We start from the raw sequence: 56,126 nt of genomic DNA, 5'->3' as shown, positions 1-56,126 counted from the left end.
CCTGTCTACCAACCTTGAAAATTAACTTCGGTGAATTCTAGTTTTACACTAGCACTATTACTAGAACCAACGCAAGACCTATGTAGAACTAGAATCATTCGAGTTTAGCCGTCTTGGGAGACGTTGGGCTAAATCCGAATGTTTTTAGTTCTAGATTTAGTGTTAGTTCTAGTGACAGTGTTAATTCTAATTTTAGTTGTTATTCAGCGTCAGGTTATTCTATATTTTTAATGAACTAACACAAGACCTAGAACTAGAAACATACGGATTTAGTCGCAAGTGTCTCAAGACGGTGTTAGTTTTCGGTCTAGTGTTAGTTTTGGTTTTGCACTAGAACTAATATAAGACCTAGAATTAGAATAATTCGGGTTTAGCCGTATTGAGAGACGTGCGACTAAACCCGAATGAAGATGGTTCTTGAATTTTCCCTAAAGTCCTTAAAAACTCACAAAATAAATCATTCTTAAACATCAACTTACACCAAACTGTCATTGTCATCTTACATGTGTAAAACTCTTAAAAAGTTAAATTGTATCTTTATAACACAAAATTTATGAAAATATTTACCTTCATAATGAAACTTATTAATTGTTTGATGATTACACTAAATTCTGTAACTTTTGAATTATAAATTAAGCTTCTAAATACAAAATATAAAGCTTGTTTAAAATCTTCATAAAATTGACATTTTTCTTACCAACTTAAATTTAACTTAACTTTAAGCCAACATTAACTTCAAAATCAAAAATTTGTTGTCAGTGTTATCACATGAAATTATTAATTTTAAATCTTTGAAAGAAATCAAATTAGCTATTAAATAATAATAATATTAATGTTTTAAACATTAAAAGTAATCGTTTAAAAGATTATATAACCCCACATATAGATGTCGCAAATTACAATGCTTCAACTGTCAAAATTCTAACCTCTAAACGCTTTTCCAGTGTAATTCTTTCAAAAAAAAACATTTTGACTTGTTATGGATAGAAATATTAACGAAAAAATCCGAAAACCACGTAGAAGTAAAGGTACCCCCTTGTATACTTATAGAAATTATTTCGCACTCGGCGGACTGGTTTTTGGCGGTATTTGTTGGTATTTGTACGAGTAAGTCGCGTTTTTATCTCGAATAATAAAAAGAAAACGTTATCTAAATCTCTTTTTCTCAATTCGTTCTAAATAGGTTGTGGCCGCAAACGCAAAAGTTAAAAAAGAGTATTCACGACGGAAAATTTCATTATTCCCAAGAGCATATGACTCGCATCCAAATCATAAGTGAAGGACTTAAAGATAGTGGTACTGCTTTAGCTTTCAGTAGATATCGTTTGAAAAAACAAGAAGAAGAAGATGAGAAGGTTACCAAGCAATCTTGGCTCAGCAAAGCCATGGCAAGCAAAGTTGATTATTAAGGAAGACGATGCAAATAAGTTAGTTTGTTTTTAGTGTTATTAATGTTTTAAATGAATTAAAAATAAAGCAATTGAGTTAACATTGATTAAGGAATTTTTTTTCCAGTTCTGAATCTACGTCAAAATATTTCAAAGAAGCAAATAGTGTAAATCAAAATTTTATTGAGTCTCCTTATAAGGATTTAATTAAAGACCAAAAAGTTGTCCTGAATGATTCGGCGAGTGAAGAGGGTGATTTTAGAACTCCTAATGTTATTAAGAAGGTGCAAAAAGTTAACGAAAATAAAAATAATGAAAGAAAAAAGGGTAAAAAAAGCAATAAAAATAAAGGTAAATCAAGACAAACTAATACTTTGGTTAAAATGCTTGAAAAGCAATTTTTAAATTCGAAATGTAATCCTGAACACCTACAAATGGCTGTTGCTTTATCTAAATCGGAACAACCTGAAAGTTCAGATACAAATTCCGAAATTACAACTCAGGAAAAAGTTTTAAATGTTCGTGCTACTTTGGAACAATTTGGATTTAAGTCTAATAAAGAAACGGGTGATTTGATCGTTAAGGTTAGTGTTATGTATTAATATTAATCAGGGTTTGATTGATTTCAATCAAATAATTTATTTATTTTAATCAATGATTTAAATCAACAACAATACTGAAAATAAGACTGCACTTTATTACAAAATTAACAAAACATTTAATACAAAAATTAACATTCATGTTTTTCAACACCTAACTTGTTTCATAAAGTAGAGTCAACAAGCCTAAATGTTGAAAATATTCTCTCAACAGAAACTGCACATAAAAATTGCTTTAATATTAGCAGTACCTAAACTTCACTACTTCAGCAATGTGTTTTTGTATCACCCACCATTGCAAAGCACTTACATTACTTAAGACTTCCTCTGAAAACATTACTGATGAAAATGGTTCCATTTTTGTTTACAATTTTATAGTTGGCGGTAGTAAACCGGTATTGGCGTACATTTCCTTTGTTGTATTTAAAGCCTCTTCTTTTTCTACAGATGTTAACTTATACGTAGTTTTAGTAACATCTAAAATATAGGCTATGTTAATGGTTAGACATTAAGTGCCTGCTTACACCATATATCAAAAACTTTCATTTGTACTAATGATAATTTTTCTTCAAGTAATGTATTTAATTGAAGAGCCTATTGCTAGAACGTGATAAGCCACCAAACTAAAATTTTAAGAAAATCAACTTAAAAACATTAGAAAAATATGAAAATTTCTATGGTGAAAATTTTACCCTAAAAATAAACGTCGTTTTACGCCGGTGTTCCGTTCCGAGAGACACCGGCGTAAACAAAATTGGCGTAAAATGAACACAATTATAATGGACGATATAAGGTTAGGTTCCATGTCAAAATTCTAAGAATAATCTAACATGTTTATTTGTATGTATGTAGTTTCACGTGGGGGTGAATTACTCACAGCACTTAGGCCCCAGCGGACCCTTTGTACGTCCCCACAATTTACTGTTCATTCAAGGGTCAGAAAACCAGCCCAATCTTTTCATGAACGTTAATATAGAACAGAAAGGTATGTTCCTTATATCCGAAATTTGGAGCCATGGTACTCCGAAAATAGATTCCCTTAAGTACACGAGGTTTGGACAGTCACAAACAATATGACTTACCGTCTCGTCTTCCATTTCACACCCTCTACAGAGGGGTGTATTCGCCAGCTTCATGTAAAACATGTGCTTACGTAACCTGCAGTGTCCGGTCAAGAAGTGGGTGAGAAGCCTCAAGTCAGTTTTCGATTTTCCCAGAAACTGAGTGGATATCTTCCGGTCAGGGTAGAGCAGAGTTTTCTTAGCAAAGGCACCTACTGCTTTCCCATCCCATCTATCGCAAAAAGCTCGGTGGGAGATGGCGTTTATCAGTTTTGATGCTGTATTAACAGCTAGTGGTACAAGCGGTTCAGGGGAGATCGGTGACTTGTTAGCCGCCCGTTTCGCCAACCTGTCCGCACTTTTCGCCATTTTATCGTGACGTTGTTGTATACGTTTGCCTCTTCGAGTGATTGCCGACAGGACTTCACCAACGATGATGCAGTATGATGCCTGCCATCCGCCAGCATAGCCTGTCTGCTATCAGTACAGATTACAACGTTTCTGCCGACTTTTTTGGAGTCGATAATCGCATCGGCTGCTATGTTTATAGCAATTAATTCGGCTTGAGCAGTCGTGCAATACGATCCTAACGAAGTGGAAAGGTGCAGCTGGAGATCGTGCGAGAAGATTCCCGCTCCGGAACCTCCAGCCTTCTTTGATCCATCAGTGTAGATGGTCAGCGTTTTGCCCGAGCTTGAGTTGCTCTGGGGTATCGTTTCAATGCCAAAGTGTGGCTTGCCTAAGAAAGTAGGTGTAATGTAGTCTGTGCGAGCTTTAAGGAGGGGTTGTTTACTAACAGCCTCACTCCAGAGCTTGCTCCGGACTATTCCCATTTTAACAACCTGCTTTTCATTTACTGATCGCAACCGAAGCAATGCCATCACGGCCACCTCCCTGATAAAAATATCTAGGGGCAGCACGTTTAACATAGTCTCCATTGCAATCGTAGGTGTAGATCTCATAGCGCCTGTGATTAGCAGGCAGGCCAGTCGTTGCAATTGATGCAGCAATGTAGCTTTATATGCATGTTTTAGTGCTGAGCACCAGACTATGGCTCCGTGAGCTACCATGGATCACAGAAGTGTAGATCCACATTGTAACTTTCGGATTTAATCCCCAAGTATTCCCAATAGCCCTTCGGCATTGGGTCATTGGATTGAGGGCGATCATATGCCTCCATCAACTCTTCTAATTCTTGATTTGAGAGTGGTTGTTTATTCATGCACGTTTAATAGTTCGGTCACATCTTCAATTGTTACATCTTCGAATCCACATTCGCGTGTAAGCCTGATAATGTCTTCGTTTATGTTAATGTTATTTGCCACTTCTACACTTGCACCTTGTATAAATCCAGGCAGACGTCTACGCCAAACGCTGTTTAAACAATTGTTGGTCACTTCGCCCCAATCACACTTTAGATTTTTTATTCCTTTTAAAATATAGTATGATCGCCAATAATTTTTAACGGTCTGATTGGAATTAGTATCTAGCGCCTTAATCATTGCTTTTAATGTTATGCGCAAATAATACGCTTTAAAGGTAGAAGTTACCCCCTGATCCATGGATTGTAACACGGAGTGTTAGGGGGCATGTAAATTGCCTTGACGTCCAATCCCGTCTCTAAGGTTTCAAGATTTTTCGGATGTCCTGGGGCATTGTCTAATAGGAGGATTGCTTTCTTTGGAAGGTAATTTCGGACACAAAATTTAAGTACAGTAGGGCAAAAATAATTTTTATAGTCTGTGAAAATCTCCTGAGTGACCCACCCTTTTTATTCCACCTCTAAAAAACTGGCAGGGAGCTTTTGTCAAGACCTTTAAAAGCCCGTGGATTCTGGGAATGGTACACTACCATTGGCTTAAATTTTAAGGAACCAGAAACATTTGATACCAAGAGAACAGTCAGTCTATCCTTGAAGCTTTAAATCCAGGGGCGCTACGTTCTTCTCGCAAAATAAACGTTTTCGATGGCAACTTCTTCCAATAGAGGGCTGTTTCATCAAAGTTGAAGATGAGATCTGCAGAGTAGTTCCCTTGTTCTACAATTTCTTGAAACTTTTGAGGGTAAGCTGCTGCTGCTGCTACATCAGCTGCTTCGCCGCTTAGTTTAGTACTACAGATATTGGTTCGAGATTTGAATCTCGTGAACCACCCAGTGCTTGCCAAGAAAGTTTCGTCAATGTTTTCTTGCGCCTTCAAATCAGAAAAAATCAACAGTGCATTTTCGCATATGTCTGCTTGCGATACATGCATATTTTTTTGATTGGCATCATCAACCCACAATGCTAACATTTTTTCCATTTTCTCTATATTTTTGCTCCTGCTGTAAGTTGCGTGCTTTACACTTACAGCGAACCGGGGAATCCCACGCCGGCACCAATCGGCGTAATTGTGAATCGGCGTAATTGTGAATCGGCGTAAATCGAACCGGCGCAAAACGACGTTTACCTGTACTTTACTCTAGTCTAGGGAACATAATAGAAAATTAAAAATTGAACACCAGTATCTACTTTAAAATGAAAAGAATAGACTGCAGAAAAGTCTAATTTTTCACCTTTGTCAGTGCGTGCATTTTTTAATATGTTAGATAGCAAAGGTTCTAGATTCATAAAATCGTTTTGTTGCATAATCATGGTCATATTTTTTATACAGTTTCCGCCAAAAAGTTAGCAACACCCTTTTTTTGTTTCATTGCATGCACGTTTCTGAAATTTCGGAAATTGAGGTTCATACCGATGTTTCGTCCTAAAGTAGTTTCAAGGATGGTGGCCACTTCCGGTCCACCGGAAATAGACCACAACTTCGTTATTTTAAATGAAATGCTATAGTTTTTATTGCACGTTTTAATTATATGTTCAAAAAATATGTTAACTTTGATAAAACTTACTGGTATCTAGCATTTTTCGTTTTTGAGTTATTATGATTTTAGTTTTTTTTTCGCATATTTCACCATGCTATTTAAAATCCCATATCTCAGCCAATGTTCATTCAAGAAAGCTCTAACCTAAACTTGTGATAAAAATTTAAATACTAAGAAAAGTATTTTTTGTTATAAAGCGCAAACGACTAGATACGATACGCCAAGTTTTTGCAATATTCTATATCGCCCTGGGTGTCATAAATTGAAATAAATAATGCAAGTGCAATGACGAGTTAACTCGTCACCGGTCAACAACGTTTGGGCAAGAAAAGACGAGTTAACTTGTCACCGGTCAGCAAACTGTTAAGGTATCACTAAAATATGATGGGTAATACTCTTAAATCGTTCGTCTTTAATTAACTGTAGCCAGAGAGACATAATGACCTTATTTTTGTTTTGACTTGGGCAGTTATCCGTAAATATTACAAGATCCTCCACACCAGGTTTAATATTTTTGAAAAATTTTATCAAAATAGACCTTACCTCATTCGCTCCTCTTTTGGCCTTTTCTTCTATCCACTACTATATAAAACCCTGTTCGTTAGTGCAGTCATGGACACCACCCAGATTATAAATTCAAATTTTTCGGCAGTAAAAAGCTGGTCCTGCGGTTGGTTTCGGGATAGGCATCGCCTGTTGCATGTCGATCGAAATAACACACTTTTTATCTGTTTTTGCCTTAGATTCTTCTACTTCGCTTTTTAATAAGCTTTGCATTGCAACCGCTCTACTTTTGTACAACTTTGACTGTGTTTTTAGTTCCTGTAATTCCTTCCCATTATTTCCACAAGCTACTGTACTGTTAGATATTTTCAAATTAAAATCGTCGCAAGTTTTGCAAGTATCAGATTTAGGTAATTTAAATCTAATATTAAATTCCGTTCAAAATATTTTTCGATAGGCACTTTTTTTTAACAGCATTTGTACCTCGCTCTTGACACCAAGGAACATAAAACTCTTTGCAAAGCCTAACGATGGTCATGTCATATCACAGTTTAAATAGGTTCTCTCAAAATTATCAGTTCTACTGTAATAACTTTGATACGAACTGTTTCTTTTTGGTGTTCACTCAACTGATTCGGTCGTTTACTGTGCCTCCCTCTCTTGTCCTTTCCTACAGTTTGAGCTCCCTGCATTTTTTTGCTGACCAGTCTATTGATCCTGCCACGAGTGGATTGCAGACCATGAACACTCATAATTTCGATTTAAGGTTAAGTTAAGTTAAAGTGGCTGCAAAGAGGTAACTATTCTGCAAGTCATAGGATCCTAGATCCCAGAATTCCTTAAATATTTTTTCATGACATCCTTCTAGGAAAATCTTACATTTCTTTTTGCACGCACAAGGCGATCCCAATTCACGACCTTTTACACATTTATTGGTCGATTCACTTGTATACTCCTGTTTTAAATTACGCCTACTTTTTCTTTTCGTTCTCACTTAAATGTCCGTGTTTCTGTGCCTCTATTTAGAGTTTGGAGCTGGTACGGGTGAAACGTTGCGTCTTCTGCACACTTTGACTGAATTGTTATTTACTTCCAAAAAACATGTAGTAGATTCGTCCTGAAAATGTAATGCAAACCAAGGACAGTAAAATCTAACAGGATTGCTACATTCATTGTTGTAACAACGTGCCGGCATACTACGTCACACGATATGCCACGCCCAGTCAACTGTTGTGTTCTATGCGTTTGCTGTGTATTTTTAGAGGTTATATCATAGACGTATTTATATTAACTTCAAAAGTAAATCTTGTTTTAACATATGTCTATCTTATAACCTCTAAAAACACACACCAAACGCATAGAACTCAATGACAGTTAACTGGGCGTGGCAAATAGTGTGACGTAGAGTGCGGGCAATCAAAGCAACAATGAATGTAGCAGTCCTGTTACATTCTACTGTTCTTGGTTAAAACATGACATGCCACAAAATAATAAAAAAAGACACTTACCTCAAAATATTCCGAATCTGCATCGAGATCAGATGGTTCGTAGTCTTTATCTACTACACTATCATCTTCTTCACTAATATCGTCGTTAATTTCACTGTCTTTGTCATCTGTTGTAAGCGCGCCGTTCATTTTATTGGCAAGTTCTAACCTGCAGATTTTAACGTTGCAGTGTTAATGTAAGAACGAGATTTTAGGATACGTGGAGCCATCTGTACTAATAACTTTGTACAAATTTTTATGCGGCTTGTCATACTATTGCATGATGAGAAAATATCAAAATCTTATTTTTGCTGGAGGTGTGGCTTGTCACGTTCTAGCAATAAGCGCTGCAATTCTTTCCAAACTTCCACTGCGTCAGGGAGGAAAGCATTATTTTTTTGTAATTTGCCAAGTGCTACAGTTATAGATTTTAAAATATTCAAATAATCTACCGCTGAGCGTTTGAGTCACATACTTTTAATGGTATTATTATTCCACCTCACATCACTTAGCAGACCTAATGTTTTTCCATCAAGCTGCCTGTATTTGGCGCTAGCTAATTGGTTATTTCTAAAATATTTTATAACTTGTGTAACGTGCTGTTTGATATTTGTTACTTCTAAATCTTTGTAAAGTAGGTTTAGAAGGTGAGCTAAACACCCATAAGTTATCACTGAAACGCTGGGGTTCAATTTCACTTGTATGGTTCTTCTCATTAGTGCCATATTAGCAGCATTATCTGTTACAAATGATGTCACGTTACAGTTGTATTTTGATTTACACGAGGAAATTATAATGCAAGTAATATCAGTTAAATAGTCACTTGTATGGAGTGGTTATGCTAGCGCATACTATAGGTTCATTGCGTTCGTTCGACCAACCATCAATGTTTACGTCACACCCAGAAAGACTTCTACAACATTTAGTTTTCTCTTCTTCATAAATTTGTTCCAAACGTGTCCAGAAGGGCTATTATAAACAGGTCTTAACAATTCAATTGCAGCTGCTGTGTGTTGCAAATACAGCTCTTGCAATTTGTTTATCTATTTCTTGTTTTTTTATCAATATGCGTTGGAACAATAAAGTTTTCCAAATTTGTGTTAGCATAGCCCACTTTTTTAGATATAACAGCCGAATCATTGCCAGCAAATGACATCGACAAACTTGTAGGTGAGCAACCGCTTTCCGGTCGTTTTTGAGAGATACTAATTGAAAACTGCTCATTACTAGCAATGGTTGATTTAGATGAGTTCTCAATTCCTATAGAACAATATTGAAATAATTGAAAATAGTACTTTCTCATATTTTGTTCCAAATTTTACAAAATTTTTAAATATCATCAAAACTGCAAAGATAATTGAATATGCATAAACAGTAACCCAGCTTTTGACCATACTGTATTACATACACGACCAAGGAGCATATTGTTGTATTTTACAACATTCAGAGACTAAGTATGCCAATTTGGCATACATGAAAAAGTTTTTTTTGTAACTTTCAAGTAACGTCGTTTTTAATTTTAATGCTTAAACTTTACATTTACATTTTAACATGTTAGTTCTATAGTTTTTAAAATTCAATATTTACAATAATTGTTTTGAATATCACTGTTTTTGATGTGCTGACCTTATTTACGATTTATACTTTATGCGAAGTTTTTTGAACGCCGTTTCTTATTTTACGACAACGCTTCTGAAGATGACTAATTAGTCGAAACATGTAAAGCGGATTTACTTATAATAAACCAGTATAAAAGTACATATTAGTGATTTATAAAAATCAAAATTCAATCAAATATCATTCACATCTACTGGTAAAATGGATTTTACTATTAACATTGATCAAATTTAAAATAACGACGTTGTAGTCTATTTTCGATAGACCGGAAGTGGTGAATATCTTAAGAAAATTTCATTAACGTACAAATAATAGAATCCAAAAAATTGGAACCGGAATTCTGGCACTATAGTTAAAGGTAATTATCCCTTTTTTGTACTAATTTATGTCCTTTTAAGTTGTACTAAATACTATTTACCTTTAACTAAATTAATTTCTATGTTCCGAGATCTTCTCCATCAGAGATCCTGAGCTTGCACTGCTCATGGTATTCCTTCAACCTTCGTATTCCTTCGATTTTATTAAGGGCTTCGTCGCGACACGTAATTATTAAAAAAATATATCTTCTAACACGTACAAATGCGTTCTTAAAGAAGAGAACTAGCAATAAAACACTAATAATCGCCCGTATACAGGTGTTCCGCTGACTCGGGTATAAAATGAACCTCATATACTAGAGCAAAAATGATGACGATTCGTGAAAAAAAATTATTATAAAAATCTTCAAATGGCCAAAATATGGGCCATCAAAGTTCAGAAATTTTAACACATTTTTCTAAATATTTTCAATACCATTTATGGTAGAGCGTTGAAATTTGGTAGAGGGTAAACAAATATCAAGCAAAATCATTGAATCAATTTTGACTTTGATCGGGCTGCGGCAACCATGCTATACAGGTGTCCCTAAAATTTGTTTGCTCAAAACTTGTTTGGTCGCTCGTAACCCTACATTTATTTTTGTACTCTTTAATAGAAAATTTATTTTAGAAACTTTTATCACTCTTTGAAAATTTTGATAACATTGACCGTTTCCGAGTTATACGCGAAAATATTAAGCTTCGATTTCAATGGTAACACTAAAAAACCAAGTCTTCAAAAAAGTCAAGGTTGGCCATGGCAATTAAAAAAAAGTCACCGGAACACCCTGTATATGATTTAAATCATTGATTTTGTTCTATTTTATAAAGTTCATGATTTATTCAAACCCTGATGTTAATTAATAGCAATTGAAAATGTTTTCTTTTTAGGATACTAAAAGATCGAAAAATTCTAAATTTCGATTCATTACCCCAACACTTTTTATTACAACACAAGAAAGCAGAGAAATTGAGATTGCGAAAAGAGTTTCTTTAATTTTATCGGAAAATTATGAACCGATTAAATCAATTAGTGATAAAAACGATGAATATTATGTTTCAAGTGATTACTTAGAAACCTTTTTAAATTTTAGTTCTACATGTTTTTTTAAAAGCTCTTTAAATAATTTACAAAAGGAAAATTTTTACGTTCCAAATTTAAATTTGCCTCAATCGACGTTTAAATGTGGGGGTTTATTAAAAGATTGGTCGAAAATTCCGGGTAGAGATAAAAGTCCTCGTAAAAATAATAAACTAATCAAAGAAACTTTCAATAATTTGAATGAGAACGATCCAATTAATGATTTAACTGAGAATTGTGGTGAAGAAATTAATTTTAGTGAAGATAAAAAGATTGAAAATAAAAGAGAAATGTCACCAGATTTATTTTCATCTGATGATGATGAAATTAATGATAAAATCAAAAATAAATCGAATCAAACATCTTCAAATGATACTACTTTAGAAATAACTTTACCATCAAATTTTAATAAACAAATAATTAATTCCCCATCGAATAAAATCATCGAAGCATTTTCAGCATCCATGATGAGCAATTTTAAATCATTCAATAACACAAGCGATTCAGAATCAGATTTTGAAACATTTAAAAGCACAAAAGGCATCGATCATTTCGAAAGTTTTAATATCGATGGTGATGAATTCGCTTTTAGTATATCTCAAAAATGTAGCGATAAAGAATTAAATGATTCGAATAAATCTTTTGATTTAAATTGTGAGATATCCGATAATTCTCAACTTAATAGAGTTAAAAGTTATGAAACTGATGATGTTAATAATACTTGCGATGAGATTTCAGACATGGTTTATTTAGGAATTAAAGACTTAGGTTCTGATGATACAAATAAATCTTTGAGTCAATCATTAAATAATTCTAAAAATGATGAGGTTTTTGATTTAACACAGGAATCTGACGAAGAAAATAAAAATGATCAATTAATTAATAAATCAAAGGTTGTGTTTAATGATGATGTTATTTTACATTTAACTCAAGATTCGGATGAAGAAGATAAAATTTTAAATCAATCATTTAATCATGAAGTTGAAAAATTTAATAATTTATCTCAAGAAATGAATTCTTCAATTAATTCTTTTAATTATAGTATTGAGTCGGATGATGATTGTAATTTTTTTGAGCACCAAGAATTTTATAAAATGAACCTAAACAAAGAAAAATTTATTGAATATTTAGATATAAATAATGAATCAGAATCAAATAGTACTAAATTATATTGTTTTAATGACGATTTATTTATAAACGATTTAATTTCAAAACCGTTAGAAAAAAACGATGCACAAAATGATGCTGAAAAAATAAAATTATTTGAAGATATTTTTACCCCAAAAAAATTTAAAAAATCTTTATCATCAGAACAAGTTAATTCAGTCCGAAAACCAAGCCCTAAAAAATTCAAAAAATCTCTTACATTTTCTTCCCCAAGTAATACCCACAAAACTTTACCATTTTATTTTAAAAACAACATTGAAGACGAAAAGCAACAAATTTCTTCGATTAATTTCGAATCGACTTCCAAAGAAATCGAAAAAAATGATAGTTCTGAAACAATTTGTATAAGTGATGAAGAAATTAATTATTCTTCTATTTACTCAACACCTAAAACATCAAAAAAATCTCCTGATATAGTTAATGAAATAATTGAAAATCCAGTCGATTTAAATACACCGAAATTGATTCATAAGAGAATTACGGAACTCTCGAAAACTTTACCAAGAAAAATTGATGAAAATTGTTCCTCAACGCCTGATAATGTTGTTATTAAAACTAGAAATATAACGCCTATGCCCAATTACGATCGAATGAATACGCCAACGATAGCGGGGGAATTAGAAAAGGTTGGGGTGAAAAATTTAAAAAGACATCGTGGTGTTCAAATTTTAAAACATATCTATTATACAACACATCCGGTAGTTGAAAATGGTTCCGGACAAAACGATGATAGTGATGATGGTGATTATAGATCTGTTAAAAGAAGAAAAAGTGAATGTGATTTTAATAATGTTGTAAATGAGGATTTAACGGTTTTGAGTCAAAATGGTTTGGATAAAAAATGTGATGGGGTGGAATGTAATGAAGGAGATGGGGAAATTGAAATTGTTGGTGATATTCCAGAAAGGTGAGATTTAGAATATAATTTTACTAATATAGTTTTTAATTTCATTTTAAGACAAAAATCGCTTTTAATTTTTTAACCTTTTTAATGGATACATCTCGTGAACACATTCGATTTTAATGTTTTAATTTTTTAACCCGTTTAAATTTTAATATGTAGTGATTGTTATTTGCATCGTAATGTCGACTTTCAGCATTTTCACTCTTTAATTTTTTGTTGTTGTTCCTGAAGACTTTCTCATCGAAGCAAAATGATCATGACATTTATTTAATTATATTCTGTTTTTTTCTATAAGTTTTTTGCAAACAATTGCAAGTATCGATCACTGAAAACCTTTCCTAAAATCGGCCTGCAGCACTGATTGATATACTTAATCTATCTTTACTGTAATTCTGTCTTTGTAGAGGTGTTGTAGAGGTTCCCTTCGTGTATACAGGTGTCCCGTTAAGCGTACGGAGCGGCTGTATATCAACAACGGTAAGGCCTAGAGGTTTGGGAAAAAAATCCTTATAAGCAAAGTGGGCAAGAGAAATAGCTGGAAATTATTTTGAAGTTCGTAATTCGACCGCTGGGGGGCGTAACTGCCATTGAGAAACATAAAATTCCCGCTATCTCAGAAAGTTAGACGATGAGCTATAACTTTGACAACATCATTTAGTAGCTTGGATAATACCGCATCGCTTTTGTTTTGCGATATTTCTCATATCTCTCATAATAAGGGAGGGGGAGGCCAATGCGTTTTCAAATGTTTACATTTTAATATCTCCTGGACCATTCAACCGATTTGAATATTTTTGGTCTTGTTTGAAAGAGCATTTCATGCTCTTTTAAAAGATATTTTCAATAAGACAAATAACGCTTGGTTTAAAACAAATAAGCTAGAGGGCGCTATCTGCAGCGGTTACATATTTTTGTGATTTTTGAAAAAAAGTTAAATGGAACGGTACTATTTACTTCACAGACCGTTAATCACCATCAAATTTGCTAAATATTAGTCAAAACCGCATCTCGATATCTCCATCCATTCTCGAATTATAAAAGAAAATGTTAAAAATTCGTATATCTTAATCGGATCAAGTTACCTTAGGAAACAAATAAGAGAGAACAAAAATTTTATTACTCGTTCACACTTTATCCAAGCTTAGAACTGCTTCAAAACTACTTTTGAGGCGTGTTGAAAAGCCAACGGATCAATGAAACATCAACAATGATAATAAAACAAAATAAACCAAAACACTTAGAATAACTTAAATTTTTGGCAAAAATAACTCACTAATGAGCGAAATGCCTTCCATAAACCTCGATGCATTTATTTAATCTAGTTTCGACGAAAAAAAAAGCGCTGCTTAAGTCTCGGCCCTGAACACGTTTTTACTGGTATTTAGTGTTTTGTCATATTTTCCCTGGTTATTGGTTTTTCTTGAAAAGTCATGTCGTTTAGTCTACCCAATAGATAAAGGGGTGAAAGTAATGTGGGTTTTGCTCGAACCAAGAATGCATATTATGCAAGTTTACATCAGCTTGTGGACAGATGCTTCATGCATCCATAGCATTTGTGATAAAAGGTTTGGGTTTGCCCAAATCATATTTAAAAGTCAATGGTAATAGTTCAGTCTGTTATCATAATCGGTGTCTGTTAAGGCCTGATATAAAACAACGTGGTGGAGATATAATTCTCTTGAGAACTCTTATGGACAATTGTTTTCGGAGTTCCCAGATTATGTGTGAACTCCATGCATTGCGCACCAATGTGATTTACGAATTCATAGAGATGTCTGAATGGGCTACACGTTGGCAGTTTTCCGTAATCGCTAAGTCAATCTTAAAAACACTTCTAGAGAAAAATGTCTTTCTTTGTCGTAATTGCATTGCACATTTTTGCCATGCAGTTGCATCGTATTCGAAACATTGAAAATAAATCATCATACGCTCTATCATACGCTTCTGCGTTAGTAAATGACATGTTTACAGTTACCATGGTTATGTGATTTGTTTTTCTCGATGAGGTAACTGGATCCGATTGATGGCACTCGAGTTTTTAACATTTTCTTCTATAACTCGAGAACGGGTGGCGATATCGAGATGCGGTTTTCACTAAAATTTAGCAAATTTTAAGGTGACTAAGGGTCTGTGAAGTAAATAGTATCGTTCCATTTAACTTTTCTTCAAAAATCACAAAAATATGTAATCGCTGCAGATAACGTCCTCTAGCTCATTTGTTTTAAAGCAGACGGTCTTACTGAAAATATCTTTAAAAAGAGCATAAAATGCTCTTTCAAACAACACCGAAAACATTCAAATCGGTTGAATGGTCTAGGAGATATTAAAATGTAAACATATGAAAACGCATTGGTCTCCCCCTCCCTTATTATGACAGATATGAGAAATATTGCAAAACAAAAGCGATGTGGTATTATCCAAGCTATTAAATGACGTTGTCAAAGTTATAGCTCATCGTCTAAGTTTCTGAGATAGCGGGAACTTTATGTTTCTCAATAGCAGTTACGCCCCCTAGCGGTCAAATTACGAACTTCAAAATAATTTCCAGCTATTTCTCTTGGTCGTTTTGCTTATAAGGATTTTTTTTCCAAACCTCTAGGCCTTACCGTTCTAGAGATACAGTCGCTCCGTACGCTTAACGGGACACCCTGTACAGCGTGTCTCAGCGAGACCGTTTATTAGACCAATTTGAGAATTCAGGTTTAAGTATAATCAGTTGCATGTAAGATGATGAGCTAATGAAAGAAATAAAAATAAAAAAGAATTAAAATCGGTCAGAACAACGAAAGTAATAGTTATCTACGACTGGTTGGATAAGTCATCATTACCACACTCATTTGAGGTGATTTGAGTTACGTAATGAAGTTCATTACCGCACTGGTTTCATTACGTAACACATTTTTAGCCCAATCAGAACAGACTTAATTTTTTTAAAACGATCAACAATTCAAGAGGAAAAATTCTACCTATTTAAAGAGAAACAATACTATTTATTATAGATATTAATTGTTATGTTTTTACATGTCGAAACACTTATTCCAGATGAGTAAACATGTTATTGAAACTGACATTAATTCAAAATTGTCAACAATCATTTCAAAATATTTTTATAAACGTCAAAATAGACCTTTTTAAAGAAATTGATTTTTAAGTAACTTTTAGCAGTTGTATACGTGGGCTAGAGCATAACTACAGTACTCGTGTTCTTAATTCTTAATTTATTTTTTATACATGAAAAGGACGACAAAGTTCGTAGTAGAACTTGCGGAATATTTAACAAAAGCTATCAACATTTACTTCAGATGGCAAAAAATTGGTAGTAGAAACAAGTTACAATAAATGTACGAAATGGTGGCCGTTTGCATTCAAGCACTGTGTTATACGTGAAGAAACACTTTCAAGTGTTGCTCTTCGTACTTCTTGAGGAGTTCTTGGGATACTTCCTGGGTGCAATGAGCCGAAGCTCCATCCAGTTGATACCAACAGCTTGTTCTAAGTTCAAAGACAAGTTGTCAGAAAATCTTCTACCACAGTACGTAACAAATTCAAGTAGCGCTCTGCCGTTAAAACACCATCATAAATAACGTAAGAGAACCTGCCATCCATCATAAAGCAGAAAACTTTGAAACTATACCTGATAGTTTCTTTTCGGATTGCATGCGAGTTGGGTTGCCCAGATATGGTTGTTATGCCTGTTAAAGCTACCTTCGCCCGAAAACTTAGATTCGTTTCATATAACGTTTTTCAAATAGTTTAGCATCAAACAATGTAAATCAGACTTTGACGTTTGTCAATAACTCATTAAACATTTGTTTTCCATGGCACACTAGGTTAACATCGATAAGATATGTGTGCATTTTTCAAAAATCCCTAATTAATGTTAGTAAACGTTAACGTGCATAGTAAAGTGACCAAACGTTCTAGACTGCCGTTCTCGGTACCAAAACATATTCCATCATGTTGCTTAAGCATGTTCTGAATCCTAAATTAATATCCCAAAAATCGAGTGGTCTGATTTATTGAACAAATGTCTGCTAGAGCAAAATTTTTAGAAAAAATCGAATAACTCGAGAACGGCCGAATCAAATTGCAAAAAGTAAAGTTATTCATAAACCTTAAAAATAGACAAATTCAAATATATAAAAATGTACATTATATTTTAAATGACAGTACAAAAATGTACAGCACTTCGGGTAAACCCTTTATGCATATTTTCAGAAAAATAATGACAGTAGTTTGCCATATACAAATAGACTCAGCTCGTCGTGACAGACCCTGTACAGTTGTTAATAATAAATAATAATAATAATAATAAATAAAGTAGCTGGCGACTTCCGGTATAACCGGCGGAACTGCTAGAAATCTGAAAATATTTTAGTCGAAGAAGAGTCTGAATTCTCAAATTTTTATTTTGGCCAGAACCCCAAAAACGTCTAATGAATGGTCTCGCTGAGATACCCTGTATTATAAGTATGACCGCGGCGTTCTTCCATGCTTCCCTTCTAACAGGGATTTGTTCAAAAACAATTTTAGGGCATCCTCAAGGGTGTTGAGGATGCCTAATCTCGGTTATCGATATTTCGAGAAGGTCCTCCGAACCGCCGTTTAGAACCTTTCTAGTCGCAGTTTCCGGTTTTGGTATGGCAGAAGTGTGTATAGCTTTTCATAAAATCTTTGGATATCTTTTACAATTCCTATTCTTTCTCTGGTTATATTCCCATTATGATCCTTTATTTTCGTTATCTTTGACTAAATTTGACCTTAGTATTTTCATGTTCTTGTTATTTTCCACAGTTTCTAAGATTTGTTTTGTTTGGTATGCTCTTAGATTTACTACTAATACTTTTGTACACATGTGCGTTTTCCTTCGTTTTTCTATTAGTTGTACAGTTTCCGGTTCAATGTTATTCTGTTTTCTGTAGTTTCTTATGTCATTATGTTTATATCTTTGGTGTTTAGTGCTGCTAGGGGTTCTACATTTTTCTTTAGCTCATTTTGGTGTGATTCTTTGTTGAGTTCGGGTACCTCCATTGTTAGGAGTTTGGTTTCAGTTGAGAGTTTCATTCTTTGTAGTTCTGTACTTATTTCTATGTATACGTGCACGAACCATGCGATGATCGCTGCCAGTATCAAAATGGTTTAGGACGGTGATGTCTTTACTTATCTTTCTGTCATTGTCATTAGAGACTAAAATGTCTGACTTTTATAGTTCTTCTTTTTATAACTTCTTTTCGTCGCATATCATTTCTGCTTGCTGGAACAAGGCTTAGATCACTAACCTCTTCTGTTATGGTTGGTCATGGAACGAAGCCTGTAGACCTGTTCACGTGTTTTCTTCCGATACACTTTTAGTTCCATGCACCCATCCTAGTGACCAAAACATCCAATAAAAAAACTGTTTAACATTTTCCGTTCCTATGGTAAATTTGATCATGGTGAGTTCGAGTTCAGGTGGTCTAGGAACTCCTGAAGATGCTCTTTTCCATGAAACCAGATCACTAAGGTATCATCCACGTAACAAGGCCATAGCTTTGGTTTTCACGGATTCCACTTTAACGCTTCTTCTTCAAACTCTCCATGTAGAAATTGGCGATAACCGGTGACAAAGGTGATCCTATGGAATTTTCCCTTTCAGTTAAAATATGTCGATGATAAACAATTCCACTAACTCTGGAATTTCAGTAAGCCCTCAGGAATGAGTTTCTGACGAAGACCATCCAGGGCATTTTTACTGGAACTCTGGTAAGTAGAGATTCCACATCGAAACTTACCAGGATATCTAACTTCATATTTTTGATTATATTCCACAAAATTACATATTATGTTTTTACCTGTAAAAGGAGACAGGATCTTGAGAAGATGCTTCGCCAGATGGTACGACGGTACGACATCCAGTTTATGGATTTTAGGTAATCCACAAATTCTTGGTGGTATTGGGGACCTGTACAAGCAAACTTTTCTATTGATCCGCTAGAATTTCTGTAGATTTCATCTTCTTGATTTGCTTGTAAGTGGTTGGATCCAAAAGGCTCGTCATCATGTCGTCGTATTATTTTCTGTCCATGACCACGATGAAATCAAAAAAATTGTATAACTAGAAGCACAAATAAACACCAAGAGTTGAAGCCAGCGTTCGATGTGTTTTGTTTACGTTTTCACTCAGTCCAGAACGGGACGCGCTCAGATCTGACCGTCCAGCCGACGATCACTGAGTATTTCCGAACAGGCCAATCTTTTTATGGTTCCTTTGAAAATAAATTTACCTGATTAATGTTTATCCATGTTTACCGAACCCTAATACATGAATAATTCTTTCCTAAGTAAACAAGGTTTGTGTGCGCATTTGTGTTTTGGCTTTGGCGAAGTTAACATTTTAGTAGTTCCGTAGTTTGCAGACTATAAGACGCATCTTTTTACATAGATGGACTCAATTTAGGGTGCGTTTTACGGTCCGAAGAAGGTACCATAAATAATAAAATAATAAAATATATTTTTCAATAAATCGTCTCTAAATTTGAGGTACGTCTTATAGTCCGAAAAATACAGTATATTTTTCTGAAAAAGATTTTATTCAAAATGATTTCAGTTTTCCTAAAGATAGAAAAAAATATATATTTAACTATAAATTGTCACAAAACTATTTAAGGATTTTTTTAGTGCAGTTAGGCGACGTTGTGGGTATTGTAACAATCATACTGCACTACAATTTGAACAAGAATACAAAAAAACAAAATACAAAAAAGGGGCAGAAATAAATATTTGAAATTGTTCATCAATACTCAAAAATAAAAATGATGGAATTGAAACACTGGACATTATAGACGTTGCGAACTTAGACAACATGCATTTAACTACCTAACTACTATTTTCTAAAAACTAATATTACTTGTCAATTTTGTTTAAATATAGTAGAAGGAACTAGTAATATTTCAATGCTACGGATCCAAAAGACATATGGGATTTATGACTAAAACTTCTGAGTTTGTAGTCAAACTTTACTTAATTAAAGAAAAAATTATTAGAGACTATAACGACAAAATGTATTATTCAATAACAAGAACATACTTTTAATGTTAAGTAATTCCATTTTATTAAGTTTACCTCAAAACATTTATGATCTTTTTGGAGATCATGTGTATGATGATGCATGTTATTGATGGGCATGAAATACAATGTATAAAGTTAATAACAAAATTTATTAACGTAAAGTTATTTAATGAAACCAAGTTAATAAATCAAGAAACTAGGCTTTGACATATGTTAAGCAAACAAATATTATTTTCAAATCAATGAAAGTTATTTTAAAACTTATATTTATGAGTTAAGTTTTAAGTTTTTTGTTATGCAATGAAAATTTGTAAACAAAATACCAATGTTATTTGCAAATACAATATTTTTACTGCAGTATTTACCATGAAAGTACTGTAAAATTCTAATTATATCATCTTTAATTTATTTGTAAGAAATAAACTTCACAATTTATACGGTTACAATTATAAATTAATTCATTACAAAAGAACTCAAAGTTTACAGTCCTTAATAAACATTTCAACCATGCTCAATAAAAAAAAATAATGATAATATACATTTACAAGTCTGATTTTACCGAAACTATACACGCCACTGTCAGTGGGACCAATACCAAAACAAACACTCGAACGTTGGCTTCAATCTCGTATACGGGCGGAGATAGGCAATGCTGCTTCTAGTTATACAATTTCTTTGGGTGAAGTTCCCTTTGTCTGCTAGGTGTGCTGGTAGAACGGTGATGGCGGTGATTCGTTGTTAGATTTTATTTTGATGGCTTCGCCGATTTAAGTACTCTCGCTATATCTTGTCAGATTTCCTCTGTTTTCACTGCAGGTATTCTCTGAATAGCCGCTTCTATTTCGCAGATGATTTCTTCCGTCGGAACCCTCTTTGAAGTGATTGCGCGTAATTCAATCCTTTGACGAGTACTGTAGTTAATCGGGCGCTTGATCGGTTAATGACGAATTTCGATTGGAAAATCGTTGTTTTCCTTTTTTGGGTACGGCAATCCAACCGAAATTTCTTAATATGTTTGGCACGGCTTCTCTAGAATTCGCGTACCACCTTCTCCATGGTTATTCTGTCTATCTTGTCGCAGTCTTTTCTAGCTATAAAATCGAAAAGTGCGAGATAGAGTCGTAGTAACTTCTCCCCTATTTGCTGTAGATCTTTCAAAGTCTTGTGAATTCTTTCACGTAGTAGTGCTTGTTATTAAACTTCTTGATTTGTTTGTTTATATATTAAGGTTTTCGTACTTATATTAAACAAAATAATTAATAATAAGTGGTCTAACAATATCTTCTAATATTTAGAAAATCCAAATCGTTTCTTCTATGTGAAATAATAACCTATCTAAAATAAATATGTTTTAAGGTCAAGGCAAATTATTAAACATAAATTATTTCGTGTTGTTTTCATAAACAACAATTTGTACAATCTCCATATAAGAGATAATATTTTTTACATTCACCCAACTTATCAATAATTTAATTTTTTTGTTTTTATATTAGCAATGAACTAATATTTGAAAGAAAACCATCAAAGAAGATATATTCTTGTGCCTTACCATTGCATATTGCGTGGTTTAATTTTCTTACATCAAACCCAGAAATAAAAGAAAATGTGCTATTATATGTCCCCCTTCAATTAGAAGTTTTATATGAAATGATGAAACAGGAAGGGTTCAAATATCACATTCAGGTAATGTTTAAGATAACATTTCAAGATGAATAAACAAACTGATATTGATGTATTTGCAGGATCTCCTCACGTTTTTAGATAAGAAATGTATCACGATAAGAACAAATCCACAAGGTGGACAGAAACAACATCCAAGGAAAAACAAGGATTAAATGTAGTAAGTGATGATTTTCAATAATTTATTTATTTACTTTAGTTGTATTCTAACATTTCTAAATTTTATACTAAACTATTACAAATCACCCATATCCTAAACATTTCAGTATCACACCTTCATTTTCTTTTTAATATTTATCATATTACTCAGATTTTTTTTGTTGCTTAATTTTATAATCAGACAACGCCGCTTTAATAGCATCCTCAGCCAACATAGAACAATGCAATTTCACCGGGGGTAAACACAATTCTTTAGCAATATCAGTATTTTTCAATTTCAAAGCTTGATCAACAGTTTTTCCTTTAACCCATTCTGTTGCTAACGAGCTACTTGCGATAGCTGATCCACAACCGAAAGTTTTGAATTTTGCATCAATAATCTTCCCATTGGCATCAACTTTAATTTGTAACTTCATTACATCTCCACATGCAGGTGCCCCAACCAATCCTGTACCTACATTGGTATCGGCTTTATCCATCGAACCAACATTTCGTGGGTTTTCATAGTGATCAATCACTTTTGGGTGATAAGAAGCGGTCGCTATTTTTATGGGGCTCTGTGCTACCTTTAAGAGTTTGCCCGTAACGGCGTTTAACGCCATTTTAATTTTTTGAGGTTTTTCGCAAGGTTTCTATGAAAGAATTAGAAATAATCAATATAAAATGAGTTTGTTGCACAATATTTTGTACAATACTTACGATTTGATGCGTAATTTACCACTAAAAAGAAACGACTGGATACAAACGTCAATGATTGACGTTTAAGATCACATTTTTATTGAGTGGTGTGAGTTTATTTCATCGCAAATAGATGGCGCTAGTATTGTGACATATCATGCATGATTAAAGTTATTGCATCAATATTTAAAGGGATTTTATGCTAGAAATATGAATATTTTTGGTAATACTAATAAATTATTATATTATTTATAAACATTGATGCAATTTCCAGTTAAAAAGAAACGACTGGATACAAACGTGAATGATTGACGTTTAAGATTACACTTTTATTGAGTGATGTGTGTTTGTCTTTATCGCCGATAGATGGCGTTAAAGTTGTAACATATGCATTATTAAAGTTACATCAACATTTGAAGCGATTTTATTCTAAAAATATGAATATTTTTGGTAATATTAATAAATGATTGTATTATTTATAAATATTGATGTCATTTGCTGCTAAAAAGAAACGACTGGATACAAACGTGAATGATTGACGTTTAAGATCACATTTTTATTGAGTGGTGTGAGTTTGTTTTTATCGCGGATAGATGGCGCTAAAGTTGCGACATTGAATTCGTGTGTGAAGTTATTACATCAACATTTGGATTTTATTCTAAAAATATGAATATTTTTGGTAATATTAATAAATTATTATCTTTATTTATAAATATTGATGCAATTTGCCGCTAAAGAAAATAATTAGATATAAACGTGAATGATTGACGTTTAAGATCACATTTTTATTGAGTGGTGTGAGTTTGTTTTTATCGCGGATAGATGGCGTTAAAGTTGCGCCATTGAATTCGTGTGTGAAGTTATTACATCAACATTTGGATTTTATTCTAAAAATATGAATATTTTTGGTAATATTAATAAATTATTATCTTTATTTATAAATATTGATACAATTTTCCGCTAAAAAGAAATTGGATACAAAAATAAATAATTGACGTTTAAGATCACATTTTTATTGAGTAGTGTGTTTGTTTTTATCGCGGATAGATGGCGCTAAAGTTGCGATATTGAATGTTTTGTAAACTTATTACATTAAAATGTAATGGAATTTATTCTAAAAATATGAATATTTTTGGTAATATTAATAAATTATTACATTATTTATAAATATTGATGTAATATGCCACTAAAAAGAAACTATTAGATACAACGTTTAAGATCACATTTGTATTGATAGTGTGAGATTGTTTTTATCGCTGATAGATGGCACTAAAGTTATGACATTGAATTCGTTTGTAAAGTTATTACATTAAAATTTAATTGAATTTATTATAAAAATACGAATATTTTTGGTAAATTAATAAATTATTATATTTATTTATAAATATTAATGTAATTTGTCGTTAAAAAGGAACGACTGGTTACAAACGTTAATGAGTGAGTTTGTTTCTATCGCGGATAGATGGCGCTAAAGTTGCGAAATTGAGTGCGTTTGTAAAGTTATTAGAGGTTATTAGTAGTTATTAGTTATTACATTAACAATTAAAGGGATTTTATTCTAAAAATATAAATATTTTTGCTACTATTAATAAATTATTGTATTTATGTATAAATATTGATGTAATTTTAAATTGGGATGTAATGCAGGGTACGTTCCAAAATAGTTTATTTTTTTTATCAACAAAAAACAAACCTGTCGTTTTATAATACAATTTAATAACAATCAAAATTTATCAACATTTGTGTAATCATTCATAACAAAGATTAGATTTTTATAAACTAATCTGATAATAAATACCTAGTCATTTACATTTTTAAACTATTTTTAGCTAACTTCGCTCATCTTTACGGAAATACCAGGTTAAAAAAAATGACATTTATTAACTAAACGTCATAGAAATGTCAAGATTTGGTAAAATCGCGTAAAAATTCGTAAAATTTTCGTTTACGAATTAATAAATACGTTCAGTGCGTTTCGTGTGTTATCTATGTGTTAAACCTTATTAACACGTCACAAATTGTTTATACCTACGGGGCAAGTAGTGAATCGAATCCAGTACCGGATAAAAATTCGCGATGTTTTTTTCATACACAAAATAGAATATTTCGTTTGATAAAAAGTGTAATAATTAAGTTTAAATGTCGCGAATTGTCGTTCTAACGATTCTAATCGTTATATTTGAGTCTTGTTTGGTTTTTGGTTTCCCCCCAGAGAATAGAGGAGAAAATGTCGCAAATGATGAAGTAATAAGTAAAACTAAAACGGGAAATAACACGGTCGTTTATGAAATGAAACCTAACAAGACAGGAAATGATGTTAAAATTAATGTAACTGGTGTAATTACTCCTGAGGTTAAAAATGATCAAAAACAACCCCAAAATCAAACAATATCAGAGAAAACAATTTCCATTATTAATTCGAATAATCTTCCTGCACTTAACGAACCAGCTTTACACAGACTCTTTTATGTCCTCCTAGGGTTAAGTACAGTTACTGTTTGTTATGTTGCTATGAAAATGTATAGGTAAATCATAATTTTTTATTTAAATAATTTTTTTTGGATATTTATTTAATAAGAAATAAATTTTAGGGTAAGAAAAGGTGTTAGTAGACCTACACATGTTAGAAAATATGGTGTACTTGCTCAAAGGAGTGATATAGAAATGGAACCTCTACACCTCGACGATGATGAGGATGACGATACTGTTTTCGATGTTGGAGCTCATGCAAACAGGTGATTAACATGGAAAGGTTTTGTTGTGATCTGAGTGATGTACTTAGAAGACTGATTCAATTGATGTGAACTGTTAACTTGGAAGAGGACAACTTATAACATAAAAATAAATTGAAAAATATTGATACTTTTCTATTTATGAAAATTGTTAATTAAGTGATACATAAAAATATATCTTAATATTTTAATTTATTTATAATTTATTTAATAATAATTTTGAATACATTGGAGATTGTCTGGGATCTGATGTACATGTTGCTATTCCATCCATTGGGGGTTCACCAATGAAGAAATCCACAAACAATTCATTTTTCATTTCTGGATTAAAACAGTATTGATCAAAATTTGTTACTCCTTTTTTAAGAAGTAATTCATCGTCAATAAAGAAGTTTCCTGTAGTTGTTTTTGGATCAGATGTTAAAATTGCATAGGCAGCATCAGCCATAATTTCAGGTTTTCTTGATTGATTTATCATTACATCTCCACCCAACATATTAGTAGCTGCTGTACCCACAGCTAAAAATGTATTGCATTAAAAACTTTGATATTTCTTATAAGTAAGAATGCTTCTATGGTCAGTATTAATTAAGGTATGTACATTTAGAACAAGAAACCTAAATGTGCCAAAAGTCTAATGTTAGTTGTAGTTTTAGTTCAATAAAAATATACAACAACCTGGCGCTAAATAATAACTAAAACTAGAATTAACGTTGTCGCTAGAACTAACACTAGACCTAGAACTAGAAATAGAGTAAGAAACTAGGTTTGAAAAGAGATAGAAAACATTCCAATTTAAATGTCCTGACCAAGGTCTGTAAAGCGTGTTGTACTAGGTTGGCCAGACGAAAGATTTCAACGTATGAAACGTATACACCTCCCTGACATGCCCTAATCGTGACGTCACGTGTTACAGACGCTGATGTTTTAAGAGAGAAGTATTCTATTAAAGTATATAAATTATGTTATTATATAATAAAAAAAGAAAAATACCTAATTTTCATAATCAGAGTGTTTAATTAGAGAAAGCAGTATATTTGAGATAAATTACTTCGTTTCAGTCTTTAGCTTCCTTTCTCTTCAAAACGCGTTCTGCTGTCTCTGGCCAACCTGGTACAATGCGCTTATGCGTTCAAGGTCATAAAAAATGGCAGCCCTGCATCAAAGGTGCCGACACGAAACGTTGCATCTTGTTTACTCTTTAATCTTTGTTCTAGGTCTAATGTTAGTTCTAGGTATATATTAATATACCTATAATAGTTCTAGGTATAGTGTTAGTTCTACATAGTAACAGTGCTAGTATAAAACTAGAACTACCTACATTTCATTGTTACACAACGCTAGATTATTGTATATTTTTATTGCACTAAAACTGGAACTAACACTAGACCTAAAACTAGTAACATACCATTTAGGCGTACGGCTCTTAAGACGGCTAAACCTGAATGTTTCTACTTCTAGGTCTAATGTTAGTTCTAGTGGCAGTGGTAGGTAGCACTAGTTAGCTTAAGATATCACTATGTTGCATATTTTTATTGCACTAAAACTAGAACTAACACTCCCCGAGAAACCCGAATGATTCTAGTTTTAGGTTTAGTGTTAGTTCTAGTTATACACTATCACTAGCACTAACGCAAGACCTAGAACTAGAATCATTCGGGTTTAGCCGTCTTGAGAGACGTGCCGCTAAACCCGAATGTTTCTAGGTCTAATGTTAGTTCTAGTGGCAGTGGTAAGTAGTGCTCAAAACATAAGATTTCACTAAGTTGCATATTTTTATTGCACCAAAACTAGAACTAACACTAGATCTAGAACTAGAAAATATCGGGTTTAGCCGTGCGTCCTCAGACGCACGGCTAAATCCGAATGTTTCTAGTTCTAGGTCTAGTGTTAGTTCTAGTTTTATACTAGAATTAACACAATACTTAGAAGTAGAATCATTCGGATTTAGCTGTCTTATGAGATGCACGGCTAAACCCGAATGTTTCTAGTTCTAGGTGTAATGGGTGATATGAATAAAGGAGAGTAAAACCTTATACTCGCAAAATTTCGAGCATTTGCTACATATTTTATGAATAAAAATGTAAGTAAAAGCTTTTACTCAACACTTTCCTCTGAGCATGAGCATCTACTTACTTTTAAGCATATGCTCCGATTGATATGAATAAAACGGAGGTTTTGCTTCACATTTTGAGCATATGCTCGATAAAATGTGCATCTAGTTCAGTACTAGATGCACCCTTTCAGTGGTCGGTAATAATGGCAGAGTTTATTAATTTACGGGCAGAAAAACATTACAAAGTACGAAGAGGAGCTGATAACCGAGATTTTAAATCACTTTACCGGTTTGAGGAAGAAAATTTGCATTACATTGCAACACACTTTATGTGCGAGAACAACGAAAGAAGAGGAGGTGCTCTTTCGTCGGACCTTAAAATTAAGATATTTTTACGGTATATGGCCAATCCTGGTTTCCAAACTGGTGTTGCTGAAGAATTGGGATTTCATCAGTCGACAGTATCAAAAACAATTACGTTCGTGATTAACAAAATACTCGAAAAAGCTCCTTTATGGATCAAATTTCCGTCAACGTTGAACCAAGTAAACGAAGCACAGGAGAGGTGGCAGGAGACATTTCAATTTCCATGTGCGATAGGCGTAATTGATTGCACACACGTTCAAATATTGAAACCTATCCATCACGGTGATGAATACATCAACAGAAAGGGGTTGGCGACTTTAAATGTGCAAGCAACGTGCAACTCCAAAGAAATCTTTACTAGTGTTGATGCAAGTTGGCCGGGTTCTGTGCATGACGCTAGAATTTGGAGAAATTCTGAAACACGTTTGATTATGCAACAATTCCCTGGTGCAATATTATTAGGAGATGACGGTTATGGTTTGGAACCGTGGCTAATGACACCATTTCGGAACCCAAATAACGAATCTGAAAGAACTTACAACAGATTGTTTAAGAAAGAAAGGGTGATTATCGAAAGATGTTTCGGCCAACTTAAGCGAAGATTTCCAATTCTAAAATATATGTGCCGTGTTAAATTGGAAAGAGTCCCTTCCGTTATTGTTTGTTGCATTGTACTACACAACATTGCCAAATATTTAGGAGATGCAGATTTTCCAGATGATGATGATGAAGAAAATCTCAATAACGGCGAAGAATATGAATTAGAAGAAGATCGTCTTCTTCAGCGTGCAAGAGAGCGAAGACTTGAAATAGCTGATGTTATCTTTACACAGAATTTGAGGTAGAAGTTTGTGTATTATAAGAGTTTGAAATAATTAAAATAAAAAACATATATATTGATATTTTTATTAAATACTTATGCTTTACAAATTTAAATATACAAACAAATATTTTTATGCGCCGTTTTATGCCATTTTTTATACATCTAGTTAGGTAAGTTATGTAAAGAATTAACTTTAACAAAGTTTTATGAATATATACGCGATACATATATTTGTATAATATAAACAGGTTAAATAAAATACATACTTACCAGGAATTTTGCTTATAGTCAGATTATCCTCTCCATCCATTAATTCGTGCAAAATTTTTTCCCACTGGCATAAAACGATTTTTTTATTCCCGGTTTTGTTTTTGTCCACTTTGCTTTTTAGCCTCGTTTTCATATTGTTTACTTTTTTCATCAATTGAGAAGAGGTTAATGGTTTTCCCAATTGACGTTCTAGCTCAAGAACTGATTGCCTCAAGGCTTCATCTTTCAATGTTTTTTTCTGCGGAATTTGTGTTTTCCATAGAATTTCCGGCCTTTTTTGCAACTGCAATGCTACTAGCAAATTGTTGCTTGATACATCGTCACCATTTTCTTCTGCCGACATTGTTGTCTTACAAATTACTGGTTTATACAAAGCATTAAACTTCTAAGGGTATAATTCAGTATGTTAGGTTAGGTAAATAAACACAAACATCAAATACTAAGAGCGTAAATATAACAACTGCGGCACCGATTTATACAAGTCACGACGAGTTAGACGAGCAAATCCTCATTTGATCTAAGCAGATGCTCATAAGTAAAAGCAAATCATAATTCATACAAATCGGAGCAAATGCTTATACTCGGACCTTTTACTTTCAGCATAAGCTTATAGCTGTTGCTTATACTTAAGAGCATTTGCTCGCTTTTCATTCATACCACCCAATGTTAGTTCTACATAGTAACAGTGCTAGTGTAAAACTAAAAGTAACACAAGACCTAGAAGTAGAATCATTCGGATTTAGCTGTCTTATGAGACGCACGGCTAAACCAGAACATTTCTAGTTCTAGGTTTAATGTTAGTTCTAGTGACAGTGCAAGTGTAAAACTAGAACTAACACTATACCTAGAACTAGAATCATTCAGGTTTAGCCTTCTTTAGAGACGTTCGGGTATAGTGTTAGTTCTACATAGTAACAGTGCTAGTATAAAACTAGAACTGCCTTGATTTAATTATTACACAACGCTAGATTATTGTATATTTTTATTGCACTAAAACTGGAACTAACACTAGAGCTAAAACTAGTAACATGCCATTTAGCCGTACAGCTCTTAAGACGGCTAAACCTGAATGTTTCTACTTCTAGGTCTAATGTTAGTTCTAGTGGCAGTGGTAAGTAGCATTAGTTAGCTTAAGATATCACTATGTTGCATATTTTTATTGCACTATAACTAGAACTAACACTCCTCGCGAAACCCGAATGGTTGTAGGTTTAGGTCTAGTGTTAGTTCTAGTTTTACACTAGCACTATCACTGGAACTAACACAAGATGTAGAACTAGAATCATTCCGTTTAACCGTGCGTCTCTTAAGACGGCTAAACCTGAATGATTCTAGTTCTAGGTCTTGTGTTAATTCTAGTTTTAGACTTGCACTGTCACTAGAACTAATACTACAACTAGAAACATTCTGTTTAGCCGTGCGTCTTTTCAGGCGGCTAGACCTGAATGTTTTTACTTCTAGGTCTAATGTTAGTTCTAGTGACAGTGATAGGTAGCGCTAGTTAGCATAAGATATCTCTATGTTGCATGTTTTTATTGCACTAAAACTAGACCTATGGGTAAACCCCATACTTTTTAGTTTTAGGTGTAGTGTTAGTTCTAGTTTTACACTAGCACTAGCAGTAGAACTAACACAAGACCTAGAAGTAGAGTCGCTTCTAGGCGAATCTAGAATCATTTGGGTTTAGCCGAACGTCACTAAAGACGGCTAAACCCGAATGTTTCTAGTTCTAGGTCTAATGTTAGTTCTAGTGACAGTGCAAGTGCAAAACTAGAACTAGAATCATTCGGGTTTAGCCGTCTTTAGAGACGTTCGGCTAAACCTAAATGATTCTATAATAGTTCTCGGTATAGTGTTAGTTCTACATAGTCACAGTGCTAGTGTAAAGCTAGAACTAACACTAGAAATAGATTTATTTGTTACACAACGCTAGATTATTGTATATTTTTATTGAGCGAAAACTAGAACTAATACTAGACCTAGAACTATAAACATTCCGTTTAGCCGTGCGTCTCTTCAGACGGCTAGACCTGAATGTTTCTACTTCTAGGTCTAATGTTAGTTCTAGTGACAGCGATAAGTAGCGCTAGTTAGTATAAGATATCTCTATGTTGCATGTTTTTATTGCACTAAAACTAGAACCTACGGCTAAAGCCGCAAGGATAAACCCCATACTTTCTAGTTTTAGGTGTAGTGTTAGTCCTAGTTTTACATTAGCACTATCACTAGAACTAACATAAGACCTGGAATGAGAATCATTCTGGTTTAGCCGTCTTGAGAGACTTGCGACTAAATCTGTATGTTTCTAGTTCTAGGTCTTGTGTTAGTTCATTAAAAATATAGAATAACCTGACGCTGAGTAACAACTAAAATTAGAATTAACACTGTCACTAGATAGTATTAGTTTTAGTGATTTATAGTCAGAGCTCGGGTAAAAATATTCAATAATATACTCCTGATTACATTTTGAAGTACCCGGTACCTACCTAACACATTGGAATCAATTGTACTCGGTATCCGGTTCGTCAAATACACTTAACATTAATTAACACTTAGTTAGTATCCGATACCCCCATCGGATATTCGAGTACATACATTATTCTCGGGTACTTAAACAAGTTTGAGCTTGTCTGAATGGGTTTGTGTTTCTATCGCCTTATTAGTTATTGAACAGTTACATGACAACGTTCGGCGGGCGAGATCACCAGTACAAATAACAGTGAGAAAAGGTTAAATGTTTTGCGGGGTGGTTTTACGTAACTATTATTATTGCGTGATGAACACGGACATTGATTGATTGTATCGTATCGTAAATTTGTTGCTTTTTGAGGTTAAAGGTGTTTTATTTTAAGGTAAGTAAGAGATTTATCTGGAATATGAAAATCTAGTACAACCTAATTTATAGATAGCAAATATGGCGAGAAATATTGTTTAAAGAGTAGATAATTTTAAGGCTGTTTTGAAACAAATTTAAACATTTGATTGAATTGCATTTCATTCATCTGATTTTCATGATCTTTATCTGGTGCATGTCTTGTTTTGTTTATTTCTAAATCTTGGGGTTCTTCTGTAACCAAGAATTCTTCCCAATGGAGTTCGCTATTAGTCTGATTTTTTGGCATTTTAAAATTGTATTTCTTTACTTATAAACAGGACCATGGAGATTTCAAGTGATACAGAACCAGATCCTTTCCATAATTCATCATAAAGTGATGAAGGCTATGTACCTAGGACTAAAAAACCATCCGTATCAGCCAAAATATCACACTATTTCAAAAATATTCAGCCTGCGACTTCTAGGGACACTGAAAGCATGCATTTCAATGTTTCCGATGTCGAAATAATTGCTAGCCCCACTACTGCATCCACCTCTTTATCAACTATGATTGCAGCAAGTAACATTGAAGAGTGCAAGAGCACCCTAATGCTGGACAGAACATTTTTCTTGATTGAAACGTGCGACAAGAATTCGCATGTCGAAGCTCTGCGTCAGTTTTGTCTTCCTTCAAAAAAGATTATTAAGGACTCTGCCGAAAGTACGATAAATTTTGTTAAGCACCTAAAAAGAGCCCATGGAAACAAATCCTACGATGACTATCTCCAACACAAAGAGAAACTAAAAGACAGCAAAAGCAAGTTAAAGGGTACTACTTCGTGAATTGGTCTAACAGGTACGAAATCCAAACAAGCAAAATGGAGTATCATGAATTCAAAAAGTGTGTTTACGCAGAGTTTGAAAAAACAATAGTGTATTTCATTGTTAACACTATGTCCGCTGTGTCAATAACTGAAAATGAAAGTTTTCTAAGGTTGTTCGACGGAACAAAAGTTAATGTCTCCTGAAGAAAAACTGCAATGAGACTTATTAATGAGATGTATAACTCTCATATAGAAAATCTTAAAAAAAAAATTTAAAAGTAGGACTATGTGGCACCGCTGACATATGGTCCACCAAAACAAGAAATTTTATGGGTGTTATACTGCACTGAATAGACGCAAACTTGGAGAGAAAGACTACAAGAATATTGGAGAAATGCTTGAAAACATCAGTTTTAATTTTAATATTAGATCAGCCCAAATCGTCGCGACAGTAACGGACAATGATTCGAATTTTGTTAAAGCATTCCGTGAATTCTCGATTACAGAAGAATTCCAAGAATTAGAGGTTAACAAAACCAGACACACACATGCACTACATGAAGATCAAGAAGAAGATCAGATGAATGAAATCGAATAATAATGCTACCAGCGCATATTCGATGTGCCATTCATACGTTAAATTTAATTGCCACGACCGATTGCAAAAATGCAATTCAATCAAATGTTACAGTAAGAACGAGAGATACACAAGTTTTTTCAAAATGTAGTATCTTATAGGCAAAAGCAGGTAGACCCAAAATTGCTGAAATAATCAAAGCGTTTTTGGGACATACTCTCGCGGCTTAACATTAAAAATTTTAAGGAAACCGAGTTGCAGTACTATATGGTATTGAAACCTCTTGTTTTAACACTCGACGTTTTGCAAGGACAGGATTGTGTTTATTATGGATACTTACTGCCGAGTCTTCTTCCTCGGCAGTAGGAAATAAATGGGAAAAATTAAAGCTTCAGTATATGAGTTCCAATGGTGAATTACTTTTAAGAACATGTATGGATAGCTTAAATAGAAGGTTTTCCGACATAGTTAATTTGACGTCAGAGTCTACAATTATTTCTGCAATTGTTCATCCAAAATTTAAGTTGCGATGTTTTAAAAACCCCAAAATATTCTCTGGACGTTATAAAGAAATTGGTAATCAGAGCTGGGGTGGAACTTATATCTATTGACGATGATGGTAGCGAATATGGAGGTTCTAGCGATAGAACACCTGATGATTTCTTTCATTTTAATGAACGCGAAACATCTAAACATACTTTTTAAGTACTTTTTCCTCAATTATGACACATACCTGGTACCCGATACTGGAATACATTTTCTCAATCCCCACAGCTCTTGGATAGTGTTAATTCTGGTTTTAGTTTAATTTGATATTTCTTATTTTATCTTACCTGTTTTTGGCCACAACGCATTAACACCAATTCCAAACGGTTCTAATTCTTCGCTCATTCCCAAAACGCACATAGACATCCCATATTTAGCCATCGTATAAGCAACGTTTTTCGAAAACCATCCCGGATGCATATTAAGCGGGGGAGAAATATTTAAAATGTGCGGATGAGAACTTTTTTGTAAATAAGGAATACATTCTTTAGATACTAAAAATGTTCCTCTCGTATTAATGTTATGCATCAAATCGTAACGCTTCATTTCGGTATCTAAAGTTCCAGTCATTGAAATTGCGGAAGCGTTATTAACAACAATATCAATTCCGCCGAATTTTTCTACAGCTTTTTTTACGGCTTCTTGTATTTGTTTTTCATCTCGTACGTCGACGATACACGGTAGAGCTTTACCTCCGGCTTTTTCAACCTCTGCAGCTGCCGTGTAAATTGTTCCGGGGAGTTTGGGATGGGGTTTGGCCGTTTTTGCGGCTAAAACTATGTTTGCACCGTCTTTTGCTGCTTTTAATGCGATTGCTAAACCAATTCCACGACTCGCGCCGGTTATGAATAAAGTTTTTCCGGATAATTTTCTAAAATCGATTAAATTTTTAAAATTTAATTAATATTATTTAGTACTTACCCAGTATTTTCCATTTTATTGATTTCAAATTATAAGAATGAGTAAAATACTCGCAATGACAGGTATGTGGAATGACTTTGCATTTGTGTTTATTACGTTATCTCAACGTTTAGTTGGTTGAGAGTACAAAGTTTGTTGTTCAATTAAAAATGTTTTTTATTTATCTTTTTATATTTAAAAATAAGCTAAAATCTTTAAAACGTTTGATTTCATTTTAAAATTTGTCGACCTTTCTTTTCACTTTTATGTGGGTTATTTCTAACTGCACAATGTTATTTTGTTTAGATACATTCCGATTTTATCCCTTTTTTATGATTTATTTACAAAATAAAAGGTTACTGTTTTAGTATAAAAGAAAACACGATTATAAACATAAAAAGATCTTTATGTTAAAGAAATTTATTATTATTTTAAATAATTACAACATTGTTTTAAAGCAGTGAAATCTATTGATGAATTGATTTACCTACATATTTCTTTTGTGTTAAATTTGATCGTGGGATGTTGGAGACGCTCTTTTCCATGTTGTCGGATTACAAAGGTGTTACAAGCACTAAAATACGTGAAAGAATTCACAAGACCTTCAAAGATCTGTAGCAAATAAGTGAGAGGTTATTACGACTCCACCTCGCACTTTCCAATTCTATGGCTAGAGAAAACTGGAACATAATAGACAGAATAAGCATGGAGAAGGCGGAACGCGAATACCAAAGAAGTCGGGATAAACAAAAAGAAGAACAACGATTTACTAATTGAAACGGTCGCCATCAAGCGTCAGTACTCGCCAAAGCCTTAAGCCGAAATAATTATATTAAATCCTGAATATTGAGAAAATGATTATTTACAGATGCCCACTACAATAGAAGGATGGCTTCAAAGTGCTCAAGAGTTCGAAAAACAATGGAATTATCCTCATTGCTTGGCCTCTATGGATGGGAAACATGTTATGTTACAAGCACCCATAAATAGTGGCAGCGAATATTACAATTATAAATCATTCTTTAGCATTGTCCTCTTTGCTCTTGTGGATGCAAATTATAATTTTCTCTTTGCTGATGTTGGTTCGCAAGGTCGTATATCTGATGGGGGAATATTTAAGAATAGTGTATTATGGGAAAAAATACAAGAATAAAGCCTATGTCTTCCGAAAGCAAAAGCACTTCCTGGACGAGAAAAACATGTACCCTATGTTATTCTAGGTGATGAAGCATTTGCACTGCATGAAAATGTAATGAAACCTTATTCTGGAGTCTACGATAAAGGGTCAAAAGAAAGAATATTCAACTACCGCTTATCAAGAGCACGGCGTGTAGTAGAAAATGCATTTGGTATTCTTACCTCTGTGTTTAGAGTGCTGAGAAAACCCATGCTCCTTAAACCCCATAAGGCCAGAGACGTAGTGTTAACAACAGTTTACTTACATAATTCTCTAAGGAAAAGTGAAAATTCTAGAAATATGTATGCGCCTACGGGAACTTTTGATTCTGAGCTAGATGACGGCACAGTAGTGGAAGGATCATGGCGAAGAGATAATATGAACCAAACATCAATGTGCAATTTAAAAAAAGTACCAAGAAAAAGTCCAACGAATGCTCAAGCAATACGAGAAGAATTTGCTAACTATTTCCAAACAAATGGACATTTACTTTGGCAGGATTAAATTACGCAGTCGCTCAGAAGAGTGGACGCTGCGAAGTGGAAGCGGCTATTCGTAGAATACCTACAGTGAAAGCAAAGAGAATTCGATAAGCTATAGCGAGAGTACTTAAATCAGCGAAACCACCAAAATGAAATCTGACAATCAATGGACGATCGAGAAAAAAGCAACATCATCGACCTACCAGCAGACAAAGGGAATGCCAGCGTGATATTGGACAAGAAGAATACGTCGTCAAGATTACGAGCCTTTTTGATCCAGCAACCTATACAAAAATTAAGAAAGGCCCAACCGAGAAGATAATAATATAATCTATAAAAATTTCAGCAGAACAACAGAGAAATTTGTACAGATTCCAGTACCACCAAGTAATAATAATAATAATAATACTTTATTCCCCCCATTTTACCAAAAAAGCGTAGAGTACGTCAATTTAACAATAATTGCATTGTAATATAATACACATTAAGTTCAAACATTAAATTGGAAAAACATGTCAATGGTATACATCGGATTTTCCGTGACAATAGCTCTCAGTCTTCTCCGGAATCCTGGAACTGGCAGGATCTTTGTACCTTCCGAAATGTGATTGAAGATCTTGATACTCTGGTACAGAGCCGTCTTCTGAATCTTAGTAAGGTGCGTTTTTGGTGGCACCAAATAGCATTTAACCTTCCCGCGCGTGTTTCGAGGATGTGATATTTCATATTTTTTGAAAAATTCAAAGTAATTCTTCCTAACCAATACAGCACATTCCGGAATATAAATTCTATACAAGGTAGGTATTTTATAGCCTTTAAAGTAACTTCTACAGCTATCAGTATTTTTTAGACCAAAGATTGCTCTTACACACCTCTTCTGTAGTATGAAGATTCTATCTATACCAACACCACGGCCCCAAAAGACAACTCCATATCTTAGCAAGGAATGGACATAAGCATAACATGCACTTAATGCTGCCTCAATGCCAGCTGATCTGGAAATAAGCCGAATGGCAGAGGAGAAATGACTGATCTTACCAGCAAGGAAATCAATATGATTGGTCCAAGACAGTCCAGGATCCATTTTCCAACCCAGAAACGAAATCTCTTCAACATTGGTCAACTGGTCAGAGCATAAATGATAATTAACAATTTTCGTTTTTTTTGTACTTAACTTTATGTTGTGCGCTTCAAACCAATCCGCAAGTTTATTCAGATCCACAGTAAGTGATTTCTGGATTTCATAATCAGTGCTACACCTGGCCACAGTCGTTGTGTCATCCGCAAACATTATCGTAGTGTTGTTCGTTACACGTGATAAGTCATTCACATACAGGAGGAACAATAGAGGACCCAATATGGAACCCTGAGGTACTCCCAGCTTGACTTCTCTCCAAGCTGATCTTATTTCTGTTCCCTGTTCATTGTGGGCAACTACACATTGTAACCTCCCTGATAGATAGGATTTCATCCATGACAAGCTAACACCTCTAAAGCCAAGTCTCTCCAACTTGGTCAATATGTTGTATTTATTTAAATAATGTATAATTCTGTTGTGTACAAGCTTCTCATAAATTTTAGCAAGATTCGATATAAGTGCTATTGGACGATAGTTATCATAGCAGGAGTTGTCTCCTTTTTTATAGATTGGGATTATTACTGTCTTTTTTAACTCATCCGGAAAACAGCCATCAGTGAAGGATGTGTTTATTAATAATTTAATATTAAGTAACTATAAGTAATCTATAAACTGAATGTCCCGCTACGCCCTATTGTCAGTGCTATAATTCTCCAACGTATCAGCTGACGAAACACCTTGCCAAGATTCTGTCTTCTTTTACAGGTAAAACAGAATCATATATTTTATGTCAGAGATTTTACACATTTTGTAGAATCATTCAATGGCATGAAGTTAAATATATCAGAGTACCAGTCAAAAATGCCATGAATGGCCTTCGGCCAAACTCATCCCGGCGGGCTTGCTGTTTATCATCTATATATTTTAGCTGGAAGGGAGAATTTTTCGAGAAATGCGAATGAGAGTCTATCGGCTATCATGCAGTTGTGGGAAGTATTAAGTTAGCCAAACTGGATGTATCATCGAGTACCGTATCAAGGAGCAAGAGAGAGATGTCCGACTGAAGGAGATTCCAGCAGTCGGCAGTTGCAAAGCATTGCCACAAAAAGATTAGCTATTAAAGCTAAGACCAAGGTGCTAGCTAGAGCCAGAAATAATAATAATAATAAAGTAAATAAATAAAGAAGGTGGCTGGGAACTTAGCCGTAATATCTTAGACCTGGTATTAATTTTGTGCCTCCCCAAGAATCCTCGAGGCACACCCTTTTAGGGGTGTGGAACTTGCCTGTTAATAATCTACCCACCTGCGGTTTACTTCCGTACGATTGTTAAATCCTGATAATAAGGGTCAGAGGGGTTGACGCTCTTAACCTTGAGACTTACTCTGTTTGCAGCCGCCCACTCTGAGTTAGACGTTGCAAGATGTATGGTAGGTTTGGACTAGAGTGGACTAGAGCTTCCAATTCCGAGATCTCGGACATAATTGGTGCAGTATTTAAAACCAGTATTTGGTATTAATTTATCGATCCGGCTTTCTGGTGTAGTGGTAGTATTTGCTAAACGGGGTGCTGACGCGCTGTATTACAATTCCAGTTAGGACTTCTTAGAAGCTAGAAGGCACAATAACAACAATTTGGTTTCCAACTCATAAAGTAAGTAAAGTTACAATAAATATTTCATTATTTAAATTATTTTAATTAGCTGGTTATGGATAAAAAACGATTTATCGATCATAGAAACGGGGATAATGAAACATCAGTGTGGTATCATTTCCTAATAGAGGTCAATGGACAGATTGCTAACAAAAAAATATTGGTGGATTAACTAGTGGTCTTCATGCCCATTTGAAAACAATTCATGAATTTAATGTGAAGAAAAGATGTAAACCAACTACCGACGATACTGATCGTCAAATTATTTCCAAGAAACCAAAACTGATTACCAGCTATTTCAAAAACAAGAAGAATGATGAACTTTCAGAAGTAATGGCTCGTATGACTGCTCAAGATGTTTTGCTATTTCATATTTTTGTTACCTCTCAAAACATCAGAGAAGGTTTACGAGCAAGAGGATTTGCTAAAGGTACACCATTCAGCATAACATTCGATGAGTAGACTTCAGTTCGTAATTATTAATAGTAATGTGCATTTTAGTGAAGGAACGCGCAATTGGTTAAAGAAAAGTTAGCAACTTTTGATTTAAAAATTAATGAAATTAGCATCATCACTGATGATGCAGCTGTTATGATGAAATTAGGAAAACTAATAGATGCTGAAGATCAGTTACGCTTGGCTCATGGTATAAATTTAGCCATAACAGATATTTTCTATAAAACCAAAAGTACAAAAGAAAATGTAGAAAATGGGGAAGCGGAAAGAGAAAGTAGAAATGATGATGATATAGTTGAAGAAGAGTATAACGATTCCAATGATGAAGTAGAAGGAGGTGTCATCATAGAGCATGAGCCTCTCGTGAAAAATATATTAATTTTTACCAAAATATATTAAAGAACAATTATTAACAGTTTGGCACCTGCAAAAATGACAGTAGATGAGTAATGCCGAAGAGATTCAAATATTTGTACTGCTAAGGCTTCACCAAAGTTCATGGTACATAGATAAATATGCTGTGTGAACAAGAAAGTTCAATTGCTTTGGAATTGCTAAATGCATTAAAACTTCGAATATCGCAAAGAATTTCAGATACATCACAAATACTGCAGTACCTGCAAAGGGGACATCAAGAAGAAAATGAGATACTGCAACGTATAACTAAAGTATCCCTAACAAACATGATTTTTCATGGCAATACTTATGTGTTCAATAAAAGAATGCGAAGAATATGACCAAGAAACCAATGGACTTGTCTTGTTATTGCACAAGACAGGAAATCACCAATACGGAAACTTAGCCAATGCAGGATAAGCACAAAAGCAAAGTAACAGCTGCAGAAATGAGGTACCGAATGATAGACACCCAGAAAGAAGTTGCTGTCAGTATCAAGAACAAAACATACATAACGTTGGCAGAAGAGTAGATACTACTTCTAAAAAACTAAATACTGCTTTCTGAAGACTAGATACTGCTGACAGGTCTCAGTACTGCAAAAGAAAGATAAGATATTGTTGGAGAAAACATACATAATATTGGCAGGAGACTAGATATTGCTTCTAGAAAACTAAACACTGCTTTCTGAAGACTAGATACTTCCGACAGGTCTAAATAGAACGTCTGGAACACTAAATACTGCCTTCTAAAGACCAAAATTGCTTTGTGGAGACTAAATACTGCTTTCTGAAGACTAGATACTGTTAGCAGGTCTAAATACTGCAAAAGAAAGATAAAATATTTTGGAGAAAACATACATAACTTTGGCAAAAGACTAAATACTGCTTTCTGAAGACTAAATACTGCTTTCTGAAGACTAAATACTGCTTTCTGAAGACTAAATACTGCTTTCTGAAGACTAAATACTGCTTTCTGAAGACTAGATACTGCCTTCTAAAGACTAAAATTGCTTTGTGGAGACTAAATACTGCTTTCTGAAGACTAGATACTGCTAACAGGTCTAAATACTGCAAAAGAAAGATAAAATATTTTGGAGTAAACATACATAACTTTGGCAGAAGACTAAATACTGCTTCTAGAAGACTAAATACTGCTTTCTGAAGACTAAATACTGCTTTCTGAAGACTACACACTGCCGACAGGTCTAAATACGGCATCTGGAACACTAAATACTGCCTTCTAAAGACTAAAATTGCTTTGTGGAGACTAAACACTGCTTTCTGAAGACTAGATACTGCTAACAGGTCTAAATACTGCAAAAGAAAGATAAAATATTTTGGAGAAAACATACATAACTTTGACAAAAGACTAGATACTGCTTCTAGAAGACTAAATACTGCTTTCTGAAGACTAGATACTGCCGACAGTTCTAAATACAGCGTCTGGAACACTAAATACTGCTTTCTAAAGACTAAAATTGCTTTGTGGAGATTAAATACTGCTTTCTGAAGACTAGCTTCTTGCATTCTTCCGTTAAGGGCTCTTTTTTCCTATCCTCATCACCTGTCGCAATCGTTGGAACCTTATAGATATACTGAGATAGTGAATGGAGAATCAATTCCCCAGCAATTCTAATCCCTCCTAGTATTCTTCTCAGAATTCTCGTTTCAAAGGTACTCAGTATGTTTGCCATTTTTTTAAGTTAGGGTCCATATCTTACATCCGTAACTAACCTGATTATCATTTTGTATAAACGTATTTTGTATTTCGATGAATATCCTTTGATCGTTCATGGCGAAAAAAGGTTTATTTCCCATGGTGACTCTTTTCTATTTTGGGTCTTATTTACTCCCAGATATCTTAGCTCTACTTCTTTTATGCAATTAAAAGACATATTGATCAATTACAACAACCTGAGATAAATATCGATTAATTAATATTCAAAACGGATTATATTTTAATAAAAAAAACCTAAAACACTTAAAAATAGTTTCCGTGTATCATTTAAATTTTTTTGGAAGTATATTTTGAACATATATTTTGATAACATTGTATTTTTCTTGTAATACTATATTATTGTCTTTATCGATCCCCTGATAGTGAAAATTGATAAATCATTTTTTCTATTTAATTGATATACTATATAGATTTATAGTTTAAAGAAACATTTCAATTCTGATATGAATCTCGCAGTATAACGTTATTTTGTGATTTTCTCTAAACTATTTCAGTATCGGTGCAATTTTCTATTTATTAAACTATGTCTAAGGAACTGAATCAAGAGTAAGTCATCGACATAATCAATAATCTTCCTAATACGGTTATATTGTTTATTTTTAGAGATATAACAACCGCAACAGATGAAATCCGAATTAGAAGGGCAAAGAAAACATATTATTTCGAAGACATAATAAATCTATCTAATGTTAATGAGCTACCAAACTTTATTATTTCCTCAATAAATTGTTTAAAGCACTGCAACATATACTTGAGTATTTCACCCAGCAGAGGATTATTATCTCATCAATATAAACGAGTGAAGGAGAACATCTTCATAATAACAGATAGAAATAGTAAAGAGGATATAATAAAGGAATTAAAAAGGGGAAACATATTAAACATAAAACATGACGATGTTTATAACGACATCTTAAAAAGTTCAACATTTTATAAATCATTGCTAGAAAATGATGAAAATGGTCCATTAAAGAAACAGAATGTTTCATTAACACCAGGTACAATAATGAGATGGGATAACTTAGAAACAATTTCGTTCAAACATTCAATTAAAAATCGCGGAAAGTTGCCGTTTAGCGAGAAGAAAGATTTAAAAATAAATATTAAAAAGTCGCGATGTTGTCATCAGAATAACTCAAAAGTAACAACATACTATACGCAATCGCCAAAAAACCGCGGAATGTTACTGTTGATTAATAACATTGACTTTAGAGACAAAGAAAGAAAAAGAAGGGGCGCTATCGTTGATCAAGAGAATATTGTAAAACTTTTTACACAACTCGGATTCGATATTGTTGAAGAAAAAAATAAAACCAAATCAGAAATGGAGGAAATCGTAAAATCGTTCGCAACTAATCAAAATTTGGAAAAATACGACATGTGTGTTACTATTGTTATGAGTCATGGTGGAAAAATAAATGGAGAAACCGTGATTGAAAGTATTGATGAAGAAAATTTAAGTACCAAATGGATTGTAGAACAATTTTATGGGGATAATTGTAAAGGGATGATTGATAAACCGAAAATTTTTATTTTTCAATGCTGTAGGTAAGTTTTAATGTAAGGTCTGGTGCGCGTCTTCACCAAACGCGGACTCTCATCGCTCGAAGATCCTCCTCGACGTTATCTTGATGGCCCAGTCATCTAATTCGGACACTTTTTGTGTAGTGCCTTGATTTTAGCGTATCTATATCATTCAACCGCAGCTCTTGGAGGACCACTATATCTATCCTGCATTTCCATCTTCTAAGCTCTAAAGTTCTTTCTCTAAGCAAATGTCGTTTCAGGGTATCCATCGAATATACGATGGCAGTTTTGTAAAGTAGATAAATAGGGTAATTCAATAGGTCTTGTGTTAGTTCTAGTGATACTGCTAATGTAACACTAGAATTAACACTAGACTTAGAACATTAGAACGTTTAGCCGCACGTTTCTCAAAACGGCTAAACCCGAATGATTCTAGTTCTAGGTCTTGTGTTAGTGATAGTGTTAGAGTAAAACTAGAACTAACACTAGACCTAGAACTAGTGCGTCGGAAGACGCACGGCTAAACCCGAATGTTTCTAATTCTAGGTCTAGTGTTAGTTCTAGTTTTAGTGTAATAAAAATATGCAACATAGTGACAGTGTTACTAGAACTAATAGTAATATAAGAATAAACAAGTTTATTGTTCGCAAAAATCAGCATACAGTCCTACAGATCCAGAAATTTCATTAACCAATTTTAAAATTTAGTAAGTGTAGCATTTTTTAAAAAAATGACGTTTGTGAATGGGTGGTGTGAGAGTTCCCTTAAATCTAATATTGAGGGTGTGCACGTCCGTTCTGTACCGTATCTTCCGGCGAAGGCCTGACCTTATAATATTGAAATAAGCTGTTGCGCAATGTAATTTTCTGCGGTTGATCATATTTAACCAGCTTACTTCAATCAACTTGTGACTAATGTGGTCTGGTCGCCTTATACCAAAAAATAGTCGCAGACATGAATTTTGTACTTTTTGTATTTTTTGAGTTATACGTTTAGATAGAAAAGAGGAGTACAACATGTCCCCATAGTTAAAACCCGATAACAGCAGGCTCTCACAAAGTAAACGTTTACTGCTACCGGTTAGAAAATGACGCGCGTTATAAATGGTTGGGTTGGGTTAGGCCGGATCTTTTTGTTAATATACTCATTAAAAGTTAGATTCTCATCGATAATTATTCCCAAACTTTTAACTGAATCTTTGCAAGTTAATTGTTGGTTTCCTATGCGTATGTCAAGTTTAGACTTAATTCTTTCCCTCCTTTTTTTCGGATCAAAAATAATAACATCTGTTTTTGCTGAGTTAATTAATAAATTATGACGACGAGACACATCCACAAGATTATCCAGGTCAGCACTTATCCGCCCACAGGCCTCCTCATCCTCACCCTGGCCAAAAGACCCATAAAGCTGAGTATCATCGACATATTGGTGCATATTGCAGAAAGATACATACTTGTGAAAATCGTTAGTGTATATTGAGAAAAGGAGCGGGGAGAGAACCGATCCTTGTGGGACACCCGTCATTGTCTTCGACACCCGATCATCCACACGCACACGTTGCACCCTATTATCCAAAAAACTTCTCAATAAATTAACTGCTTTGCACTTTAACTCTATATAGTGCAGTTTGGACAGCAAGATTTTATGATTCAAAGTGTCTAAGGCCTTCGAGTAATCAAGCAGACAAAGAACGGTAACTTTATTGCAATCCATCGCTCTCACAATGTCATCCACAACGTCAACCAGCGCGGTCGTGCAACTGAAACCAGAGCGAAAACCAGATTATTGGTCCGGAAGAATGCTGTTGTTTACAATATATTTGCTAAGTTGTTCAAATAATATCTTCTCCATGACCTTTGAGAGAACCGACAATATGCTTATTGGTCTTAAGTCAGACAACCTTTGAGGATTATTAATTTTAGGGAGAGGATTTAGCAACGATATCTTCCACGCAGCCGGGAAAGAACTAATTTCTATGACATGATTTATAATATGCCTAACATATGGTATAATATGCGGGCCCATAGCATTACTGTTTATTGCGTTAATATAGTTTCCTCAACATTGATTTCACCAATTTCAGCAAATTCAAAAACTTGGCTATATAGTGTATTATTAAGATAATAGTTGTATTATTATATACCCACACCGACAAAGTGCGCATTCAACTGGTTTAGATTTTTAAGGTGCCCCGGTATTGAAATTTGCTTCTTATTAAACAAATCCGCCTTTCTCAATGCTGTCCATTTATTATTCGCGCTTTTAATTTAAAGTTCTAGATATACTCTGCGCTCTGTACGGATAGTTTCCGTAACTATTCGTCTCATTCTTTTATAGAAGGTCCATTTGTGCGGTAGCTTTGTTGCTTCAAATTCCCGATATGTCGTGTCCCGAATTTTTTACATAGACTTGATAGTATCAGTGATCCATGGCGACTGAGGTCTAACAAAACTGTAGGTTTTCAGTGGATAATGAACCTCCAAAACACTACATAGGGCACTTATTGAAAAAATTTACCTTGGAGTCCCCGTCAGGCATATCAAACATGTGAAAAGGTGGTATTCTATACAGATCATCAGTGGGGGCGAATGGCCCCGTGGTAAGCTCTCGGGCTACCACGCCGGCGTCCTGGATTCGATTCCCAGTGAATACACGCCGAGTCGCCTCCTTCGAAGGGGACGTTAAGCCGTCGGTCCCGGCAACCAGTCTAACATCTCTGGTTGTCGTGCGCGTCTGCGCTCTTTGAGCAGTACTCAGCCATGCACCCAAGTTTCTGGGCGTTGGAGTACCAGCCCGGCTTGGGGGTCGTCTTCAAATTGCTGGGCCTTGGAGTACCAGCCCGGCTGAACGCTAGGCGAGAAGCGGTATCAGCCTGATCGGATGTCATCTTCGAACATCTTTCACTTCTCCAAATAGACCTACACATGGCCGAAGTAAACCGTGAGGATGTACAAAGGGACCGTTGGGGCCCAAGTGCTTTGGTTATACATACCACCTGTGGTTTAACCAACCTCACATGAAACTACATACATACAGATCATCAGCGAAGTGATCGTTTAATCCGAGGCGGATGTAGTGGGGTTTTAAATTTTAGATTGCAGTATATTATATCATGATCTGACATACTTCCCCCGTCTGCGACACTTACCTCACTGACCATACTGCGGTCAGATACCAGTATCAGATTAATCAAAGTAGACGATGATTGGGTTACTCGTGTTGGTCCCTCAATGACACAAGCCCGTAGAATCAAGTAAATCTTGTAGCGCTAGGGACTTATGGGTACCCACGGTCAACATGTCGATATTAAAATCCCCAAGAATCACCACCTTGTCCACCGTAGGCAATATAATCGAAAGCGCGTCCTCTAATTCATTGAGGAACAAATTATAATTGACTGGCGGGGGTCTGTACACAACCGCCAAGGCAAGACTCAACCCGTCCAGTCGTATCTTGACCCACAGCTGCTCTATTGCATCAACTAACATTAGTCCTAGAACTAGAAACATTCGGGATTAGCAGCACGTCTCTCAAGATGGCTAAACCCGAATGATTCTAGTACTAGATCTTATGTTAGTTCTAGTGATAGTGTAAAATTAGAACCAACACTAGACTTGTAACTACAAACATTCAGGTTTAGCCGCACGTCTCTCAAGACGGCTAAACCCGAGTGAGTTTAGTTCTAAGTCTTGTGTTAGTTCTAGTGATAGTGCTAGTGTAACACTAGAACTAACACTAGACTTAGAACTAGAAACATTCGCGTTTAGCCGCACGTCTTTCAAGACGGCTAATCCCGAATGATTCTAGTTCTAGGTCTTGTGTTAGTGCTAGTGATAGTGTTAGAGCAAAAGTATAACTAGACCTAGAACTAGAAAATATCGGGTTTAGCCGTAGGCCTCTCAAGACGGCTAAACCCGAATGATTCTAGTTCTAAATGTTGTGTTAGTTCTAGTGATAGTGCTAATATAACACTAGAACTCTCAAGACGCAGGTCTCTCAAGACGGCTAAACCCGAATGATTCTAGTTCTAAGTCTAGTGTTAGTTCTAGTGTTACACTAGCACTATCACTAGAACTAACACAACACTTAGAACTAAAATCTTTCGGGTTTAGCCGTCTTGAGAGACCTGCGGCTAAACCCGATTTTTTTTAGTTCTAGGTCTAGTTCTACTTTTGCTCTAACACTATCACTAGATCTAGTGATAGTGCTAGTGTAACACTAGAACTAACACTAGACTTAGAACTAGAAACATTCGGGTTTAGCCGCACGTCTTTCAAGACGGCTAATCCCGAATGATTCTAGTTCTAGGTCTTGTGTTCGTTCTAGTAATAGTGTTAGAGTAAAACTAGAACTAAAGCTAGACCTAGAACTAGAAAATATCGGGTTTGAAAATATGAGACAGGTTTCTAAAGACAGCTAAACCCGAATGATTCTAGTGCTAGGTCTTATCTTAGTTCTAGTGATAGTGTAAAATTAGAACTAACACTAGACTTAGAACTAGAAACATTTTTACTCTACACTATTACTAGAACTAACACAAGACCTAGAACTAGAAACATTCGGGTTTAGCCATGCGTCTCTTAAGACGGCTAAACCTTAATGTTTCTAGTTCACGGTCTAATGTTAGTTCTAGTGACAGTGGTAGCTAGCGTTAGTTAGCATAAGATGTTTCTAATGACGCACGTCTGAAGACGCACGGCTAAACCCGATATTTTCTAGTTCTAGGTCTAGTGTTAGTTCTAGTTTTAGTGTAATAAAAGTATGCAACATAGTGACACTGTCACTAGAACTAACATTAGTCCTAGAACTAGAAACATTCACACATGTTGCATTTTATGTGGAACAAATTAAGTAGGTAGCCCTGGTTTCTATAGAAATATAGTTTTGCATATTGCACTTTAAGTGAATTTCACTGTATTATCAACAGAAATGGAGTTATTGGTGTTAAATAGCTTACTTCTTCATTTCTACTCCATTGTTGCCAAAAGATATTCTAATAGAGACAAACTTGTAAGGGAATTGAGAAAAAAAAGGAAGCACATAGTAGAGAGAACCAGAACATGAAAGTTTATATAAAAGTAAAGTAAACAGTTAAGTTAAACGATGAAGAAGAAATTGTGAGCAGGTGGACTATAATGGGCCATAATCGCTTTCGAATAATAATATAGTGGTTCTTTCCAAGCAAATTTCATCTATAACATTTTTTCCAACATTTCTAATTTTTGAGATGTTACAAAATAACATTTTTCCAATAACATCAATTCATTCACAGTTTTTAATTATTAAGATATATTAAACGATATTGCTGGTAAATGTGTAAAATTTGAATAGTTTCCGAATTTTACTCGCTCCGCTACGCCCTTAGTGAATAATAGCCCTTATTATATGCTCATATACTATTATCAAATAATGATTGTCTTGGTAATGTGTTATGAATAATTTTTTTAATAATAATAAAAATGTTCTGTTTTTTAGGAATCCTATTAAGACTGACGTTCAGAAGGATTCGCATAGGGACTCGCATTTAGTTCCACGACGACGAAAAATAGAAGATATCTTAATATGTTATAGTACTATAGAAGGTAAGTAGTTGATAAAGCAACATTTTTTTAACAAAATAAAATTGTACTTTCCTTGTAGATTTTAGTGCTTATCGAGATATAACCTTAGGTTCATGGTACATCAGTGACCTATGCCAAGTATTTATGGAACATGCCCATGACACCCATATCGAGAATCTTTTAAAAATTGTCGATCAGAGGTTAAGTTATCGCGTCATGAATGCTGAACTTTGGCAAACAAGCAACATTGAAAATATAGGTTTTAATAAAAAATGCTATTTAAATCCTTGTTGCCTTTCTAAAGTAACTTAATTTAATTTTCGCAAAATATAAATAATTTCTCGAAATGTTGCGCTCGCTACATGTATCGAAATCAATCTGATGAAGAAAGATAAATTAATTTGTTTTAAAACTATTATTAGTTTATTATCAGTAATAATTTAGCATTTAGGAATTTAACTTTTGTTATACTTAACTTTAAGTGCTTGACTTGACCAAAATGATGCAATATAAATTAAATTTCATTTCTAACCAGATTATAGCTGTAATCTCTATTGTTATTTTTATCCGATTATTTTACACTTTATCCGTTGGAGATAATTTTAAAAAAATATTTTCTTTATGGTTTATTGTTCATCAAATTTATGAATACTTTGTGAGATAATGATCTAAATACTATTTTGAGAAATTCCAATAGACACCTAAGCCTTGACGTCACAGAGATGGGCGGACCTTATACTGACTCCAAACATTTTCGTTGCTAACTGTGTTGCTAACGGTAAATCACCATATGCAATTTTTCATTAGTGTTAAAATAAAATAAACTAAGTGATGACATTTCAAATGACATTTTTTGGCGATTTAACGTTAGCAACTGTGGTTAGCAACGAAATTGTTTGGAGTCAGTATGGCTCCTCCGCCCATCTCTGTGACGTCAGACTTAGGCAGTCTATTAAATTGAACTTTACCCATCTCAACCATATCAATACGATAAATTAATTCTCTATGTTTCTGAAGAACAAGAAAGGGCACTATCGTTGATCAAGAAAATTTCTTATTGTACTTTTGCAGGTAATTCAAAAAACAAAAAATTTTCAATGAACATTTTATATGTAGAGTAGGCTCAGGACTTAGATAATAATGATGCTTGGAGGTAGGATATAATTCATGTATTGTCCTTTACGCATTGTTTAATCTTTTGGTTGCTTGTTTTTCGGCGTTTACTTAAATGTTACTCTTAGGTGTGGAATTTTGTTCTTTATCTCTATTCTCTTCGGGATATCTAGAGCGTTTTTCTCCGTGCTATTCTTATTACAACCTAGTATTTCAGTTGCGTTTTGCGTATTCAATCTAATTTTTAAATTGCCGGTTTGTTCTAAAGCTTGTAACATTGTTGCTGTTGAGTAAATCTGTATTTATCAATTAAAATGGTGCGTGGTATCTGTACAGAATCAAAAATCCGTGAATTAGTGATTAAAAATTATTGCCACAATAAAACAATACGTGAAAAAGCAGACGAACTTAATATTCCTAAAAGCACAGCGTGGAAAGTAATTAAACATTATGGAGAAACTGGGCAAATTTTAGAAAAAACGGGTAAAAGTTCAGGTCATCCAAAATTAGTTTCTGATAGAAATAAAAGAATACTTGTAAAAATCTGCAAAAAAGGACGAAGAAATATTTTAAGACAAGTTACCGCTGAATGGAATAATGAAACTGGATTAAATATATCAAGGAAATGCGGTCGCAAATGGATCTTAAAAGTGGATTAAAGTTTTACGACGTTTACTTACAAGCAATAATTAAAAAATGTCGCTTTTAGAAAAATGTTGTTTTATAAGCAAAAGACCTCTGTTAACAGAAAAACAACAGAAAGCCAGGCTCACATGGGCAAAATCTAAACTGTCTTGGTCAGCAGAAGACTTTTTCAGGATAATATTCAGCGATGAATCGAAATTTGCAATAAACATGAGGCATTTCATAAAGATTGTTTAAAACGTTGTGTAAAATTTCCGAAGGGAGTAATCATTTGGGGCTGTATGACAGCTTCAGGATAAGGATGCTTTGAATTTATTGATGGCACCGTGAACGCCGCAAAATATCAACAAATACTACAAAACAGCATACTACCAAGTATCGTGCAGTTAAATGTTGGCGAAAATTACATATTTCAGCAGGATGGAGCGGCTTGTCATACGGCCAAAACTACAAAAAAGTGGTCGGCGATCAAAATATTAATGTTCTGTATTGGCCTACCAACAGTCCAGATCTGAATGTAATTGAAACAGTGTGGCACAAAATGCAACAAACTTTGAGGAACAACCCACAACGGACATTGCCAGAATTTAAAGCCAAAATAAAGCAAATTTGGGATGGATTTACTCCTGAACAGTGGAGAACCTTAGTGAATTCAATGCCCAATCGAATTCAAGCAGTTATAAAATCTCAGGGCGTTGTTACTCCATATTAGGAATACAAATCGTGCAATGTCCCAATATTTAGTTGTCAGGCAAAATTTACATTTTTGTAGTTTAATTAGAAGTAATAGGATATGTATTTTGTTTTTGTGTTGTTCATTAGATAAAATTGTTGTTAATTGTCTAATTAAATGATATTAATTTGAAAAATGTATTAAAACAAAATAATCTGTTTAGTTGTTGTTAAATACATATAAATTCTATTATGTCCCATATATATAGTTGTTAGGGCTCGTATATAGCAGAAGAGAAAGCGGAGGTCCTTGCGGTACACTTTCTTTCAATCTTCTTACGCTGGGTCTCCCATTTTCACCCGGAAGTAAAGTACCTATTCTTCAGAAAAGAATCCGTCACTTTGATCAGCTTCCCTTTTAGGTTACCCCCTCGACATCTAATAGTACCACAATTATCTGATGTCTATATCAAGTTCGAATGTGTTAATAAAATTCGCTGCCTGGTGTATAACTCCTCTTGGTTTCCTGAATTTACATTAATTTTTTAGGAGTAGTAATCTACGACAACACAGTTCGGTGTGCATCTTTTCTCGGTTTTGGGATTGTTAACAACATCGTTTTCCACAAATTTTGAAATGAAGCTGTTAATGACAGGTTCAGGCATAGTCGTCGGACTGCCGTCTGTTTCGTCTTCTGTGCCCACTGTGCTTCCTTCGATGGGTTTCCCCCGTTTCTGTTACTTCAGGATTGGTTAATTTGCAATTATGGGCAAGAAAAGTAATTTTTCCAGCCCTCTCTGCCCACTCAACCGGGCCATCAAGCAGCGAAAGCAGAGGGAGGACGCGGTAAGTACAAAACCACTCGGATTTATCTGTCTTCCCTATGTTTCAGGTGTAACGGTCAGCAATATTCGGAACACACTTCCGATAGCCAAGGACAAACGAACTCCATTAAAAGGAGACTCCCTCTACCGACTATCGTGCAGTTGTAGGAAGGTTTACGTTGGCCAAACTGGACGTAACTTCGAGTGCCGCATCAAGGAGCATGAAAGTGTGGTGAGGCAGCCTCTGAACGATCTCGACCTTTGGTAATACCGCTGCCACCAGAAACAGTATTTCGCGCTTCCTAATTCTTAGTCTAAAGGACCCCTAACTGATCTTAGCATGTAAATCAAAACAAATGACAAGCGCGCGGTCACTATTTCAGAACCGTGGGTTCTTGCACTAAGGCTCTGTCAGGAAAAGGGGAATCAAAAGACTTGTGTTTTAATTTTTGACCACGGGGCCAGAAGATAACATCCGCCGCTAGCTAATCTCAAAAATCATCACGTAAATCCCAAACTGAGGGAGCCATCAAACTTTACGTTTTCTAACGTCTATTTTATTTTTAACGACTTCTTCGTTATCACGATTTGTGTTTCCCTATAAAATTGCTTATACATTAATCTTTCCCAAAATTTATTTCGACGTCTGGTCACCATCCCAGATGTCGGTTGTAAACGCGAGACGTGATATTTGGTTTCTACTAAATATATAATTCGTATGGTTTATTCCCAAAAACCATTAAATAATTCCCGAATTATTACAAAAGGGATGTAAGGTTGAAGAAGATCCAGCAGTCGGCGGTTGCGGAACATTGCCATGCAGAGGGACACTGAATAGACTTCGAACAAACAAAGGTGCTGGCCAGGGACAACAGATATTACCATAGACTGACAAGAGAAGCCATAGAGATCCATCGACCTAGAAATAACGTCAACAGAGAAGATGGCTGAGAGCTTACCAGAACATGAGCTGAGCCTCACACCGGACGCGATGCAATTAGTTAATAATTAGCTTGTAATTAGCTTTAATTGATTATTAATTAGTTTTTCTGACCTATATATTGTTTCCGATTTCCGATTTTGTCACTTCGAACCAGTTTCTGAAGGCATCCGAAACGTTAAACCTTTTCTTAAAATACGCACAGCTATACCCGAAAGTTTCTATTGTTAGTTCTAATTTTAGTTCAAGAATCTTTTTGATTCCACAATCCATCATTTGATTTATAATTTGTCAAATCTGCCATTACATCCAAGTGCATTAACTAGTATAGGTTGTGTATAAACTCCATTGCGTCTATTTCCTCCGACCGTGACAAACTGCTTCCTTTAGGATTAACAAGGATTCAGTAGTGCAGCGGCAAGATGAATCGGACTGTGCACTTTGTGGATCATCGGGGTGTTTGATTCTAGGATGGTTATTAGTGGAACAATAGGATGCAGAATGTCATGAATGTTATTGTACTTGCGCCCACAAAGTATCATCTAGTAAACGAGTTTTTATATCTATATCCAACGACGCGACGTTGCCTTTTCGTGAACAACTAAAGTTTGAAGACTGACTTTTTTTAATATTAAGCTTTCCACGCAATAGAGGTGGCATCCCCAGCGCGTTTTACATGGTAGTTTCAAAATAACTTTACACTTCTTTAGTAGAAAAGATAAGATTTGGGATCGTTTTATTGCATTAACTATGTGTGTAGCGTGTGGTATAGATGGAAAATTTAAGATATCGTTGCACAGAAGATGAGGAATATGAGTCATGCAACCCAGTGGTACAATATGAGGATAGTATTAGTCTTCGACTACCACAAGGAACTGTTCGGCGCCAAATTTATCAACAATCTTCTTTATTTCACTCTTAATATATTCTGCTGTGTGTTTACTAGACCCTGTAGAAATAAAATCCACAAACACCGGTTCAGGTTTTGACACCACAAAAGTTACTATACCCTTATTTAGTAAATTACTCCATCCATCACATTGCAAATGAAGAATTTCAGCCTGTTTCAGTCGCTGATCAATTATTTCATATCCGCATATTCTGTATCCAAAAATGTTGTGGATAATTTCTTTCTGATTGGCAAGGTATATGACGGTCTAAGTGTTTTAAAAAAGTTTCTCCCGTAGTGCGTGTCCAACCATAGATAAAGGAGAACCAATTGCATATATGGCAAGAGCTAGCGATTTATGCATTTTATCCAGTTTATAAAGTTGATGTTACTAAAAAGCGCGTTTTCATTAACCAAGTTACTTATCAAATCACGCTTTGGGATCTCTCTGTCAGCAAAATATTCCATGGTCCTGAATCTAGATGCTACAAAGGAACTGGCTGATGGTGGAGAACACAGAGAGAGGTCGTTTGAATCTGGTATTACTTGAAGTTCACAAGGACTATGCTGTCGGTTCTCGAGCAGATGGAGGTGCAAGATTATTTGAAGCGGTGGAAAATTTTATTGAACGCGTCTTTTAATTTCCACTGGACACTTAACACATTTAAAATTGGTGATTAATTAGAAAAAATTAAATTACTTCTTATACTTGCTGTTTAAATATTTATTGATACCGGTTTCGAAGTTTTGGTTTAATTACGATGTTTTTGATTTTGTTTTGTTATTTCATTTAATTAAGGTTTTGACTGATGATGAAGTAAAACTTCGAAACCGGTATCAATAAATATTTAAACAGCAAGTATAAGAAGTAATTTAATTTTTTCTAATTAATCACCAATTTTAAATATTATCTAAGAGCTTGCAACATGGATTCAAATAAGAAAAACTTAACACATTGGTTAAATATGTGTATACATGAAGTACTCCTTACTGCAGTATTTACAATTTATTGAATGTTTGTCTTTAACTGTCTCTAATTCGCAAATTTTTCTGTTATTAATCTGAAATTTTAAATGTTCTGCTTTTTCATGGTCGTTGAATATCCATTGACCTGCCGGAATTTTTGTAACGTTTTGTGTTCTCACTGCCTTCTTATCTTCGTCAGGAGCTTCCATAAAGAATAGTTTGAATCTTCTCCACCCCTAAGAAGAATCTTGTCCCACATTTTCTCCTTATGATTATCTAGCATTTTCTTAATTGCCTTCTGTAGCTGATTGTATGCGTTTTTGTGTCGTAATAGATATTTTTCTCCTTTATTAACTTCGTCTCCTCAAAAGATAAAGTAAGTTTGTTTGCCTTTGTTGACCAAAACATGACTTTTGCATCTTCCATAGCTTTCTAAGTTAGTTTTTCGACTTCTAAATTTATATTCTGTTACTCCTCTATATCTTTAACGATGTATACTTAAGTAAGTTCTAGCAGAATTTTGGCGATTAGTGGAAAGGGGTCATTTCATTTCAGATCTTTATCCCTTTTTTTATGAACAAATCGATAACATCTCCACTGTGCTGGTTCTATGTTTTCGACTTCTCTGTTCCTGATAACATTTCTAAATTCTCTTGCCCTAGTGTTCTTTATGCGATTGCCCCAAGCTGAATTTTGTGCATTAAAATCGCCAGTTTCTCATGGTTACCTATTTCCATAATATCTCCTTTGATATCCTTGTTTTAGGGGCTTCTCTGCCAAAATTGATTGCTTCCATTTCCGCTGATAAAGGGATCTCTCTTACCAGATATCTGGAAACTATATACTGGAAACTATATATATACTTTAATAATTTACATACACGCACGGATAAAAAAGAAATGTGGAACACTATTCGTAGATGTCATATAGGGAGTAAAAAGTCGAAAGATATACCGTCTCACCTTTCAAACGTAAATCAGATAAATAATTCATTTGTTGGTGGTACTCCTGACGTCAATATTAATAACATAAAGGATACGATACTATTTTACTCAAATAACAGCTATAGCGAGATAGTAGATGAAGATACTGTATTTGGCATTATCAGGTCAATCACCAGTAAGTCTGTTGGCTCTGATGGCATATCTGCGCAGATGATTGAATTGATAGTTCCTTATGCCCTTCCATATATCACACATCTCATAAACAGCTGCATAATTGAGTCACATTTTCCCTCGCAGTGGAAGTCTGCTGTGGTCATTCCAATACCGAAAATCGAAAAACCTACTGACTTTAAGCACCTGCGACCGATTTCTATTCTTCCTACCTTGAGCAAAGTACTGGAAAAAGTTATTTCCTACCAATTTAAAAACTTTATTATTTCAAATGATATATTACCAGACTGTCAATCGGGATTTGTGCCTGGACGTAGTTGCACAACTGCACTTTTAAATGTCACTGACGATATATTAAAGGCCAAAGACGGTAAAGAGTGCACCGCTTGAGTGTTGT

At 34.4% G+C, this 56,126-nt stretch overlaps 4 protein-coding genes across 5 annotated transcripts; 2 read left to right on the top strand and 2 right to left on the bottom strand.

Moving 5' to 3' along the window:
* The first annotated feature begins 883 nt into the window (after positions 1-883).
* Positions 884-25,269, top strand: LOC111417234 (mutagen-sensitive 312). The gene is made up of 7 exons (XM_071198210.1): positions 884-1,107; positions 1,184-1,427; positions 1,516-1,972; positions 10,763-13,026; positions 21,564-21,753; positions 21,813-21,910; positions 25,179-25,269. Exons 2-6 carry the CDS (start codon positions 1,348-1,350, stop codon positions 21,903-21,905), a joined length of 3,084 nt encoding a protein of 1,027 aa, XP_071054311.1. The 5' UTR covers positions 884-1,107; positions 1,184-1,347; the 3' UTR covers positions 21,906-21,910; positions 25,179-25,269.
* Positions 21,919-22,715, bottom strand: LOC111416178 (Iron-sulfur cluster assembly enzyme). Its single transcript, XM_071198212.1, has 2 exons — positions 22,609-22,715; positions 21,919-22,541 (listed from the first exon to the last, which is right to left on the bottom strand). Exon 2 carries the CDS (start codon positions 22,509-22,511, stop codon positions 22,053-22,055), a length of 459 nt encoding a protein of 152 aa, XP_071054313.1. The 5' UTR covers positions 22,512-22,541; positions 22,609-22,715; the 3' UTR covers positions 21,919-22,052.
* Positions 25,270-25,438: 169 nt separating the features above from the next.
* On the bottom strand, positions 25,439-34,756 carry LOC111416179 (hydroxysteroid dehydrogenase-like protein 2). The gene is made up of 3 exons (XM_023048133.2): positions 34,518-34,756; positions 33,884-34,467; positions 25,439-25,838 (listed from the first exon to the last, which is right to left on the bottom strand). The coding sequence occupies exons 1-3, from the start codon at positions 34,529-34,531 to the stop codon at positions 25,516-25,518; spliced, it is 921 nt and encodes a 306-aa protein (XP_022903901.2). The 5' UTR covers positions 34,532-34,756; the 3' UTR covers positions 25,439-25,515.
* A 579-nt stretch (positions 34,757-35,335) lies between these two features.
* On the top strand, positions 35,336-49,363 carry LOC111417229 (caspase Dronc-like). Of its 2 annotated transcripts, XM_071197674.1 has the most exons (5): positions 35,336-36,952; positions 37,006-42,023; positions 42,081-43,025; positions 48,480-48,586; positions 48,645-49,363. In XM_071197674.1, exons 2-5 carry the CDS (start codon positions 42,001-42,003, stop codon positions 48,875-48,877), a joined length of 1,308 nt encoding a protein of 435 aa, XP_071053775.1. In that variant the 5' UTR covers positions 35,336-36,952; positions 37,006-42,000; the 3' UTR covers positions 48,878-49,363. The 2 variants fall into 2 exon arrangements, with proteins under 2 accessions (XP_071053775.1, XP_071053774.1); XM_071197673.1 differs by lacking the exon at positions 35,336-36,952 and having other exon boundaries at positions 36,961-42,023.
* Positions 49,364-56,126: the final 6,763 nt, after the last annotated feature.

Source organism: Onthophagus taurus, chromosome 7 (genome assembly GCF_036711975.1).
Source record: "Onthophagus taurus isolate NC chromosome 7, IU_Otau_3.0, whole genome shotgun sequence".
Classification (NCBI taxonomy): Eukaryota; Metazoa; Arthropoda; class Insecta; order Coleoptera; family Scarabaeidae; genus Onthophagus; species Onthophagus taurus.
Note: the sequence above shows the minus strand (reverse complement) of the source record. Positions and strands in the feature narration are given on the sequence as shown.

Coding starts and splice junctions, on each gene's coding strand:
- LOC111417229 (XM_071197674.1), top strand. CDS start 42,001: ATGTCTAAGGAACTGAATCAAGA. Junction 42,024..42,080: donor TCTAAGGAACTGAATCAAGA/GTAAGTCATCGA, acceptor GTTTATTTTTAG/AGATATAACAACCGCAACAG. Junction 43,026..48,479: donor TTTATTTTTCAATGCTGTAG/GTAAGTTTTAAT, acceptor TCTGTTTTTTAG/GAATCCTATTAAGACTGACG.
- LOC111416179 (XM_023048133.2), bottom strand. Junction 25,839..33,883: donor TGCGTTGTGGCCAAAAACAG/GTAAGATAAAAT, acceptor ATACATTTTTAG/CTGTGGGTACAGCAGCTACT.
- LOC111416178 (XM_071198212.1), bottom strand. CDS start 22,511: ATGGCGTTAAACGCCGTTACGGGCAAACTCTTAAAGGTAGCACAGAGC.
- LOC111417234 (XM_071198210.1), top strand. CDS start 1,348: ATGAGAAGGTTACCAAGCAATCTTGGCTCAGCAAAGCCATGGCAAGCA. Junction 13,027..21,563: donor GTTGGTGATATTCCAGAAAG/GTGAGATTTAGA, acceptor TTTTTATATTAG/CAATGAACTAATATTTGAAA. Junction 21,754..21,812: donor GGTTCAAATATCACATTCAG/GTAATGTTTAAG, acceptor ATGTATTTGCAG/GATCTCCTCACGTTTTTAGA.